Below are 72089 nucleotides of genomic sequence, written 5' to 3'. Positions count from 1 at the left end.
AACTGACACTCTAAAGATTACATAAGAAGTATTCAAGCAAATTATTTGAATTTAACTTTGTACATGGTTACATATCCCACATGTACAAATATCCATCCATTTTAGAATGTTTGGGATCAAAAGTTCACATTCAGTACATCATATAGGCTGACATTGTACCTATAGTGAATCTGTAAAGCACATTTATGGCTATGTGCACTGAAAATATCCCAAAATGTTATTTTCATCATGAATATGCCTATGTATGGTAACATATTTCAATTTAGTACTTTGACAGAGTGCGGTATTGAAACATCAGCTGATATCTGATTCCATTCAATCAATGAGCTTAATAATTGGTAACCAACACTCTTCAAAATACCATATAAATGTTCAAATAGATCATTTGAATTATGTTTGCACATTTGATCTTAACAAGTACATTGTATATGTCCCACATATGCAAATTTCCATCCTTGTTTACAAGTTTTGGGGATGAGAATTTCACATTTAGCTGATGATATAGGATTTATTGGTACTTATAGTTGATTTGTATGACCACATTTGGCTGTATTCACTTGCAGTATCCAAAATTGTTATTTCCCTCATGAATAAGAATGCTTATAGTAACACATTATAATTTAGTACATTGTCACTTGACTTTCCTGTATACTGGTATGTAATAATGTTTACACCAATGATCAAACCTCACCGCCCCAACATTGCCTTAAACTTTATGATACATAGCCTTCCTGATTAGTTATTTAACTTGTAAATGGCTAAATGTGCTTCTAGAAACCTCATATACTTTTAGGATGAATTTAACACTTTAATACATGGCCATTGCTTCACATTTCTGAGTGTCACTCTGTCAAGTTTAATATTTTCCCCCATGCTTGCAACCTTAATGTTAATTTGAAATCACCATATCTAACACATTTTAACTTCATTTACATAGATCTTACTGTTTTGTAGAATTAAGTGAAACATATTGTATCTTTTCAGGTCTAGCCTGGTATCTGGAACAAAGTGTTAGAGTCGGATTAGCTTGGAAGCTCTCCTGAGTAGTCTGGTGGTAATAGCATGGTTTCATAAGGGCATGTGCAGTGTACTGCCATAAGTGACCAAGATTAGTTCATATCACCACACTGATATATGGCACCTCAAAGACATGGCTCAGGTTTTCATGAGAGAGATCAGCACCATTTTTCAGTAAGGTAGAACCTCCCTAGAAACTATTTTCCTATCCCATTGCCACCTTTTGTTGTTATCGACATTGAAATGGAATGCATTTTTGCTATAAAACATGGTAGTGGTCCCATTAGAACTTTAAATCTGAATGTGCTATTAGTTATGGAAACAACTGCCTAAGTACCTGACACAACAAATGTGGAACATAGCACCTGTCAGTGTTTCTTTAGTGTGTACACCTATATGCATCTGGACAGGCATATTGCGGTTTGCTGCCAAAATCACTATGAGCCATGATGCTTCACTACCCCTGGGGAAAATGTTATCAGTTATACAGACCCAAACTACCATTTGTTTTAAATATCATTCATTAGTCAACTTTTCTGTCTAAAATTTGTCAAACTGTGTTTTAAAACTTGTATGAAAATTTAAGTTTTCAATAAAATTTAGTTTTTAAAATTTAAATGTTTATTTAATTTGCCATTAAAACTGAATTTATCAACATTTGTAACTTTCAAACATATTTTCAGACAGGGCTTATCTTGTATCACAATTAGGTTTTTACTGCATTGAAAAATTCCTATAATTAAGGAAGATATAGCAAATTTAGTTTTGGTTTCTCAAGAGCACTTGGACCAGAACTTGCACCCTGTGGAACACCAGCACTACATACTTTCTGACAGGTGTCACATGTTTTCCTTGCAAGGAAATTCAAAAAGACTTCATGTATGAAGTTGAAATAGGTATAGCATGCAAATATAAAAGTTTGACTAAAATTGGCGTAAAACATGGAGCCTGTCAGGAATTACATCACAATTAATACTTCCAGTTCAGTACCCACGAATGTAGTTCTAGTCTATTTTTAGAATATTTTTTCCTCTCTCATTTTGGTGGTGATAGAAGAGTTTTATTTATGCATTTTTGGTAGGGATTTAAAGGTAACTGTTTATTCTTGATAATATGAGCTCAGGGTGTTGTTGTCTGTATGTATTTTGGCGACAGTGCACAGTGAGTAATAAGGCCTTGGTGATGATCCGGAAGTGAAATACGTGTTCTGGTTACATGCTGTTATGTTGACAGTCAATGATCTAAAAAAAGAGCAGGTCAACCTTTGACAAGAACTTCACCGTGAAGTCATCTTTGAAGGTATTTTAGATTGACACATGATTTGCATTGATTGTCACACAGTGGAAAGGTCAGTACTGAGAAACAAATGTAGAGAACATATAGTAAAATTAATTGTGTACTATGTCCTGTCAGGGCAGTATTGGAGCAAAGTTTAAATTGGCATTAAATCTTTATTATTAATGATAGACACATGAAATTTTAATATGTCATGTATATTGACTTTTAAAATATAAGAATGAAATTAAAGGTAAAAAATGAATTTTTATTTTAAAAATTTTAATAAAATTTAAAAATAATTTTAAAAAAATAATAAAAAAAACCCCTAAAATGCACATATATAATATTTTTGGGAATCATATTAAATGTTATCAGCATGTATGTATTCCTACACCATATAAAAGCTCCAATGTTGGATTTTTGTCACATTTTGTCAGAGAAAATATCTTCGTAGTCAAAATGAGACCTTCATTAAAAATACATGAAGACAAAATTATAATTTGTATTGGCCATTCAGACTATTTATTAGGGGTCCAATCAGTTAATTTATGTGTTTATGATGGGGTCACTTCCTGAGCAACAAACATCTGCTTGTATAGCCTTCAGTAATTGTTCATAAACATAGTTATAAGGTATTTAGTGAGAGGACAGCGATGAAAACTTTATACTAGAACCTACTCAAGTTCTCTACTAAATCATTTTAAACTGTCTGAGAATGAAATAAAGGTCAAAGGGATAAAATATGCTTCCCCCAGGTATATTTACCCTTGGATGTAAGAAAAAAGCAAAATGATGTAAGTTGAATACAAAATGCATTCCATTTTATTGTTCAGTTAGGTTAAGATATTGATTGGTGTAGTGCGGCATTGTGGCCTATATGATGTTATGGGAATTCTAATGATCCATCTTGCTTGATGCATTATTAATTACTAATACTATTTGTTAACTGACACTCTAAAGATTACATAAGAAGTATTCAAGCAAATTATTTGAATTTAACTTTGTACATGGTTACATATCCCACATGTACAAATATCCATCCATTTTAGAATGTTTGGGATCAAAAGTTCACATTCAGTACATCATATAGGCTGACATTGTACCTATAGTGAATCTGTAAAGCACATTTATGGCTATGTGCACTGAAAATATCCCAAAATGTTATTTTCATCATGAATATGCCTATGTATGGTAACATATTTCAATTTAGTACTTTGACAGAGTGCGGTATTGAAACATCAGCTGATATCTGATTCCATTCAATCAATGAGCTTAATAATTGGTAACCAACACTCTTCAAAATACCATATAAATGTTCAAATAGATCATTTGAATTATGTTTGCACATTTGATCTTAACAAGTACATTGTATATGTCCCACATATGCAAATTTCCATCCTTGTTTACAAGTTTTGGGGATGAGAATTTCACATTTAGCTGATGATATAGGATTTATTGGTACTTATAGTTGATTTGTATGACCACATTTGGCTGTATTCACTTGCAATATCCAAAATTGTTATTTCCCTCATGAATAAGAATGCTTATAGTAACACATTCTAATTTAGTACATTGTCACTTGACTTTCCTGTATACTGGTATGTAATAATGTTTACACCAATGATCAAACCTCACCGCCCCAACATTGCCTTAAACTTTATGATACATAGTCTACCTGATTAGTTATTTAACTTGTAAATGGCTAAATGTGCTTCTAGAAACCTCATATACTTTTAGGATTAATTTAACACTTTAATACATGGCCATTGCTTCACATTTCTGAGTGTCACTCTGTCAAGTTTAATATTTTCCCCCATGCTTGCAACCTTAATGTTAATTTGAAATCACCATATCTAACACATTTTAACTTCATTTGCATAGATCTTACTGTTTTGTAGAATTAAGTGAAACATATTGTATCTTTTCAGGTCTAGCCTGGTATCTGGAACAAAGTGTTAGAGTTGGATTAGCTTGGAAGCTCTCCTGAGTAGTCTGGTGGTAATAGCATGGTTTCATAAGGGCATGTGCAGTGTACTGCCATAAGTGACCAAGATTAGTTCATATCACCACACTGATATATGGCACCTCAAAGACATGGCTCAGGTTTTCATGAGAGAGATCAGCACCATTTTTCAGTAAGGTAGAACCTCCCTAGAAACTATTTTCCTATCCCATTGCCACCTTTTGTTGTTATCGACATTGAAATGGAATGCATTTTTGCTATAAAACATGGTAGTGGTCCCATTAGAACTTTAAATCTGAATGTGCTATTAGTTATGGAAACAACTGCCTAAGTACCTGACACAACAAATGTGGAACATAGCACCTGTCAGTGTTTCTTTAGTGTGTACACCTATATGCATCTGGACAGGCATATTGCGGTTTGCTGCCAAAATCACTATGAGCCATGATGCTTCACTACCCCTGGGGAAAATGTTATCAGTTATACAGACCCAAACTACCATTTGTTTTAAATATCATTCATTAGTCAACTTTTCTGTCTAAAATTTGTCAAACTGTGTTTTAAAACTTGTATGAAAATTTAAGTTTTCAATAAAATTTAGTTTTTAAAATTTAAATGTTTATTTAATTTGCCATTAAAACTGAATTTATCAACATTTGTAACTTTCAAACATATTTTCAGACAGGGCTTATCTTGTATCACAATTAGGTTTTTACTGCATTGAAAAATTCCTATAATTAAGGAAGATATAGCAAATTTAGTTTTGGTTTCTCAAGAGCACTTGGACCAGAACTTGCACCCTGTGGAACACCAGCACTACATACTTTCTGACAGGTGTCACATGTTTTCCTTGCAAGGAAATTCAAAAAGACTTCATGTATAAAGTTGAAGTAGGTATAGCATGCAAATATAAAAGTTTGACTAAAATTGGCGTAAAACATGGAGCCTGTCAGGAATTACATCACAATTAATACTTCCAGTTCAGTACCCACGAATGTAGTTCTAGTCTATTTTTAGAACATTTTTTCCTCTCTCATTTTGGTGGTGATAGAAGAGTTTTATTTATGCATTTTTGGTAGGGATTTAAAGGTAACTGTTTATTCTTGATAATATGAGCTCAGGGTGTTGTTGTCTGTATGTATTTTGGCGACAGTGCACAGTGAGTAATAAGGCCTTGGTGATGATCCGGAAGTGAAATACGTGTTCTGGTTACATGCTGTTATGTTGACAGTCAATGATCTAAAAAAAGAGCAGGTCAACCTTTGACAAGAACTTCACCGTGAAGTCATCTTTGAAGGTATTTTAGATTAACATATGATTTGCATTGATTGTCACACAGTGGAAAGGTCAGTACTGAGAAACAAATGTAGAGAACATATAGTAAAATTAATTGTGTACTATGTCCTGTCAGGGCAGTATTGGAGCAAAGTTTAAATCGGCATAAAATCTTTATTATTAACGATAGACACATGAAATTTTAATATGTCATGTATATTGACTTTTAAAATATAAGAATGAAATTAAAAGTAAAAAATTAATTTTTATTTTAAAAATTTTAATAAAATTTAAAAATAATTTTAAAAAATAATAAAAAAAAACCCCTAAAATGCACATATATAATATTTTTGGGAATCATATTAAATGTTATCAGCATGTATGTATTCCTACACCATATAAAAGCTCCAAGGTTGGATTTTTGTCACATTTTGTCAGAGAAAATATCTTCGTAGTCAAAATGAGACCTTCATTAAAAATACATGAAGACAAAATTATAATTTGTATTGGCCATTCAGACTATTTATTAGGGGTCCAATCAGTTAATTTATGTGTTTATGATGGGGTCACTTCCTGAGCAACAAACATCTGCTTGTATAGCCTTCAGTAATTGTTCATAAACATAGTTATAAGGTATTTAGTGAGAGGACAGCGATGAAAACTTTATACTAGAACCTACTCAAGTTCTCTACTAAATCATTTTAAACTGTCTGAGAATGAAATACAGGTCAAAGGGATAAAATATGCTTCCCCCAGGTATATTTACCCTTGGATGTAAGAAAAAAGCAAAATGATGTAAGTTGAATACAAAATGCATTCCATTTTATTGTTCAGTTAGGTTAAGATATTGATTGGTGTAGTGCGGCATTGTGGCCTATATGATGTTATGGGAATTCTAATGATCCATCTTGCTTGATGCATTATTAATTACTAATACTATTTGTTAACTGACACTCTAAAGATTACATAAGAAGTATTCAAGCAAATTATTTGAATTTAACTTTGTACATGGTTACATATCCCACATGTACAAATATCCATCCATTTTAGAATGTTTGGGATCAAAAGTTCACATTCAGTACATCATATAGGCTGACATTGTACCTATAGTGAATCTGTAAAGCACATTTATGGCTATGTGCACTGAAAATATCCCAAAATGTTATTTTCATCATGAATATGCCTATGTATGGTAACATATTTCAATTTAGTACTTTGACAGAGTGCGGTATTGAAACATCAGCTGATATCTGATTCCATTCAATCAATGAGCTTAATAATTGGTAACCAACACTCTTCAAAATACCATATAAATGTTCAAATAGATCATTTGAATTATGTTTGCACATTTGATCTTAACAAGTACATTGTATATGTCCCACATATGCAAATTTCCATCCTTGTTTACAAGTTTTGGGGATGAGAATTTCACATTTAGCTGATGATATAGGATTTATTGGTACTTATAGTTGATTTGTATGACCACATTTGGCTGTATTCACTTGCAGTATCCAAAATTGTTATTTCCCTCATGAATAAGAATGCTTATAGTAACACATTATAATTTAGTACATTGTCACTTGACTTTCCTGTATACTGGTATGTAATAATGTTTACACCAATGATCAAACCTCACCGCCCCAACATTGCCTTAAACTTTATGATACATAGCCTTCCTGATTAGTTATTTAACTTGTAAATGGCTAAATGTGCTTCTAGAAACCTCATATACTTTTAGGATGAATTTAACACTTTAATACATGGCCATTGCTTCACATTTCTGAGTGTCACTCTGTCAAGTTTAATATTTTCCCCCATGCTTGCAACCTTAATGTTAATTTGAAATCACCATATCTAACACATTTTAACTTCATTTACATAGATCTTACTGTTTTGTAGAATTAAGTGAAACATATTGTATCTTTTCAGGTCTAGCCTGGTATCTGGAACAAAGTGTTAGAGTCGGATTAGCTTGGAAGCTCTCCTGAGTAGTCTGGTGGTAATAGCATGGTTTCATAAGGGCATGTGCAGTGTACTGCCATAAGTGACCAAGATTAGTTCATATCACCACACTGATATATGGCACCTCAAAGACATGGCTCAGGTTTTCATGAGAGAGATCAGCACCATTTTTCAGTAAGGTAGAACCTCCCTAGAAACTATTTTCCTATCCCATTGCCACCTTTTGTTGTTATCGACATTGAAATGGAATGCATTTTTGCTATAAAACATGGTAGTGGTCCCATTAGAACTTTAAATCTGAATGTGCTATTAGTTATGGAAACAACTGCCTAAGTACCTGACACAACAAATGTGGAACATAGCACCTGTCAGTGTTTCTTTAGTGTGTACACCTATATGCATCTGGACAGGCATATTGCGGTTTGCTGCCAAAATCACTATGAGCCATGATGCTTCACTACCCCTGGGGAAAATGTTATCAGTTATACAGACCCAAACTACCATTTGTTTTAAATATCATTCATTAGTCAACTTTTCTGTCTAAAATTTGTCAAACTGTGTTTTAAAACTTGTATGAAAATTTAAGTTTTCAATAAAATTTAGTTTTTAAAATTTAAATGTTTATTTAATTTGCCATTAAAACTGAATTTATCAACATTTGTAACTTTCAAACATATTTTCAGACAGGGCTTATCTTGTATCACAATTAGGTTTTTACTGCATTGAAAAATTCCTATAATTAAGGAAGATATAGCAAATTTAGTTTTGGTTTCTCAAGAGCACTTGGACCAGAACTTGCACCCTGTGGAACACCAGCACTACATACTTTCTGACAGGTGTCACATGTTTTCCTTGCAAGGAAATTCAAAAAGACTTGATGTATGAAGTTGAAATAGGTATAGCATGCAAATATAAAAGTTTGACTAAAATTGGCGTAAAACATGGAGCCTGTCAGGGCAGTATTGGAGCAAAGTTTAAATCGGCATAAAATCTTTATTATTAACGATAGACACATGAAATTTTAATATGTCATGTATATTGACTTTTAAAATATAAGAATGAAATTAAAAGTAAAAAATTAATTTTTATTTTAAAAATTTTAATAAAATTTAAAAATAATTTTAAAAAATAATTAAAAAAACCCCTAAAATGCACATATATAATATTTTTGGGAATCATATTAAATGTTATCAGCATGTATGTATTCCTACACCATATAAAAGCTCCAATGTTGGATTTTTGTCACATTTTGTCAGAGAAAATATCTTCGTAGTCAAAATGAGACCTTCATTAAAAATACATGAAGACAAAATTATAATTTGTATTGGCCATTCAGACTATTTATTAGGGGTCCAATCAGTTAATTTATGTGTTTATGATGGGGTCACTTCCTGAGCAACAAACATCTGCTTGTATAGCCTTCAGTAATTGTTCATAAACATAGTTATAAGGTATTTAGTGAGAGGACAGCGATGAAAACTTTATACTAGAACCTACTCAAGTTCTCTACTAAATCATTTTAAACTGTCTGAGAATGAAATACAGGTCAAAGGGATAAAATATGCTTCCCCCAGGTATATTTACCCTTGGATGTAAGAAAAAAGCAAAATGATGTAAGTTGAATACAAAATGCATTCCATTTTATTGTTCAGTTAGGTTAAGATATTGATTGGTGTAGTGCGGCATTGTGGCCTATATGATGTTATGGGAATTCTAATGATCCATCTTGCTTGATGCATTATTAATTACTAATACTATTTGTTAACTGACACTCTAAAGATTACATAAGAAGTATTCAAGCAAATTATTTGAATTTAACTTTGTACATGGTTACATATCCCACATGTACAAATATCCATCCATTTTAGAATGTTTGGGATCAAAAGTTCACATTCAGTACATCATATAGGCTGACATTGTACCTATAGTGAATCTGTAAAGCACATTTATGGCTATGTGCACTGAAAATATCCCAAAATGTTATTTTCATCATGAATATGCCTATGTATGGTAACATATTTCAATTTAGTACTTTGACAGAGTGCGGTATTGAAACATCAGCTGATATCTGATTCCATTCAATCAATGAGCTTAATAATTGGTAACCAACACTCTTCAAAATACCATATAAATGTTCAAATAGATCATTTGAATTATGTTTGCACATTTGATCTTAACAAGTACATTGTATATGTCCCACATATGCAAATTTCCATCCTTGTTTACAAGTTTTGGGGATGAGAATTTCACATTTAGCTGATGATATAGGATTTATTGGTACTTATAGTTGATTTGTATGACCACATTTGGCTGTATTCACTTGCAATATCCAAAATTGTTATTTCCCTCATGAATAAGAATGCTTATAGTAACACATTCTAATTTAGTACATTGTCACTTGACTTTCCTGTATACTGGTATGTAATAATGTTTACACCAATGATCAAACCTCACCGCCCCAACATTGCCTTAAACTTTATGATACATAGTCTACCTGATTAGTTATTTAACTTGTAAATGGCTAAATGTGCTTCTAGAAACCTCATATACTTTTAGGATGAATTTAACACTTTAATACATGGCCATTGCTTCACATTTCTGAGTGTCACTCTGTCAAGTTTAATATTTTCCCCCATGCTTGCAACCTTAATGTTAATTTGAAATCACCATATCTAACACATTTTAACTTCATTTACATAGATCTTACTGTTTTGTAGAATTAAGTGAAACATATTGTATCTTTTCAGGTCTAGCCTGGTATCTGGAACAAAGTGTTAGAGTTGGATTAGCTTGGAAGCTCTCCTGAGTAGTCTGGTGGTAATAGCATGGTTTCATAAGGGCATGTGCAGTGTACTGCCATAAGTGACCAAGATTAGTTCATATCACCACACTGATATATGGCACCTCAAAGACATGGCTCAGGTTTTCATGAGAGAGATCAGCACCATTTTTCAGTAAGGTAGAACCTCCCTAGAAACTATTTTCCTATCCCATTGCCACCTTTTGTTGTTATCGACATTGAAATGGAATGCATTTTTGCTATAAAACATGGTAGTGGTCCCATTAGAACTTTAAATCTGAATGTGCTATTAGTTATGGAAACAACTGCCTAAGTACCTGACACAACAAATGTGGAACATAGCACCTGTCAGTGTTTCTTTAGTGTGTACACCTATATGCATCTGGACAGGCATATTGCGGTTTGCTGCCAAAATCACTATGAGCCATGATGCTTCACTACCCCTGGGGAAAATGTTATCAGTTATACAGACCCAAACTACCATTTGTTTTAAATATCATTCATTAGTCAACTTTTCTGTCTAAAATTTGTCAAACTGTGTTTTAAAACTTGTATGAAAATTTAAGTTTTCAATAAAATTTAGTTTTTAAAATTTAAATGTTTATTTAATTTGCCATTAAAACTGAATTTATCAACATTTGTAACTTTCAAACATATTTTCAGACAGGGCTTATCTTGTATCACAATTAGGTTTTTACTGCATTGAAAAATTCCTATAATTAAGGAAGATATAGCAAATTTAGTTTTGGTTTCTCAAGAGCACTTGGACCAGAACTTGCACCCTGTGGAACACCAGCACTACATACTTTCTGACAGGTGTCACATGTTTTCCTTGCAAGGAAATTCAAAAAGACTTCATGTATAAAGTTGAAATAGGTATAGCATGCAAATATAAAAGTTTGACTAAAATTGGCGTAAAACATGGAGCCTGTCATGGCAGTATTGGAGCAAAGTTTAAATTGGCATAAAATCTTTATTATTAATGATAGACACATGAAATTTTAATATGTCATGTATATTGACTTTTAAAATATAAGAATGAAATTAAAGGTAAAAAATTAATTTTTATTTTAAAAATTTTAATAAAATTTAAAAATAATTTTAAAAAATAATTAAAAAAACCCCTAAAATGCACATATATAATATTTTTGGGAATCATATTAAATGTTATCAGCATGTATATATTCCTACACCATATAAAAGCTCCAATGTTGGATTTTTGTCACATTTTGTCAGAGAAAATATCTTCGTAGTCAAAATGAGACCTTCATTAAAAATACATGAAGACAAAATTATAATTTGTATTGGCCATTCAGACTATTTATTAGGGGTCCAATCAGTTAATTTATGTGTTTATGATGGGGTCACTTCCTGAGCAACAAACATCTGCTTGTATAGCCTTCAGTAATTGTTCATAAACATAGTTATAAGGTATTTAGTGAGAGGACAGCGATGAAAACTTTATACTAGAACCTACTCAAGTTCTCTACTAAATCATTTTAAACTGTCTGAGAATGAAATACAGGTCAAAGGGATAAAATATGCTTCCCCCAGGTATATTTACCCTTGGATGTAAGAAAAAAGCAAAATGATGTAAGTTGAATACAAAATGCATTCCATTTTATTGTTCAGTTAGGTTAAGATATTGATTGGTGTAGTGCGGCATTGTGGCCTATATGATGTTATGGGAATTCTAATGATCCATCTTGCTTGATGCATTATTAATTACTAATACTATTTGTTAACTGACACTCTAAAGATTACATAAGAAGTATTCAAGCAAATTATTTGAATTTAACTTTGTACATGGTTACATATCCCACATGTACAAATATCCATCCATTTTAGAATGTTTGGGATCAAAAGTTCACATTCAGTACATCATATAGGCTGACATTGTACCTATAGTGAATCTGTAAAGCACATTTATGGCTATGTGCACTGAAAATATCCCAAAATGTTATTTTCATCATGAATATGCCTATGTATGGTAACATATTTCAATTTAGTACTTTGACAGAGTGCGGTATTGAAACATCAGCTGATATCTGATTCCATTCAATCAATGAGCTTAATAATTGGTAACCAACACTCTTCAAAATACCATATAAATGTTCAAATAGATCATTTGAATTATGTTTGCACATTTGATCTTAACAAGTACATTGTATATGTCCCACATATGCAAATTTCCATCCTTGTTTACAAGTTTTGGGGATGAGAATTTCACATTTAGCTGATGATATAGGATTTATTGGTACTTATAGTTGATTTGTATGACCACATTTGGCTGTATTCACTTGCAATATCCAAAATTGTTATTTCCCTCATGAATAAGAATGCTTATAGTAACACATTCTAATTTAGTACATTGTCACTTGACTTTCCTGTATACTGGTATGTAATAATGTTTACACCAATGATCAAACCTCACCGCCCCAACATTGCCTTAAACTTTATGATACATAGTCTACCTGATTAGTTATTTAACTTGTAAATGGCTAAATGTGCTTCTAGAAACCTCATATACTTTTAGGATGAATTTAACACTTTAATACATGGCCATTGCTTCACATTTCTGAGTGTCACTCTGTCAAGTTTAATATTTTCCCCCATGCTTGCAACCTTAATGTTAATTTGAAATCACCATATCTAACACATTTTAACTTCATTTACATAGATCTTACTGTTTTGTAGAATTAAGTGAAACATATTGTATCTTTTCAGGTCTAGCCTGGTATCTGGAACAAAGTGTTAGAGTTGGATTAGCTTGGAAGCTCTCCTGAGTAGTCTGGTGGTAATAGCATGGTTTCATAAGGGCATGTGCAGTGTACTGCCATAAGTGACCAAGATTAGTTCATATCACCACACTGATATATGGCACCTCAAAGACATGGCTCAGGTTTTCATGAGAGAGATCAGCACCATTTTTCAGTAAGGTAGAACCTCCCTAGAAACTATTTTCCTATCCCATTGCCACCTTTTGTTGTTATCGACATTGAAATGGAATGCATTTTTGCTATAAAACATGGTAGTGGTCCCATTAGAACTTTAAATCTGAATGTGCTATTAGTTATGGAAACAACTGCCTAAGTACCTGACACAACAAATGTGGAACATAGCACCTGTCAGTGTTTCTTTAGTGTGTACACCTATATGCATCTGGACAGGCATATTGCGGTTTGCTGCCAAAATCACTATGAGCCATGATGCTTCACTACCCCTGGGGAAAATGTTATCAGTTATACAGACCCAAACTACCATTTGTTTTAAATATCATTCATTAGTCAACTTTTCTGTCTAAAATTTGTCAAACTGTGTTTTAAAACTTGTATGAAAATTTAAGTTTTCAATAAAATTTAGTTTTTAAAATTTAAATGTTTATTTAATTTGCCATTAAAACTGAATTTATCAACATTTGTAACTTTCAAACATATTTTCAGACAGGGCTTATCTTGTATCACAATTAGGTTTTTACTGCATTGAAAAATTCCTATAATTAAGGAAGATATAGCAAATTTAGTTTTGGTTTCTCAAGAGCACTTGGACCAGAACTTGCACCCTGTGGAACACCAGCACTACATACTTTCTGACAGGTGTCACATGTTTTCCTTGCAAGGAAATTCAAAAAGACTTCATGTATAAAGTTGAAATAGGTATAGCATGCAAATATAAAAGTTTGACTAAAATTGGCGTAAAACATGGAGCCTGTCATGGCAGTATTGGAGCAAAGTTTAAATTGGCATAAAATCTTTATTATTAATGATAGACACATGAAATTTTAATATGTCATGTATATTGACTTTTAAAATATAAGAATGAAATTAAAGGTAAAAAATTAATTTTTATTTTAAAAATTTTAATAAAATTTAAAAATAATTTTAAAAAATAATTAAAAAAACCCCTAAAATGCACATATATAATATTTTTGGGAATCATATTAAATGTTATCAGCATGTATATATTCCTACACCATATAAAAGCTCCAATGTTGGATTTTTGTCACATTTTGTCAGAGAAAATATCTTCGTAGTCAAAATGAGACCTTCATTAAAAATACATGAAGACAAAATTATAATTTGTATTGGCCATTCAGACTATTTATTAGGGGTCCAATCAGTTAATTTATGTGTTTATGATGGGGTCACTTCCTGAGCAACAAACATCTGCTTGTATAGCCTTCAGTAATTGTTCATAAACATAGTTATAAGGTATTTAGTGAGAGGACAGCGATGAAAACTTTATACTAGAACCTACTCAAGTTCTCTACTAAATCATTTTAAACTGTCTGAGAATGAAATACAGGTCAAAGGGATAAAATATGCTTCCCCCAGGTATATTTACCCTTGGATGTAAGAAAAAAGCAAAATGATGTAAGTTGAATACAAAATGCATTCCATTTTATTGTTCAGTTAGGTTAAGATATTGATTGGTGTAGTGCGGCATTGTGGCCTATATGATGTTATGGGAATTCTAATGATCCATCTTGCTTGATGCATTATTAATTACTAATACTATTTGTTAACTGACACTCTAAAGATTACATAAGAAGTATTCAAGCAAATTATTTGAATTTAACTTTGTACATGGTTACATATCCCACATGTACAAATATCCATCCATTTTAGAATGTTTGGGATCAAAAGTTCACATTCAGTACATCATATAGGCTGACATTGTACCTATAGTGAATCTGTAAAGCACATTTATGGCTATGTGCACTGAAAATATCCCAAAATGTTATTTTCATCATGAATATGCCTATGTATGGTAACATATTTCAATTTAGTACTTTGACAGAGTGCGGTATTGAAACATCAGCTGATATCTGATTCCATTCAATCAATGAGCTTAATAATTGGTAACCAACACTCTTCAAAATACCATATAAATGTTCAAATAGATCATTTGAATTATGTTTGCACATTTGATCTTAACAAGTACATTGTATATGTCCCACATATGCAAATTTCCATCCTTGTTTACAAGTTTTGGGGATGAGAATTTCACATTTAGCTGATGATATAGGATTTATTGGTACTTATAGTTGATTTGTATGACCACATTTGGCTGTATTCACTTGCAATATCCAAAATTGTTATTTCCCTCATGAATAAGAATGCTTATAGTAACACATTCTAATTTAGTACATTGTCACTTGACTTTCCTGTATACTGGTATGTAATAATGTTTACACCAATGATCAAACCTCACCGCCCCAACATTGCCTTAAACTTTATGATACATAGTCTACCTGATTAGTTATTTAACTTGTAAATGGCTAAATGTGCTTCTAGAAACCTCATATACTTTTAGGATGAATTTAACACTTTAATACATGGCCATTGCTTCACATTTCTGAGTGTCACTCTGTCAAGTTTAATATTTTCCCCCATGCTTGCAACCTTAATGTTAATTTGAAATCACCATATCTAACACATTTTAACTTCATTTACATAGATCTTACTGTTTTGTAGAATTAAGTGAAACATATTGTATCTTTTCAGGTCTAGCCTGGTATCTGGAACAAAGTGTTAGAGTTGGATTAGCTTGGAAGCTCTCCTGAGTAGTCTGGTGGTAATAGCATGGTTTCATAAGGGCATGTGCAGTGTACTGCCATAAGTGACCAAGATTAGTTCATATCACCACACTGATATATGGCACCTCAAAGACATGGCTCAGGTTTTCATGAGAGAGATCAGCACCATTTTTCAGTAAGGTAGAACCTCCCTAGAAACTATTTTCCTATCCCATTGCCACCTTTTGTTGTTATCGACATTGAAATGGAATGCATTTTTGCTATAAAACATGGTAGTGGTCCCATTAGAACTTTAAATCTGAATGTGCTATTAGTTATGGAAACAACTGCCTAAGTACCTGACACAACAAATGTGGAACATAGCACCTGTCAGTGTTTCTTTAGTGTGTACACCTATATGCATCTGGACAGGCATATTGCGGTTTGCTGCCAAAATCACTATGAGCCATGATGCTTCACTACCCCTGGGGAAAATGTTATCAGTTATACAGACCCAAACTACCATTTGTTTTAAATATCATTCATTAGTCAACTTTTCTGTCTAAAATTTGTCAAACTGTGTTTTAAAACTTGTATGAAAATTTAAGTTTTCAATAAAATTTAGTTTTTAAAATTTAAATGTTTATTTAATTTGCCATTAAAACTGAATTTATCAACATTTGTAACTTTCAAACATATTTTCAGACAGGGCTTATCTTGTATCACAATTAGGTTTTTACTGCATTGAAAAATTCCTATAATTAAGGAAGATATAGCAAATTTAGTTTTGGTTTCTCAAGAGCACTTGGACCAGAACTTGCACCCTGTGGAACACCAGCACTACATACTTTCTGACAGGTGTCACATGTTTTCCTTGCAAGGAAATTCAAAAAGACTTCATGTATAAAGTTGAAGTAGGTATAGCATGCAAATATAAAAGTTTGACTAAAATTGGCGTAAAACATGGAGCCTGTCAGGAATTACATCACAATTAATACTTCCAGTTCAGTACCCACGAATGTAGTTCTAGTCTATTTTTAGAACATTTTTTCCTCTCTCATTTTGGTGGTGATAGAAGAGTTTTATTTATGCATTTTTGGTAGGGATTTAAAGGTAACTGTTTATTCTTGATAATATGAGCTCAGGGTGTTGTTGTCTGTATGTATTTTGGCGACAGTGCACAGTGAATAATAAGGCCTTGGTGATGATCCGGAAGTGAAATACGTGTTCTGGTTACATGCTGTTATGTTGACAGTCAATGATCTAAAAAAAGAGCAGGTCAACCTTTGACAAGAACTTCACCGTGAAGTCATCTTTGAAGGTATTTTAGATTAACATATGATTTGCATTGATTGTCACACAGTGGAAAGGTCAGTACTGAGAAACAAATGTAGAGAACATATAGTAAAATTAATTGTGTACTATGTCCTGTCAGGGCAGTATTGGAGCAAAGTTTAAATCGGCATAAAATCTTTATTATTAACGATAGACACATGAAATTTTAATATGTCATGTATATTGACTTTTAAAATATAAGAATGAAATTAAAAGTAAAAAATTAATTTTTATTTTAAAAATTTTAATAAAATTTAAAAATAATTTTAAAAAATAATAAAAAAAACCCCCTAAAATGCACATATATAATATTTTTGGGAATCATATTAAATGTTATCAGCATGTATGTATTCCTACACCATATAAAAGCTCCAAGGTTGGATTTTTGTCACATTTTGTCAGAGAAAATATCTTCGTAGTCAAAATGAGACCTTCATTAAAAATACATGAAGACAAAATTATAATTTGTATTGGCCATTCAGACTATTTATTAGGGGTCCAATCAGTTAATTTATGTGTTTATGATGGGGTCACTTCCTGAGCAACAAACATCTGCTTGTATAGCCTTCAGTAATTGTTCATAAACATAGTTATAAGGTATTTAGTGAGAGGACAGCGATGAAAACTTTATACTAGAACCTACTCAAGTTCTCTACTAAATCATTTTAAACTGTCTGAGAATGAAATACAGGTCAAAGGGATAAAATATGCTTCCCCCAGGTATATTTACCCTTGGATGTAAGAAAAAAGCAAAATGATGTAAGTTGAATACAAAATGCATTCCATTTTATTGTTCAGTTAGGTTAAGATATTGATTGGTGTAGTGCGGCATTGTGGCCTATATGATGTTATGGGAATTCTAATGATCCATCTTGCTTGATGCATTATTAATTACTAATACTATTTGTTAACTGACACTCTAAAGATTACATAAGAAGTATTCAAGCAAATTATTTGAATTTAACTTTGTACATGGTTACATATCCCACATGTACAAATATCCATCCATTTTAGAATGTTTGGGATCAAAAGTTCACATTCAGTACATCATATAGGCTGACATTGTACCTATAGTGAATCTGTAAAGCACATTTATGGCTATGTGCACTGAAAATATCCCAAAATGTTATTTTCATCATGAATATGCCTATGTATGGTAACATATTTCAATTTAGTACTTTGACAGAGTGCGGTATTGAAACATCAGCTGATATCTGATTCCATTCAATCAATGAGCTTAATAATTGGTAACCAACACTCTTCAAAATACCATATAAATGTTCAAATAGATCATTTGAATTATGTTTGCACATTTGATCTTAACAAGTACATTGTATATGTCCCACATATGCAAATTTCCATCCTTGTTTACAAGTTTTGGGGATGAGAATTTCACATTTAGCTGATGATATAGGATTTATTGGTACTTATAGTTGATTTGTATGACCACATTTGGCTGTATTCACTTGCAATATCCAAAATTGTTATTTCCCTCATGAATAAGAATGCTTATAGTAACACATTCTAATTTAGTACATTGTCACTTGACTTTCCTGTATACTGGTATGTAATAATGTTTACACCAATGATCAAACCTCACCGCCCCAACATTGCCTTAAACTTTATGATACATAGTCTACCTGATTAGTTATTTAACTTGTAAATGGCTAAATGTGCTTCTAGAAACCTCATATACTTTTAGGATGAATTTAACACTTTAATACATGGCCATTGCTTCACATTTCTGAGTGTCACTCTGTCAAGTTTAATATTTTCCCCCATGCTTGCAACCTTAATGTTAATTTGAAATCACCATATCTAACACATTTTAACTTCATTTACATAGATCTTACTGTTTTGTAGAATTAAGTGAAACATATTGTATCTTTTCAGGTCTAGCCTGGTATCTGGAACAAAGTGTTAGAGTTGGATTAGCTTGGAAGCTCTCCTGAGTAGTCTGGTGGTAATAGCATGGTTTCATAAGGGCATGTGCAGTGTACTGCCATAAGTGACCAAGATTAGTTCATATCACCACACTGATATATGGCACCTCAAAGACATGGCTCAGGTTTTCATGAGAGAGATCAGCACCATTTTTCAGTAAGGTAGAACCTCCCTAGAAACTATTTTCCTATCCCATTGCCACCTTTTGTTGTTATCGACATTGAAATGGAATGCATTTTTGCTATAAAACATGGTAGTGGTCCCATTAGAACTTTAAATCTGAATGTGCTATTAGTTATGGAAACAACTGCCTAAGTACCTGACACAACAAATGTGGAACATAGCACCTGTCAGTGTTTCTTTAGTGTGTACACCTATATGCATCTGGACAGGCATATTGCGGTTTGCTGCCAAAATCACTATGAGCCATGATGCTTCACTACCCCTGGGGAAAATGTTATCAGTTATACAGACCCAAACTACCATTTGTTTTAAATATCATTCATTAGTCAACTTTTCTGTCTAAAATTTGTCAAACTGTGTTTTAAAACTTGTATGAAAATTTAAGTTTTCAATAAAATTTAGTTTTTAAAATTTAAATGTTTATTTAATTTGCCATTAAAACTGAATTTATCAACATTTGTAACTTTCAAACATATTTTCAGACAGGGCTTATCTTGTATCACAATTAGGTTTTTACTGCATTGAAAAATTCCTATAATTAAGGAAGATATAGCAAATTTAGTTTTGGTTTCTCAAGAGCACTTGGACCAGAACTTGCACCCTGTGGAACACCAGCACTACATACTTTCTGACAGGTGTCACATGTTTTCCTTGCAAGGAAATTCAAAAAGACTTCATGTATAAAGTTGAAATAGGTATAGCATGCAAATATAAAAGTTTGACTAAAATTGGCGTAAAACATGGAGCCTGTCATGGCAGTATTGGAGCAAAGTTTAAATTGGCATAAAATCTTTATTATTAATGATAGACACATGAAATTTTAATATGTCATGTATATTGACTTTTAAAATATAAGAATGAAATTAAAGGTAAAAAATTAATTTTTATTTTAAAAATTTTAATAAAATTTAAAAATAATTTTAAAAAATAATTAAACAAACCCCTAAAATGCACATATATAATATTTTTGGGAATCATATTAAATGTTATCAGCATGTATATATTCCTACACCATATAAAAGCTCCAATGTTGGATTTTTGTCACATTTTGTCAGAGAAAATATCTTCGTAGTCAAAATGAGACCTTCATTAAAAATACATGAAGACAAAATTATAATTTGTATTGGCCATTCAGACTATTTATTAGGGGTCCAATCAGTTAATTTATGTGTTTATGATGGGGTCACTTCCTGAGCAACAAACATCTGCTTGTATAGCCTTCAGTAATTGTTCATAAACATAGTTATAAGGTATTTAGTGAGAGGACAGCGATGAAAACTTTATACTAGAACCTACTCAAGTTCTCTACTAAATCATTTTAAACTGTCTGAGAATGAAATACAGGTCAAAGGGATAAAATATGCTTCCCCCAGGTATATTTACCCTTGGATGTAAGAAAAAAGCAAAATGATGTAAGTTGAATACAAAATGCATTCCATTTTATTGTTCAGTTAGGTTAAGATATTGATTGGTGTAGTGCGGCATTGTGGCCTATATGATGTTATGGGAATTCTAATGATCCATCTTGCTTGATGCATTATTAATTACTAATACTATTTGTTAACTGACACTCTAAAGATTACATAAGAAGTATTCAAGCAAATTATTTGAATTTAACTTTGTACATGGTTACATATCCCACATGTACAAATATCCATCCATTTTAGAATGTTTGGGATCAAAAGTTCACATTCAGTACATCATATAGGCTGACATTGTACCTATAGTGAATCTGTAAAGCACATTTATGGCTATGTGCACTGAAAATATCCCAAAATGTTATTTTCATCATGAATATGCCTATGTATGGTAACATATTTCAATTTAGTACTTTGACAGAGTGCGGTATTGAAACATCAGCTGATATCTGATTCCATTCAATCAATGAGCTTAATAATTGGTAACCAACACTCTTCAAAATACCATATAAATGTTCAAATAGATCATTTGAATTATGTTTGCACATTTGATCTTAACAAGTACATTGTATATGTCCCACATATGCAAATTTCCATCCTTGTTTACAAGTTTTGGGGATGAGAATTTCACATTTAGCTGATGATATAGGATTTATTGGTACTTATAGTTGATTTGTATGACCACATTTGGCTGTATTCACTTGCAATATCCAAAATTGTTATTTCCCTCATGAATAAGAATGCTTATAGTAACACATTCTAATTTAGTACATTGTCACTTGACTTTCCTGTATACTGGTATGTAATAATGTTTACACCAATGATCAAACCTCACCGCCCCAACATTGCCTTAAACTTTATGATACATAGTCTACCTGATTAGTTATTTAACTTGTAAATGGCTAAATGTGCTTCTAGAAACCTCATATACTTTTAGGATGAATTTAACACTTTAATACATGGCCATTGCTTCACATTTCTGAGTGTCACTCTGTCAAGTTTAATATTTTCCCCCATGCTTGCAACCTTAATGTTAATTTGAAATCACCATATCTAACACATTTTAACTTCATTTACATAGATCTTACTGTTTTGTAGAATTAAGTGAAACATATTGTATCTTTTCAGGTCTAGCCTGGTATCTGGAACAAAGTGTTAGAGTTGGATTAGCTTGGAAGCTCTCCTGAGTAGTCTGGTGGTAATAGCATGGTTTCATAAGGGCATGTGCAGTGTACTGCCATAAGTGACCAAGATTAGTTCATATCACCACACTGATATATGGCACCTCAAAGACATGGCTCAGGTTTTCATGAGAGAGATCAGCACCATTTTTCAGTAAGGTAGAACCTCCCTAGAAACTATTTTCCTATCCCATTGCCACCTTTTGTTGTTATCGACATTGAAATGGAATGCATTTTTGCTATAAAACATGGTAGTGGTCCCATTAGAACTTTAAATCTGAATGTGCTATTAGTTATGGAAACAACTGCCTAAGTACCTGACACAACAAATGTGGAACATAGCACCTGTCAGTGTTTCTTTAGTGTGTACACCTATATGCATCTGGACAGGCATATTGCGGTTTGCTGCCAAAATCACTATGAGCCATGATGCTTCACTACCCCTGGGGAAAATGTTATCAGTTATACAGACCCAAACTACCATTTGTTTTAAATATCATTCATTAGTCAACTTTTCTGTCTAAAATTTGTCAAACTGTGTTTTAAAACTTGTATGAAAATTTAAGTTTTCAATAAAATTTAGTTTTTAAAATTTAAATGTTTATTTAATTTGCCATTAAAACTGAATTTATCAACATTTGTAACTTTCAAACATATTTTCAGACAGGGCTTATCTTGTATCACAATTAGGTTTTTACTGCATTGAAAAATTCCTATAATTAAGGAAGATATAGCAAATTTAGTTTTGGTTTCTCAAGAGCACTTGGACCAGAACTTGCACCCTGTGGAACACCAGCACTACATACTTTCTGACAGGTGTCACATGTTTTCCTTGCAAGGAAATTCAAAAAGACTTCATGTATAAAGTTGAAATAGGTATAGCATGCAAATATAAAAGTTTGACTAAAATTGGCGTAAAACATGGAGCCTGTCATGGCAGTATTGGAGCAAAGTTTAAATTGGCATAAAATCTTTATTATTAATGATAGACACATGAAATTTTAATATGTCATGTATATTGACTTTTAAAATATAAGAATGAAATTAAAGGTAAAAAATTAATTTTTATTTTAAAAATTTTAATAAAATTTAAAAATAATTTTAAAAAATAATTAAACAAACCCCTAAAATGCACATATATAATATTTTTGGGAATCATATTAAATGTTATCAGCATGTATATATTCCTACACCATATAAAAGCTCCAATGTTGGATTTTTGTCACATTTTGTCAGAGAAAATATCTTCGTAGTCAAAATGAGACCTTCATTAAAAATACATGAAGACAAAATTATAATTTGTATTGGCCATTCAGACTATTTATTAGGGGTCCAATCAGTTAATTTATGTGTTTATGATGGGGTCACTTCCTGAGCAACAAACATCTGCTTGTATAGCCTTCAGTAATTGTTCATAAACATAGTTATAAGGTATTTAGTGAGAGGACAGCGATGAAAACTTTATACTAGAACCTACTCAAGTTCTCTACTAAATCATTTTAAACTGTCTGAGAATGAAATACAGGTCAAAGGGATAAAATATGCTTCCCCCAGGTATATTTACCCTTGGATGTAAGAAAAAAGCAAAATGATGTAAGTTGAATACAAAATGCATTCCATTTTATTGTTCAGTTAGGTTAAGATATTGATTGGTGTAGTGCGGCATTGTGGCCTATATGATGTTATGGGAATTCTAATGATCCATCTTGCTTGATGCATTATTAATTACTAATACTATTTGTTAACTGACACTCTAAAGATTACATAAGAAGTATTCAAGCAAATTATTTGAATTTAACTTTGTACATGGTTACATATCCCACATGTACAAATATCCATCCATTTTAGAATGTTTGGGATCAAAAGTTCACATTCAGTACATCATATAGGCTGACATTGTACCTATAGTGAATCTGTAAAGCACATTTATGGCTATGTGCACTGAAAATATCCCAAAATGTTATTTTCATCATGAATATGCCTATGTATGGTAACATATTTCAATTTAGTACTTTGACAGAGTGCGGTATTGAAACATCAGCTGATATCTGATTCCATTCAATCAATGAGCTTAATAATTGGTAACCAACACTCTTCAAAATACCATATAAATGTTCAAATAGATCATTTGAATTATGTTTGCACATTTGATCTTAACAAGTACATTGTATATGTCCCACATATGCAAATTTCCATCCTTGTTTACAAGTTTTGGGGATGAGAATTTCACATTTAGCTGATGATATAGGATTTATTGGTACTTATAGTTGATTTGTATGACCACATTTGGCTGTATTCACTTGCAATATCCAAAATTGTTATTTCCCTCATGAATAAGAATGCTTATAGTAACACATTCTAATTTAGTACATTGTCACTTGACTTTCCTGTATACTGGTATGTAATAATGTTTACACCAATGATCAAACCTCACCGCCCCAACATTGCCTTAAACTTTATGATACATAGTCTACCTGATTAGTTATTTAACTTGTAAATGGCTAAATGTGCTTCTAGAAACCTCATATACTTTTAGGATGAATTTAACACTTTAATACATGGCCATTGCTTCACATTTCTGAGTGTCACTCTGTCAAGTTTAATATTTTCCCCCATGCTTGCAACCTTAATGTTAATTTGAAATCACCATATCTAACACATTTTAACTTCATTTACATAGATCTTACTGTTTTGTAGAATTAAGTGAAACATATTGTATCTTTTCAGGTCTAGCCTGGTATCTGGAACAAAGTGTTAGAGTTGGATTAGCTTGGAAGCTCTCCTGAGTAGTCTGGTGGTAATAGCATGGTTTCATAAGGGCATGTGCAGTGTACTGCCATAAGTGACCAAGATTAGTTCATATCACCACACTGATATATGGCACCTCAAAGACATGGCTCAGGTTTTCATGAGAGAGATCAGCACCATTTTTCAGTAAGGTAGAACCTCCCTAGAAACTATTTTCCTATCCCATTGCCACCTTTTGTTGTTATCGACATTGAAATGGAATGCATTTTTGCTATAAAACATGGTAGTGGTCCCATTAGAACTTTAAATCTGAATGTGCTATTAGTTATGGAAACAACTGCCTAAGTACCTGACACAACAAATGTGGAACATAGCACCTGTCAGTGTTTCTTTAGTGTGTACACCTATATGCATCTGGACAGGCATATTGCGGTTTGCTGCCAAAATCACTATGAGCCATGATGCTTCACTACCCCTGGGGAAAATGTTATCAGTTATACAGACCCAAACTACCATTTGTTTTAAATATCATTCATTAGTCAACTTTTACCAGAACTTGCACCCTGTGGAACACCAGCACTACATACTTTCTGACAGGTGTCACATGTTTTCCTTGCAAGGAAATTCAAAAAGACTTCATGTATAAAGTTGAAATAGGTATAGCATGCAAATATAAAAGTTTGACTAAAATTGGCGTAAAACATGGAGCCTGTCATGGCAGTATTGGAGCAAAGTTTAAATTGGCATAAAATCTTTATTATTAATGATAGACACATGAAATTTTAATATGTCATGTATATTGACTTTTAAAATATAAGAATGAAATTAAAGGTAAAAAATTAATTTTTATTTTAAAAATTTTAATAAAATTTAAAAATAATTTTAAAAAATAATTAAAAAAAACCCTAAAATGCACATATATAATATTTTTGGGAATCATATTAAATGTTATCAGCATGTATATATTCCTACACCATATAAAAGCTCCAATGTTGGATTTTTGTCACATTTTGTCAGAGAAAATATCTTCGTAGTCAAAATGAGACCTTCATTAAAAATACATGAAGACAAAATTATAATTTGTATTGGCCATTCAGACTATTTATTAGGGGTCCAATCAGTTAATTTATGTGTTTATGATGGGGTCACTTCCTGAGCAACAAACATCTGCTTGTATAGCCTTCAGTAATTGTTCATAAACATAGTTATAAGGTATTTAGTGAGAGGACAGCGATGAAAACTTTATACTAGAACCTACTCAAGTTCTCTACTAAATCATTTTAAACTGTCTGAGAATGAAATACAGGTCAAAGGGATAAAATATGCTTCCCCCAGGTATATTTACCCTTGGATGTAAGAAAAAAGCAAAATGATGTAAGTTGAATACAAAATGCATTCCATTTTATTGTTCAGTTAGGTTAAGATATTGATTGGTGTAGTGCGGCATTGTGGCCTATATGATGTTATGGGAATTCTAATGATCCATCTTGCTTGATGCATTATTAATTACTAATACTATTTGTTAACTGACACTCTAAAGATTACATAAGAAGTATTCAAGCAAATTATTTGAATTTAACTTTGTACATGGTTACATATCCCACATGTACAAATATCCATCCATTTTAGAATGTTTGGGATCAAAAGTTCACATTCAGTACATCATATAGGCTGACATTGTACCTATAGTGAATCTGTAAAGCACATTTATGGCTATGTGCACTGAAAATATCCCAAAATGTTATTTTCATCATGAATATGCCTATGTATGGTAACATATTTCAATTTAGTACTTTGACAGAGTGCGGTATTGAAACATCAGCTGATATCTGATTCCATTCAATCAATGAGCTTAATAATTGGTAACCAACACTCTTCAAAATACCATATAAATGTTCAAATAGATCATTTGAATTATGTTTGCACATTTGATCTTAACAAGTACATTGTATATGTCCCACATATGCAAATTTCCATCCTTGTTTACAAGTTTTGGGGATGAGAATTTCACATTTAGCTGATGATATAGGATTTATTGGTACTTATAGTTGATTTGTATGACCACATTTGGCTGTATTCACTTGCAATATCCAAAATTGTTATTTCCCTCATGAATAAGAATGCTTATAGTAACACATTCTAATTTAGTACATTGTCACTTGACTTTCCTGTATACTGGTATGTAATAATGTTTACACCAATGATCAAACCTCACCGCCCCAACATTGCCTTAAACTTTATGATACATAGTCTACCTGATTAGTTATTTAACTTGTAAATGGCTAAATGTGCTTCTAGAAACCTCATATACTTTTAGGATGAATTTAACACTTTAATACATGGCCATTGCTTCACATTTCTGAGTGTCACTCTGTCAAGTTTAATATTTTCCCCCATGCTTGCAACCTTAATGTTAATTTGAAATCACCATATCTAACACATTTTAACTTCATTTACATAGATCTTACTGTTTTGTAGAATTAAGTGAAACATATTGTATCTTTTCAGGTCTAGCCTGGTATCTGGAACAAAGTGTTAGAGTTGGATTAGCTTGGAAGCTCTCCTGAGTAGTCTGGTGGTAATAGCATGGTTTCATAAGGGCATGTGCAGTGTACTGCCATAAGTGACCAAGATTAGTTCATATCACCACACTGATATATGGCACCTCAAAGACATGGCTCAGGTTTTCATGAGAGAGATCAGCACCATTTTTCAGTAAGGTAGAACCTCCCTAGAAACTATTTTCCTATCCCATTGCCACCTTTTGTTGTTATCGACATTGAAATGGAATGCATTTTTGCTATAAAACATGGTAGTGGTCCCATTAGAACTTTAAATCTGAATGTGCTATTAGTTATGGAAACAACTGCCTAAGTACCTGACACAACAAATGTGGAACATAGCACCTGTCAGTGTTTCTTTAGTGTGTACACCTATATGCATCTGGACAGGCATATTGCGGTTTGCTGCCAAAATCACTATGAGCCATGATGCTTCACTACCCCTGGGGAAAATGTTATCAGTTATACAGACCCAAACTACCATTTGTTTTAAATATCATTCATTAGTCAACTTTTCTGTCTAAAATTTGTCAAACTGTGTTTTAAAACTTGTATGAAAATTTAAGTTTTCAATAAAATTTAGTTTTTAAAATTTAAATGTTTATTTAATTTGCCATTAAAACTGAATTTATCAACATTTGTAACTTTCAAACATATTTTCAGACAGGGCTTATCTTGTATCACAATTAGGTTTTTACTGCATTGAAAAATTCCTATAATTAAGGAAGATATAGCAAATTTAGTTTTGGTTTCTCAAGAGCACTTGGACCAGAACTTGCACCCTGTGGAACACCAGCACTACATACTTTCTGACAGGTGTCACATGTTTTCCTTGCAAGGAAATTCAAAAAGACTTCATGTATAAAGTTGAAATAGGTATAGCATGCAAATATAAAAGTTTGACTAAAATTGGCGTAAAACATGGAGCCTGTCATGGCAGTATTGGAGCAAAGTTTAAATTGGCATAAAATCTTTATTATTAATGATAGACACATGAAATTTTAATATGTCATGTATATTGACTTTTAAAATATAAGAATGAAATTAAAGGTAAAAAATTAATTTTTATTTTAAAAATTTTAATAAAATTTAAAAATAATTTTAAAAAATAATTAAAAAAACCCCTAAAATGCACATATATAATATTTTTGGGAATCATATTAAATGTTATCAGCATGTATATATTCCTACACCATATAAAAGCTCCAATGTTGGATTTTTGTCACATTTTGTCAGAGAAAATATCTTCGTAGTCAAAATGAGACCTTCATTAAAAATACATGAAGACAAAATTATAATTTGTATTGGCCATTCAGACTATTTATTAGGGGTCCAATCAGTTAATTTATGTGTTTATGATGGGGTCACTTCCTGAGCAACAAACATCTGCTTGTATAGCCTTCAGTAATTGTTCATAAACATAGTTATAAGGTATTTAGTGAGAGGACAGCGATGAAAACTTTATACTAGAACCTACTCAAGTTCTCTACTAAATCATTTTAAACTGTCTGAGAATGAAATACAGGTCAAAGGGATAAAATATGCTTCCCCCAGGTATATTTACCCTTGGATGTAAGAAAAAAGCAAAATGATGTAAGTTGAATACAAAATGCATTCCATTTTATTGTTCAGTTAGGTTAAGATATTGATTGGTGTAGTGCGGCATTGTGGCCTATATGATGTTATGGGAATTCTAATGATCCATCTTGCTTGATGCATTATTAATTACTAATAATATTTGTTAACTGACACTCTAAAGATTACATAAGAAGTATTCAAGCAAATTATTTGAATTTAACTTTGTACATGGTTACATATCCCACATGTACAAATATCCATCCATTTTAGAATGTTTGGGATCAAAAGTTCACATTCAGTACATCATATAGGCTGACATTGTACCTATAGTGAATCTGTAAAGCACATTTATGGCTATGTGCACTGAAAATATCCCAAAATGTTATTTTCATCATGAATATGCCTATGTATGGTAACATATTTCAATTTAGTACTTTGACAGAGTGCGGTATTGAAACATCAGCTGATATCTGATTCCATTCAATCAATGAGCTTAATAATTGGTAACCAACACTCTTCAAAATACCATATAAATGTTCAAATAGATCATTTGAATTATGTTTGCACATTTGATCTTAACAAGTACATTGTATATGTCCCACATATGCAAATTTCCATCCTTGTTTACAAGTTTTGGGGATGAGAATTTCACATTTAGCTGATGATATAGGATTTATTGGTACTTATAGTTGATTTGTATGACCACATTTGGCTGTATTCACTTGCAATATCCAAAATTGTTATTTCCCTCATGAATAAGAATGCTTATAGTAACACATTCTAATTTAGTACATTGTCACTTGACTTTCCTGTATACTGGTATGTAATAATGTTTACACCAATGATCAAACCTCACCGCCCCAACATTGCCTTAAACTTTATGATACATAGTCTACCTGATTAGTTATTTAACTTGTAAATGGCTAAATGTGCTTCTAGAAACCTCATATACTTTTAGGATGAATTTAACACTTTAATACATGGCCATTGCTTCACATTTCTGAGTGTCACTCTGTCAAGTTTAATATTTTCCCCCATGCTTGCAACCTTAATGTTAATTTGAAATCACCATATCTAACACATTTTAACTTCATTTACATAGATCTTACTGTTTTGTAGAATTAAGTGAAACATATTGTATCTTTTCAGGTCTAGCCTGGTATCTGGAACAAAGTGTTAGAGTTGGATTAGCTTGGAAGCTCTCCTGAGTAGTCTGGTGGTAATAGCATGGTTTCATAAGGGCATGTGCAGTGTACTGCCATAAGTGACCAAGATTAGTTCATATCACCACACTGATATATGGCACCTCAAAGACATGGCTCAGGTTTTCATGAGAGAGATCAGCACCATTTTTCAGTAAGGTAGAACCTCCCTAGAAACTATTTTCCTATCCCATTGCCACCTTTTGTTGTTATCGACATTGAAATGGAATGCATTTTTGCTATAAAACATGGTAGTGGTCCCATTAGAACTTTAAATCTGAATGTGCTATTAGTTATGGAAACAACTGCCTAAGTACCTGACACAACAAATGTGGAACATAGCACCTGTCAGTGTTTCTTTAGTGTGTACACCTATATGCATCTGGACAGGCATATTGCGGTTTGCTGCCAAAATCACTATGAGCCATGATGCTTCACTACCCCTGGGGAAAATGTTATCAGTTATACAGACCCAAACTACCATTTGTTTTAAATATCATTCATTAGTCAACTTTTCTGTCTAAAATTTGTCAAACTGTGTTTTAAAACTTGTATGAAAATTTAAGTTTTCAATAAAATTTAGTTTTTAAAATTTAAATGTTTATTTAATTTGCCATTAAAACTGAATTTATCAACATTTGTAACTTTCAAACATATTTTCAGACAGGGCTTATCTTGTATCACAATTAGGTTTTTACTGCATTGAAAAATTCCTATAATTAAGGAAGATATAGCAAATTTAGTTTTGGTTTCTCAAGAGCACTTGGACCAGAACTTGCACCCTGTGGAACACCAGCACTACATACTTTCTGACAGGTGTCACATGTTTTCCTTGCAAGGAAATTCAAAAAGACTTCATGTATAAAGTTGAAATAGGTATAGCATGCAAATATAAAAGTTTGACTAAAATTGGCGTAAAACATGGAGCCTGTCATGGCAGTATTGGAGCAAAGTTTAAATTGGCATAAAATCTTTATTATTAATGATAGACACATGAAATTTTAATATGTCATGTATATTGACTTTTAAAATATAAGAATGAAATTAAAGGTAAAAAATTAATTTTTATTTTAAAAATTTTAATAAAATTTAAAAATAATTTTAAAAAATAATTAAAAAAACCCCTAAAATGCACATATATAATATTTTTGGGAATCATATTAAATGTTATCAGCATGTATATATTCCTACACCATATAAAAGCTCCAATGTTGGATTTTTGTCACATTTTGTCAGAGAAAATATCTTCGTAGTCAAAATGAGACCTTCATTAAAAATACATGAAGACAAAATTATAATTTGTATTGGCCATTCAGACTATTTATTAGGGGTCCAATCAGTTAATTTATGTGTTTATGATGGGGTCACTTCCTGAGCAACAAACATCTGCTTGTATAGCCTTCAGTAATTGTTCATAAACATAGTTATAAGGTATTTAGTGAGAGGACAGCGATGAAAACTTTATACTAGAACCTACTCAAGTTCTCTACTAAATCATTTTAAACTGTCTGAGAATGAAATACAGGTCAAAGGGATAAAATATGCTTCCCCCAGGTATATTTACCCTTGGATGTAAGAAAAAAGCAAAATGATGTAAGTTGAATACAAAATGCATTCCATTTTATTGTTCAGTTAGGTTAAGATATTGATTGGTGTAGTGCGGCATTGTGGCCTATATGATGTTATGGGAATTCTAATGATCCATCTTGCTTGATGCATTATTAATTACTAATACTATTTGTTAACTGACACTCTAAAGATTACATAAGAAGTATTCAAGCAAATTATTTGAATTTAACTTTGTACATGGTTACATATCCCACATGTACAAATATCTATCCATTTTAGAATGTTTGGGATCAAAAGTTCACATTCAGTACATCATATAGGCTGACATTGTACCTATAGTGAATCTGTAAAGCACATTTATGGCTATGTGCACTGAAAATATCCCAAAATGTTATTTTCATCATGAATATGCCTATGTATGGTAACATATTTCAATTTAGTACTTTGACAGAGTGCGGTATTGAAACATCAGCTGATATCTGATTCCATTCAATCAATGAGCTTAATAATTGGTAACCAACACTCTTCAAAATACCATATAAATGTTCAAATAGATCATTTGAATTATGTTTGCACATTTGATCTTAACAAGTACATTGTATATGTCCCACATATGCAAATTTCCATCCTTGTTTACAAGTTTTGGGGATGAGAATTTCACATTTAGCTGATGATATAGGATTTATTGGTACTTATAGTTGATTTGTATGACCACATTTGGCTGTATTCACTTGCAATATCCAAAATTGTTATTTCCCTCATGAATAAGAATGCTTATAGTAACACATTCTAATTTAGTACATTGTCACTTGACTTTCCTGTATACTGGTATGTAATAATGTTTACACCAATGATCAAACCTCACCGCCCCAACATTGCCTTAAACTTTATGATACATAGTCTACCTGATTAGTTATTTAACTTGTAAATGGCTAAATGTGCTTCTAGAAACCTCATATACTTTTAGGATGAATTTAACACTTTAATACATGGCCATTGCTTCACATTTCTGAGTGTCACTCTGTCAAGTTTAATATTTTCCCCCATGCTTGCAACCTTAATGTTAATTTGAAATCACCATATCTAACACATTTTAACTTCATTTACATAGATCTTACTGTTTTGTAGAATTAAGTGAAACATATTGTATCTTTTCAGGTCTAGCCTGGTATCTGGAACAAAGTGTTAGAGTTGGATTAGCTTGGAAGCTCTCCTGAGTAGTCTGGTGGTAATAGCATGGTTTCATAAGGGCATGTGCAGTGTACTGCCATAAGTGACCAAGATTAGTTCATATCACCACACTGATATATGGCACCTCAAAGACATGGCTCAGGTTTTCATGAGAGAGATCAGCACCATTTTTCAGTAAGGTAGAACCTCCCTAGAAACTATTTTCCTATCCCATTGCCACCTTTTGTTGTTATCGACATTGAAATGGAATGCATTTTTGCTATAAAACATGGTAGTGGTCCCATTAGAACTTTAAATCTGAATGTGCTATTAGTTATGGAAACAACTGCCTAAGTACCTGACACAACAAATGTGGAACATAGCACCTGTCAGTGTTTCTTTAGTGTGTACACCTATATGCATCTGGACAGGCATATTGCAGTTTGCTGCCAAAATCACTATGAGCCATGATGCTTCACTACCCCTGGGGAAAATGTTATCAGTTATACAGACCCAAACTACCATTTGTTTTAAATATCATTCATTAGTCAACTTTTCTGTCTAAAATTTGTCAAACTGTGTTTTAAAACTTGTATGAAAATTTAAGTTTTCAATAAAATTTAGTTTTTAAAATTTAAATGTTTATTTAATTTGCCATTAAAACTGAATTTATCAACATTTGTAACTTTCAAACATATTTTCAGACAGGGCTTATCTTGTATCACAATTAGGTTTTTACTGCATTGAAAAATTCCTATAATTAAGGAAGATATAGCAAATTTAGTTTTGGTTTCTCAAGAGCACTTGGACCAGAACTTGCACCCTGTGGAACACCAGCACTACATACTTTCTGACAGGTGTCACATGTTTTCCTTGCAAGGAAATTGAAAAAGACTTCATGTATAAAGTTGAAATAGGTATAGCATGCAAATATAAAAGTTTGACTAAAATTGGCGTAAAACATGGAGCCTGTCATGGCAGTATTGGAGCAAAGTTTAAATTGGCATAAAATCTTTATTATTAATGATAGACACATGAAATTTTAATATGTCATGTATATTGACTTTTAAAATATAAGAATGAAATTAAAAGTAAAAAATTAATTTTTATTTTAAAAATTTTAATAAAATTTAAAAATAATTTTAAAAAATAATTTAAAAAACCCCCTAAAATGCACATATATAATATTTTTGGGAATCATATTAAATGTTATCAGCATGTATATATTCCTACACCATATAAAAGTTCCAATGTTGGATTTTTGTCACATTTTGTCAGAGAAAATATCTTCGTAGTCAAAATGAGACCTTCATTAAAAATACATGAAGACAAAATTATAATTTGTATTGGCCATTCAGACTATTTATTAGGGGTCCAATCAGTTAATTTATGTGTTTTTGATGGGGTCACTTCCTGAGCAACAAACATCTGCTTGTATAGCCTTCAGTAATTGTTCATAAACATAGTTATAAGGTATTTAGTGAGAGGACAGCGATGAAAACTTTATACTAGAACCTACTCAAGTTCTCTACTAAATCATTTTAAACTGTCTGAGAATGAAATACAGGTCAAAGGGATAAAATATGCTTCCCCCAGGTATATTTACCCTTGGATGTAAGAAAAAAGCAAAATGATGTAAGTTGAATACAAAATGCATTCCATTTTATTGTTCAGTTAGGTTAAGATATTGATTGGTGTAGTGCGGCATTGTGGCCTATATGATGTTATGGGAATTCTAATGATCCATCTTGCTTGATGCATTATTAATTACTAATACTATTTGTTAACTGACACTCTAAAGATTACATAAGAAGTATTCAAGCAAATTATTTGAATTTAACTTTGTACATGGTTACATATCCCACATGTACAAATATCCATCCATTTTAGAATGTTTGGGATCAAAAGTTCACATTCAGTACATCATATAGGCTGACATTGTACCTATAGTGAATCTGTAAAGCACATTTATGGCTATGTGCACTGAAAATATCCCAAAATGTTATTTTCATCATGAATATGCCTATGTATGGTAACATATTTCAATTTAGTACTTTGACAGAGTGCGGTATTGAAACATCAGCTGATATCTGATTCCATTCAATCAATGAGCTTAATAATTGGTAACCAACACTCTTCAAAATACCATATAAATGTTCAAATAGATCATTTGAATTATGTTTGCACATTTGATCTTAACAAGTACATTGTATATGTCCCACATATGCAAATTTCCATCCTTGTTTACAAGTTTTGGGGATGAGAATTTCACATTTAGCTGATGATATAGGATTTATTGGTACTTATAGTTGATTTGTATGACCACATTTGGCTGTATTCACTTGCAATATCCAAAATTGTTATTTCCCTCATGAATAAGAATGCTTATAGTAACACATTCTAATTTAGTACATTGTCACTTGACTTTCCTGTATACTGGTATGTAATAATGTTTACACCAATGATCAAACCTCACCGCCCCAACATTGCCTTAAACTTTATGATACATAGTCTACCTGATTAGTTATTTAACTTGTAAATGGCTAAATGTGCTTCTAGAAACCTCATATACTTTTAGGATTAATTTAACACTTTAATACATGGCCATTGCTTCACATTTCTGAGTGTCACTCTGTCAAGTTTAATATTTTCCCCCCATGCTTGCAACCTTAATGTTAATTTGAAATCACCATATCTAACACATTTTAACTTCATTTGCATAGATCTTACTGTTTTGTAGAATTAAGTGAAACATATTGTATCTTTTCAGGTCTAGCCTGGTATCTGGAACAAAGTGTTAGAGTTGGATTAGCTTGGAAGCTCTCCTGAGTAGTCTGGTGGTAATAGCATGGTTTCATAAGGGCATGTGCAGTGTACTGCCATAAGTGACCAAGATTAGTTCATATCACCACACTGATATATGGCACCTCAAAGACATGGCTCAGGTTTTCATGAGAGAGATCAGCACCATTTTTCAGTAAGGTAGAACCTCCCTAGAAACTATTTTCCTATCCCATTGCCACCTTTTGTTGTTATCGACATTGAAATGGAATGCATTTTTGCTATAAAACATGGTAGTGGTCCCATTAGAACTTTAAATCTGAATGTGCTATTAGTTATGGAAACAACTGCCTAAGTACCTGACACAACAAATGTGGAACATAGCACCTGTCAGTGTTTCTTTAGTGTGTACACCTATATGCATCTGGACAGGCATATTGCGGTTTGCTGCCAAAATCACTATGAGCCATGATGCTTCACTACCCCTGGGGAAAATGTTATCAGTTATACAGACCCAAACTACCATTTGTTTTAAATATCATTCATTAGTCAACTTTTCTGTCTAAAATTTGTCAAACTGTGTTTTAAAACTTGTATGAAAATTTAAGTTTTCAATAAAATTTAGTTTTTAAAATTTAAATGTTTATTTAATTTGCCATTAAAACTGAATTTATCAACATTTGTAACTTTCAAACATATTTTCAGACAGGGCTTATCTTGTATCACAATTAGGTTTTTACTGCATTGAAAAATTCCTATAATTAAGGAAGATATAGCAAATTTAGTTTTGGTTTCTCAAGAGCACTTGGACCAGAACTTGCACCCTGTGGAACACCAGCACTACATACTTTCTGACAGGTGTCACATGTTTTCCTTGCAAGGAAATTCAAAAAGACTTCATGTATGAAGTTGAAATAGGTATAGCATGCAAATATAAAAGTTTGACTAAAATTGGCGTAAAACATGGAGCCTGTCAGGAATTACATCACAATTAATACTTCCAGTTCAGTACCCACGAATGTAGTTCTAGTCTATTTTTAGAACATTTTTTCCTCTCTCATTTTGGTGGTGATAGAAGAGTTTTATTTATGCATTTTTGGTAGGGATTTAAAGGTAACTGTTTATTCTTGATAATATGAGCTCAGGGTGTTGTTGTCTGTATGTATTTTGGCGACAGTGCACAGTGAGTAATAAGGCCTTGGTGATGATCCGGAAGTGAAATACGTGTTCTGGTTACATGCTGTTATGTTGACAGTCAATGATCTAAAAAAAGAGCAGGTCAACCTTTGACAAGAACTTCACCGTGAAGTCATCTTTGAAGGTATTTTAGATTAACATATGATTTGCATTGATTGTCACACAGTGGAAAGGTCAGTACTGAGAAACAAATGTAGAGAACATATAGTAAAATTAATTGTGTACTATGTCCTGTCAGGGCAGTATTGGAGCAAAGTTTAAATCGGCATAAAATCTTTATTATTAATGATAGACACATGAAATTTTAATATGTCATGTATATTGACTTTTAAAATATAAGAATGAAATTAAAAGTAAAAAATTAATTTTTATTTTAAAAATTTTAATAAAATTTAAAAATAATTTTAAAAAATAATTAAAAAAACCCCCTAAAATGCACATATATAATATTTTTGGGAATCATATTAAATGTTATCAGCATGTATGTATTCCTACACCATATAAAAGCTCCAAGGTTGGATTTTTGTCACATTTTGTCAGAGAAAATATCTTCGTAGTCAAAATGAGACCTTCATTAAAAATACATGAAGACAAAATTATAATTTGTATTGGCCATTCAGACTATTTATTAGGGGTCCAATCAGTTAATTTATGTGTTTATGATGGGGTCACTTCCTGAGCAACAAACATCTGCTTGTATAGCCTTCAGTAATTGTTCATAAACATAGTTATAAGGTATTTAGTGAGAGGACAGCGATGAAAACTTTATACTAGAACCTACTCAAGTTCTCTACTAAATCATTTTAAACTGTCTGAGAATGAAATACAGGTCAAAGGGATAAAATATGCTTCCCCCAGGTATATTTACCCTTGGATGTAAGAAAAAAGCAAAATGATGTAAGTTGAATACAAAATGCATTCCATTTTATTGTTCAGTTAGGTTAAGATATTGATTGGTGTAGTGCGGCATTGTGGCCTATATGATGTTATGGGAATTCTAATGATCCATCTTGCTTGATGCATTATTAATTACTAATACTATTTGTTAACTGACACTCTAAAGATTACATAAGAAGTATTCAAGCAAATTATTTGAATTTAACTTTGTACATGGTTACATATCCCACATGTACAAATATCCATCCATTTTAGAATGTTTGGGATCAAAAGTTCACATTCAGTACATCATATAGGCTGACATTGTACCTATAGTGAATCTGTAAAGCACATTTATGGCTATGTGCACTGAAAATATCCCAAAATGTTATTTTCATCATGAATATGCCTATGTATGGTAACATATTTCAATTTAGTACTTTGACAGAGTGCGGTATTGAAACATCAGCTGATATCTGATTCCATTCAATCAATGAGCTTAATAATTGGTAACCAACACTCTTCAAAATACCATATAAATGTTCAAATAGATCATTTGAATTATGTTTGCACATTTGATCTTAACAAGTACATTGTATATGTCCCACATATGCAAATTTCCATCCTTGTTTACAAGTTTTGGGGATGAGAATTTCACATTTAGCTGATGATATAGGATTTATTGGTACTTATAGTTGATTTGTATGACCACATTTGGCTGTATTCACTTGCAGTATCCAAAATTGTTATTTCCCTCATGAATAAGAATGCTTATAGTAACACATTCTAATTTAGTACATTGTCACTTGACTTTCCTGTATACTGGTATGTAATAATGTTTACACCAATGATCAAACCTCACCGCCCCAACATTGCCTTAAACTTTATGATACATAGCCTTCCTGATTAGTTATTTAACTTGTAAATGGCTAAATGTGCTTCTAGAAACCTCATATACTTTTAGGATGAATTTAACACTTTAATACATGCCCATTGCTTCACATTTCTGAGTGTCACTCTGTCAAGTTTAATATTTTCCCCCATGCTTGCAACCTTAATGTTAATTTGAAATCACCATATCTAACACATTTTAACTTCATTTACATAGATCTTACTGTTTTGTAGAATTAAGTGAAACATATTGTATCTTTTCAGGTCTAGCCTGGTATCTGGAACAAAGTGTTAGAGTCGGATTAGCTTGGAAGCTCTCCTGAGTAGTCTGGTGGTAATAGCATGGTTTCATAAGGGCATGTGCAGTGTACTGCCATAAGTGACCAAGATTAGTTCATATCACCACACTGATATATGGCACCTCAAAGACATGGCTCAGGTTTTCATGAGAGAGATCAGCACCATTTTTCAGTAAGGTAGAACCTCCCTAGAAACTATTTTCCTATCCCATTGCCACCTTTTGTTGTTATCGACATTGAAATGGAATGCATTTTTGCTATAAAACATGGTAGTGGTCCCATTAGAACTTTAAATCTGAATGTGCTATTAGTTATGGAAACAACTGCCTAAGTACCTGACACAACAAATGTGGAACATAGCACCTGTCAGTGTTTCTTTAGTGTGTACACCTATATGCATCTGGACAGGCATATTGCGGTTTGCTGCCAAAATCACTATGAGCCATGATGCTTCACTACCCCTGGGGAAAATGTTATCAGTTATACAGACCCAAACTACCATTTGTTTTAAATATCATTCATTAGTCAACTTTTCTGTCTAAAATTTGTCAAACTGTGTTTTAAAACTTGTATGAAAATTTAAGTTTTCAATAAAATTTAGTTTTTAAAATTTAAATGTTTATTTAATTTGCCATTAAAACTGAATTTATCAACATTTGTAACTTTCAAACATATTTTCAGACAGGGCTTATCTTGTATCACAATTAGGTTTTTACTGCATTGAAAAATTCCTATAATTAAGGAAGATATAGCAAATTTAGTTTTGGTTTCTCAAGAGCACTTGGACCAGAACTTGCACCCTGTGGAACACCAGCACTACATACTTTCTGACAGGTGTCGCATGTTTTCCTTGCAAGGAAATTCAAAAAGACTTCATGTATGAAGTTGAAATAGGTATAGCATGCAAATATAAAAGTTTGACTAAAATTGGCGTAAAACATGGAGCCTGTCAGGAATTACATCACAATTAATACTTCCAGTTCAGTACCCACGAATGTAGTTCTAGTCTATTTTTAGAATATTTTTTCCTCTCTCATTTTGGTGGTGATAGAAGAGTTTTATTTATGCATTTTTGGTAGGGATTTAAAGGTAACTGTTTATTCTTGATAATATGAGCTCAGGGTGTTGTTGTCTGTATGTATTTTGGCGACAGTGCACAGTGAGTAATAAGGCCTTGGTGATGATCCGGAAGTGAAATACGTGTTCTGGTTACATGCTGTTATGTTGACAGTCAATGATCTAAAAAAAGAGCAGGTCAACCTTTGACAAGAACTTCACCGTGAAGTCATCTTTGAAGGTATTTTAGATTAACATATGATTTGCATTGATTGTCACACAGTGGAAAGGTCAGTACTGAGAAACAAATGTAGAGAACATATAGTAAAATTAATTGTGTACTATGTCCTGTCAGGGCAGTATTGGAGCAAAGTTTAAATCGGCATAAAATCTTTATTATTAATGATAGACACATGAAATTTTAATATGTCATGTATATTGACTTTTAAAATATAAGAATGAAATTAAAAGTAAAAAATTAATTTTTATTTTAAAAATTTTAATAAAATTTAAAAATAATTTTAAAAAATAATTAAAAAAACCCCCTAAAATGCACATATATAATATTTTTGGGAATCATATTAAATGTTATCAGCATGTATGTATTCCTACACCATATAAAAGCTCCAAGGTTGGATTTTTGTCACATTTTGTCAGAGAAAATATCTTCGTAGTCAAAATGAGACCTTCATTAAAAATACATGAAGACAAAATTATAATTTGTATTGGCCATTCAGACTATTTATTAGGGGTCCAATCAGTTAATTTATGTGTTTATGATGGGGTCACTTCCTGAGCAACAAACATCTGCTTGTATAGCCTTCAGTAATTGTTCATAAACATAGTTATAAGGTATTTAGTGAGAGGACAGCGATGAAAACTTTATACTAGAACCTACTCAAGTTCTCTACTAAATCATTTTAAACTGTCTGAGAATGAAATACAGGTCAAAGGGATAAAATATGCTTCCCCCAGGTATATTTACCCTTGGATGTAAGAAAAAAGCAAAATGATGTAAGTTGAATACAAAATGCATTCCATTTTATTGTTCAGTTAGGTTAAGATATTGATTGGTGTAGTGCGGCATTGTGGCCTATATGATGTTATGGGAATTCTAATGATCCATCTTGCTTGATGCATTATTAATTACTAATACTATTTGTTAACTGACACTCTAAAGATTACATAAGAAGTATTCAAGCAAATTATTTGAATTTAACTTTGTACATGGTTACATATCCCACATGTACAAATATCCATCCATTTTAGAATGTTTGGGATCAAAAGTTCACATTCAGTACATCATATAGGCTGACATTGTACCTATAGTGAATCTGTAAAGCACATTTATGGCTATGTGCACTGAAAATATCCCAAAATGTTATTTTCATCATGAATATGCCTATGTATGGTAACATATTTCAATTTAGTACTTTGACAGAGTGCGGTATTGAAACATCAGCTGATATCTGATTCCATTCAATCAATGAGCTTAATAATTGGTAACCAACACTCTTCAAAATACCATATAAATGTTCAAATAGATCATTTGAATTATGTTTGCACATTTGATCTTAACAAGTACATTGTATATGTCCCACATATGCAAATTTCCATCCTTGTTTACAAGTTTTGGGGATGAGAATTTCACATTTAGCTGATGATATAGGATTTATTGGTACTTATAGTTGATTTGTATGACCACATTTGGCTGTATTCACTTGCAGTATCCAAAATTGTTATTTCCCTCATGAATAAGAATGCTTATAGTAACACATTCTAATTTAGTACATTGTCACTTGACTTTCCTGTATACTGGTATGTAATAATGTTTACACCAATGATCAAACCTCACCGCCCCAACATTGCCTTAAACTTTATGATACATAGCCTTCCTGATTAGTTATTTAACTTGTAAATGGCTAAATGTGCTTCTAGAAACCTCATATACTTTTAGGATGAATTTAACACTTTAATACATGCCCATTGCTTCACATTTCTGAGTGTCACTCTGTCAAGTTTAATATTTTCCCCCATGCTTGCAACCTTAATGTTAATTTGAAATCACCATATCTAACACATTTTAACTTCATTTACATAGATCTTACTGTTTTGTAGAATTAAGTGAAACATATTGTATCTTTTCAGGTCTAGCCTGGTATCTGGAACAAAGTGTTAGAGTCGGATTAGCTTGGAAGCTCTCCTGAGTAGTCTGGTGGTAATAGCATGGTTTCATAAGGGCATGTGCAGTGTACTGCCATAAGTGACCAAGATTAGTTCATATCACCACACTGATATATGGCACCTCAAAGACATGGCTCAGGTTTTCATGAGAGAGATCAGCACCATTTTTCAGTAAGGTAGAACCTCCCTAGAAACTATTTTCCTATCCCATTGCCACCTTTTGTTGTTATCGACATTGAAATGGAATGCATTTTTGCTATAAAACATGGTAGTGGTCCCATTAGAACTTTAAATCTGAATGTGCTATTAGTTATGGAAACAACTGCCTAAGTACCTGACACAACAAATGTGGAACATAGCACCTGTCAGTGTTTCTTTAGTGTGTACACCTATATGCATCTGGACAGGCATATTGCGGTTTGCTGCCAAAATCACTATGAGCCATGATGCTTCACTACCCCTGGGGAAAATGTTATCAGTTATACAGACCCAAACTACCATTTGTTTTAAATATCATTCATTAGTCAACTTTTCTGTCTAAAATTTGTCAAACTGTGTTTTAAAACTTGTATGAAAATTTAAGTTTTCAATAAAATTTAGTTTTTAAAATTTAAATGTTTATTTAATTTGCCATTAAAACTGAATTTATCAACATTTGTAACTTTCAAACATATTTTCAGACAGGGCTTATCTTGTATCACAATTAGGTTTTTACTGCATTGAAAAATTCCTATAATTAAGGAAGATATAGCAAATTTAGTTTTGGTTTCTCAAGAGCACTTGGACCAGAACTTGCACCCTGTGGAACACCAGCACTACATACTTTCTGACAGGTGTCGCATGTTTTCCTTGCAAGGAAATTCAAAAAGACTTCATGTATGAAGTTGAAATAGGTATAGCATGCAAATATAAAAGTTTGACTAAAATTGGCGTAAAACATGGAGCCTGTCAGGAATTACATCACAATTAATACTTCCAGTTCAGTACCCACGAATGTAGTTCTAGTCTATTTTTAGAATATTTTTTCCTCTCTCATTTTGGTGGTGATAGAAGAGTTTTATTTATGCATTTTTGGTAGGGATTTAAAGGTAACTGTTTATTCTTGATAATATGAGCTCAGGGTGTTGTTGTCTGTATGTATTTTGGCGACAGTGCACAGTGAGTAATAAGGCCTTGGTGATGATCCGGAAGTGAAATACGTGTTCTGGTTACATGCTGTTATGTTGACAGTCAATGATCTAAAAAAAGAGCAGGTCAACCTTTGACAAGAACTTCACCGTGAAGTCATCTTTGAAGGTATTTTAGATTAACATATGATTTGCATTGATTGTCACACAGTGGAAAGGTCAGTACTGAGAAACAAATGTAGAGAACATATAGTAAAATTAATTGTGTACTATGTCCTGTCAGGGCAGTATTGGAGCAAAGTTTAAATTGGCATAAAATCTTTATTATTAATGATAGACACATGAAATTTTAATATGTCATGTATATTGACTTTTAAAATATAAGAATGAAATTAAAGGTAAAAAATGAATTTTTATTTTAAAAATTTTAATAAAATTTAAAAATAATTTTAAAAAATAATTAAAAAAAACCCTAAAATGCACATATATAATATTTTTGGGAATCATATTAAATGTTATCAGCATGTATGTATTCCTACACCATATAAAAGCTCCAATGTTGGATTTTTGTCACATTTTGTCAGAGAAAATATCTTCGTAGTCAAAATGAGACCTTCATTAAAAATACATGAAGACAAAATTATAATTTGTATTGGCCATTCAGACTATTAGGGGTCCAATCAGTTAATTTATGTGTTTATGATGGGGTCACTTCCTGAGCAACAAACATCTGCTTGTATAGCCTTCAGTAATTGTTCATAAACATAGTTATAAGGTATTTAGTGAGAGGACAGCGATGAAAACTTTATACTAGAACCTACTCAAGTTCTCTACTAAATCATTTTAAACTGTCTGAGAATGAAATACAGGTCAAAGGGATAAAATATGCTTCCCCCAGGTATATTTACCCTTGGATGTAAGAAAAAAGCAAAATGATGTAAGTTGAATACAAAATGCATTCCATTTTATTGTTCAGTTAGGTTAAGATATTGATTGGTGTAGTGCGGCATTGTGGCCTATATGATGTTATGGGAATTCTAATGATCCATCTTGCTTGATGCATTATTAATTACTAATACTATTTGTTAACTGACACTCTAAAGATTACATAAGAAGTATTCAAGCAAATTATTTGAATTTAACTTTGTACATGGTTACATATCCCACATGTACAAATATCCATCCATTTTAGAATGTTTGGGATCAAAAGTTCACATTCAGTACATCATATAGGCTGACATTGTACCTATAGTGAATCTGTAAAGCACATTTATGGCTATGTGCACTGAAAATATCCCAAAATGTTATTTTCATCATGAATATGCCTATGTATGGTAACATATTTCAATTTAGTACTTTGACAGAGTGCGGTATTGAAACATCAGCTGATATCTGATTCCATTCAATCAATGAGCTTAATAATTGGTAACCAACACTCTTCAAAATACCATATAAATGTTCAAATAGATCATTTGAATTATGTTTGCACATTTGATCTTAACAAGTACATTGTATATGTCCCACATATGCAAATTTCCATCCTTGTTTACAAGTTTTGGGGATGAGAATTTCACATTTAGCTGATGATATAGGATTTATTGGTACTTATAGTTGATTTGTATGACCACATTTGGCTGTATTCACTTGCAGTATCCAAAATTGTTATTTCCCTCATGAATAAGAATGCTTATAGTAACACATTCTAATTTAGTACATTGTCACTTGACTTTCCTGTATACTGGTATGTAATAATGTTTACACCAATGATCAAACCTCACCGCCCCAACATTGCCTTAAACTTTATGATACATAGCCTTCCTGATTAGTTATTTAACTTGTAAATGGCTAAATGTGCTTCTAGAAACCTCATATACTTTTAGGATGAATTTAACACTTTAATACATGGCCATTGCTTCACATTTCTGAGTGTCACTCTGTCAAGTTTAATATTTTCCCCCATGCTTGCAACCTTAATGTTAATTTGAAATCACCATATCTAACACATTTTAACTTCATTTACATAGATCTTACTGTTTTGTAGAATTAAGTGAAACATATTGTATCTTTTCAGGTCTAGCCTGGTATCTGGAACAAAGTGTTAGAGTCGGATTAGCTTGGAAGCTCTCCTGAGTAGTCTGGTGGTAATAGCATGGTTTCATAAGGGCATGTGCAGTGTACTGCCATAAGTGACCAAGATTAGTTCATATCACCACACTGATATATGGCACCTCAAAGACATGGCTCAGGTTTTCATGAGAGAGATCAGCACCATTTTTCAGTAAGGTAGAACCTCCCTAGAAACTATTTTCCTATCCCATTGCCACCTTTTGTTGTTATCGACATTGAAATGGAATGCATTTTTGCTATAAAACATGGTAGTGGTCCCATTAGAACTTTAAATCTGAATGTGCTATTAGTTATGGAAACAACTGCCTAAGTACCTGACACAACAAATGTGGAACATAGCACCTGTCAGTGTTTCTTTAGTGTGTACACCTATATGCATCTGGACAGGCATATTGCGGTTTGCTGCCAAAATCACTATGAGCCATGATGCTTCACTACCCCTGGGGAAAATGTTATCAGTTATACAGACCCAAACTACCATTTGTTTTAAATATCATTCATTAGTCAACTTTTCTGTCTAAAATTTGTCAAACTGTGTTTTAAAACTTGTATGAAAATTTAAGTTTTCAATAAAATTTAGTTTTTAAAATTTAAATGTTTATTTAATTTGCCATTAAAACTGAATTTATCAACATTTGTAACTTTCAAACATATTTTCAGACAGGGCTTATCTTGTATCACAATTAGGTTTTTACTGCATTGAAAAATTCCTATAATTAAGGAAGATATAGCAAATTTAGTTTTGGTTTCTCAAGAGCACTTGGACCAGAACTTGCACCCTGTGGAACACCAGCACTACATACTTTCTGACAGGTGTCGCATGTTTTCCTTGCAAGGAAATTCAAAAAGACTTCATGTATGAAGTTGAAATAGGTATAGCATGCAAATATAAAAGTTTGACTAAAATTGGCGTAAAACATGGAGCCTGTCAGGAATTACATCACAATTAATACTTCCAGTTCAGTACCCACGAATGTAGTTCTAGTCTATTTTTAGAATATTTTTTCCTCTCTCATTTTGGTGGTGATAGAAGAGTTTTATTTATGCATTTTTGGTAGGGATTTAAAGGTAACTGTTTATTCTTGATAATATGAGCTCAGGGTGTTGTTGTCTGTATGTATTTTGGCGACAGTGCACAGTGAGTAATAAGGCCTTGGTGATGATCCGGAAGTGAAATACGTGTTCTGGTTACATGCTGTTATGTTGACAGTCAATGATCTAAAAAAAGAGCAGGTCAACCTTTGACAAGAACTTCACCGTGAAGTCATCTTTGAAGGTATTTTAGATTAACATATGATTTGCATTGATTGTCACACAGTGGAAAGGTCAGTACTGAGAAACAAATGTAGAGAACATATAGTAAAATTAATTGTGTACTATGTCCTGTCAGGGCAGTATTGGAGCAAAGTTTAAATTGGCATAAAATCTTTATTATTAATGATAGACACATGAAATTTTAATATGTCATGTATATTGACTTTTAAAATATAAGAATGAAATTAAAGGTAAAAAATGAATTTTTATTTTAAAAATTTTAATAAAATTTAAAAATAATTTTAAAAAATAATTAAAAAAAACCCCTAAAATGCACATATATAATATTTTTGGGAATCATATTAAATGTTATCAGCATGTATGTATTCCTACACCATATAAAAGCTCCAATGTTGGATTTTTGTCACATTTTGTCAGAGAAAATATCTTCGTAGTCAAAATGAGACCTTCATTAAAAATACATGAAGACAAAATTATAATTTGTATTGGCCATTCAGACTATTTATTAGGGGTCCAATCAGTTAATTTATGTGTTTATGATGGGGTCACTTCCTGAGCAACAAACATCTGCTTGTATAGCCTTCAGTAATTGTTCATAAACATAGTTATAAGGTATTTAGTGAGAGGACAGCGATGAAAACTTTATACTAGAACCTACTCAAGTTCTCTACTAAATCATTTTAAACTGTCTGAGAATGAAATACAGGTCAAAGGGATAAAATATGCTTCCCCCAGGTATATTTACCCTTGGATGTAAGAAAAAAGCAAAATGATGTAAGTTGAATACAAAATGCATTCCATTTTATTGTTCAGTTAGGTTAAGATATTGATTGGTGTAGTGCGGCATTGTGGCCTATATGATGTTATGGGAATTCTAATGATCCATCTTGCTTGATGCATTATTAATTACTAATACTATTTGTTAACTGACACTCTAAAGATTACATAAGAAGTATTCAAGCAAATTATTTGAATTTAACTTTGTACATGGTTACATATCCCACATGTACAAATATCCATCCATTTTAGAATGTTTGGGATCAAAAGTTCACATTCAGTACATCATATAGGCTGACATTGTACCTATAGTGAATCTGTAAAGCACATTTATGGCTATGTGCACTGAAAATATCCCAAAATGTTATTTTCATCATGAATATGCCTATGTATGGTAACATATTTCAATTTAGTACTTTGACAGAGTGCGGTATTGAAACATCAGCTGATATCTGATTCCATTCAATCAATGAGCTTAATAATTGGTAACCAACACTCTTCAAAATACCATATAAATGTTCAAATAGATCATTTGAATTATGTTTGCACATTTGATCTTAACAAGTACATTGTATATGTCCCACATATGCAAATTTCCATCCTTGTTTACAAGTTTTGGGGATGAGAATTTCACATTTAGCTGATGATATAGGATTTATTGGTACTTATAGTTGATTTGTATGACCACATTTGGCTGTATTCACTTGCAGTATCCAAAATTGTTATTTCCCTCATGAATAAGAATGCTTATAGTAACACATTCTAATTTAGTACATTGTCACTTGACTTTCCTGTATACTGGTATGTAATAATGTTTACACCAATGATCAAACCTCACCGCCCCAACATTGCCTTAAACTTTATGATACATAGCCTTCCTGATTAGTTATTTAACTTGTAAATGGCTAAATGTGCTTCTAGAAACCTCATATACTTTTAGGATGAATTTAACACTTTAATACATGGCCATTGCTTCACATTTCTGAGTGTCACTCTGTCAAGTTTAATATTTTCCCCCATGCTTGCAACCTTAATGTTAATTTGAAATCACCATATCTAACACATTTTAACTTCATTTACATAGATCTTACTGTTTTGTAGAATTAAGTGAAACATATTGTATCTTTTCAGGTCTAGCCTGGTATCTGGAACAAAGTGTTAGAGTCGGATTAGCTTGGAAGCTCTCCTGAGTAGTCTGGTGGTAATAGCATGGTTTCATAAGGGCATGTGCAGTGTACTGCCATAAGTGACCAAGATTAGTTCATATCACCACACTGATATATGGCACCTCAAAGACATGGCTCAGGTTTTCATGAGAGAGATCAGCACCATTTTTCAGTAAGGTAGAACCTCCCTAGAAACTATTTTCCTATCCCATTGCCACCTTTTGTTGTTATCGACATTGAAATGGAATGCATTTTTGCTATAAAACATGGTAGTGGTCCCATTAGAACTTTAAATCTGAATGTGCTATTAGTTATGGAAACAACTGCCTAAGTACCTGACACAACAAATGTGGAACATAGCACCTGTCAGTGTTTCTTTAGTGTGTACACCTATATGCATCTGGACAGGCATATTGCGGTTTGCTGCCAAAATCACTATGAGCCATGATGCTTCACTACCCCTGGGGAAAATGTTATCAGTTATACAGACCCAAACTACCATTTGTTTTAAATATCATTCATTAGTCAACTTTTCTGTCTAAAATTTGTCAAACTGTGTTTTAAAACTTGTATGAAAATTTAAGTTTTCAATAAAATTTAGTTTTTAAAATTTAAATGTTTATTTAATTTGCCATTAAAACTGAATTTATCAACATTTGTAACTTTCAAACATATTTTCAGACAGGGCTTATCTTGTATCACAATTAGGTTTTTACTGCATTGAAAAATTCCTATAATTAAGGAAGATATAGCAAATTTAGTTTTGGTTTCTCAAGAGCACTTGGACCAGAACTTGCACCCTGTGGAACACCAGCACTACATACTTTCTGACAGGTGTCGCATGTTTTCCTTGCAAGGAAATTCAAAAAGACTTCATGTATGAAGTTGAAATAGGTATAGCATGCAAATATAAAAGTTTGACTAAAATTGGCGTAAAACATGGAGCCTGTCAGGAATTACATCACAATTAATACTTCCAGTTCAGTACCCACGAATGTAGTTCTAGTCTATTTTTAGAATATTTTTTCCTCTCTCATTTTGGTGGTGATAGAAGAGTTTTATTTATGCATTTTTGGTAGGGATTTAAAGGTAACTGTTTATTCTTGATAATATGAGCTCAGGGTGTTGTTGTCTGTATGTATTTTGGCGACAGTGCACAGTGAGTAATAAGGCCTTGGTGATGATCCGGAAGTGAAATACGTGTTCTGGTTACATGCTGTTATGTTGACAGTCAATGATCTAAAAAAAGAGCAGGTCAACCTTTGACAAGAACTTCACCGTGAAGTCATCTTTGAAGGTATTTTAGATTAACATATGATTTGCATTGATTGTCACACAGTGGAAAGGTCAGTACTGAGAAACAAATGTAGAGAACATATAGTAAAATTAATTGTGTACTATGTCCTGTCAGGGCAGTATTGGAGCAAAGTTTAAATTGGCATAAAATCTTTATTATTAATGATAGACACATGAAATTTTAATATGTCATGTATATTGACTTTTAAAATATAAGAATGAAATTAAAGGTAAAAAATGAATTTTTATTTTAAAAATTTTAATAAAATTTAAAAATAATTTTAAAAAATAATTAAAAAAAACCCTAAAATACACATATATAATATTTTTGGGAATCATATTAAATGTTATCAGCATGTATGTATTCCTACACCATATAAAAGCTCCAATGTTGGATTTTTGTCACATTTTGTCAGAGAAAATATCTTCGTAGTCAAAATGAGACCTTCATTAAAAATACATGAAGACAAAATTATAATTTGTATTGGCCATTCAGACTATTTATTAGGGGTCCAATCAGTTAATTTATGTGTTTATGATGGGGTCACTTCCTGAGCAACAAACATCTGCTTGTATAGCCTTCAGTAATTGTTCATAAACATAGTTATAAGGTATTTAGTGAGAGGACAGCGATGAAAACTTTATACTAGAACCTACTCAAGTTCTCTACTAAATCATTTTAAACTGTCTGAGAATGAAATACAGGTCAAAGGGATAAAATATGCTTCCCCCAGGTATATTTACCCTTGGATGTAAGAAAAAAGCAAAATGATGTAAGTTGAATACAAAATGCATTCCATTTTATTGTTCAGTTAGGTTAAGATATTGATTGGTGTAGTGCGGCATTGTGGCCTATATGATGTTATGGGAATTCTAATGATCCATCTTGCTTGATGCATTATTAATTACTAATACTATTTGTTAACTGACACTCTAAAGATTACATAAGAAGTATTCAAGCAAATTATTTGAATTTAACTTTGTACATGGTTACATATCCCACATGTACAAATATCCATCCATTTTAGAATGTTTGGGATCAAAAGTTCACATTCAGTACATCATATAGGCTGACATTGTACCTATAGTGAATCTGTAAAGCACATTTATGGCTATGTGCACTGAAAATATCCCAAAATGTTATTTTCATCATGAATATGCCTATGTATGGTAACATATTTCAATTTAGTACTTTGACAGAGTGCGGTATTGAAACATCAGCTGATATCTGATTCCATTCAATCAATGAGCTTAATAATTGGTAACCAACACTCTTCAAAATACCATATAAATGTTCAAATAGATCATTTGAATTATGTTTGCACATTTGATCTTAACAAGTACATTGTATATGTCCCACATATGCAAATTTCCATCCTTGTTTACAAGTTTTGGGGATGAGAATTTCACATTTAGCTGATGATATAGGATTTATTGGTACTTATAGTTGATTTGTATGACCACATTTGGCTGTATTCACTTGCAATATCCAAAATTGTTATTTCCCTCATGAATAAGAATGCTTATAGTAACACATTCTAATTTAGTACATTGTCACTTGACTTTCCTGTATACTGGTATGTAATAATGTTTACACCAATGATCAAACCTCACCGCCCCAACATTGCCTTAAACTTTATGATACATAGCCTACCTGATTAGTTATTTAACTTGTAAATGGCTAAATGTGCTTCTAGAAACCTCATATACTTTTAGGATGAATTTAACACTTTAATACATGGCCATTGCTTCACATTTCTGAGTGTCACTCTGTCAAGTTTAATATTTTCCCCCATGCTTGCAACCTTAATGTTAATTTGAAATCACCATATCTAACACATTTTAACTTCATTTACATAGATCTTACTGTTTTGTAGAATTAAGTGAAACATATTGTATCTTTTCAGGTCTAGCCTGGTATCTGGAACAAAGTGTTAGAGTTGGATTAGCTTGGAAGCTCTCCTGAGTAGTCTGGTGGTAATAGCATGGTTTCATAAGGGCATGTGCAGTGTACTGCCATAAGTGACCAAGATTAGTTCATATCACCACACTGATATATGGCACCTCAAAGACATGGCTCAGGTTTTCATGAGAGAGATCAGCACCATTTTTCAGTAAGGTAGAACCTCCCTAGAAACTATTTTCCTATCCCATTGCCACCTTTTGTTGTTATCGACATTGAAATGGAATGCATTTTTGCTATAAAACATGGTAGTGGTCCCATTAGAACTTTAAATCTGAATGTGCTATTAGTTATGGAAACAACTGCCTAAGTACCTGACACAACAAATGTGGAACATAGCACCTGTCAGTGTTTCTTTAGTGTGTACACCTATATGCATCTGGACAGGCATATTGCGGTTTGCTGCCAAAATCACTATGAGCCATGATGCTTCACTACCCCTGGGGAAAATGTTATCAGTTATACAGACCCAAACTACCATTTGTTTTAAATATCATTCATTAGTCAACTTTTCTGTCTAAAATTTGTCAAACTGTGTTTTAAAACTTGTATGAAAATTTAAGTTTTCAATAAAATTTAGTTTTTAAAATTTAAATGTTTATTTAATTTGCCATTAAAACTGAATTTATCAACATTTGTAACTTTCAAACATATTTTCAGACAGGGCTTATCTTGTATCACAATTAGGTTTTTACTGCATTGAAAAATTCCTATAATTAAGGAAGATATAGCAAATTTAGTTTTGGTTTCTCAAGAGCACTTGGACCAGAACTTGCACCCTGTGGAACACCAGCACTACATACTTTCTGACAGGTGTCACATGTTTTCCTTGCAAGGAAATTCAAAAAGACTTCATGTATAAAGTTGAAATAGGTATAGCATGCAAATATAAAAGTTTGACTAAAATTGGCGTAAAACATGGAGCCTGTCAGGAATTACATCACAATTAATACTTCCAGTTCAGTACCCACGAATGTAGTTCTAGTCTATTTTTAGAACATTTTTTCCTCTCTCATTTTGGTGGTGATAGAAGAGTTTTATTTATGCATTTTTGGTAGGGATTTAAAGGTAACTGTTTATTCTTGATAATATGAGCTCAGGGTGTTGTTGTCTGTATGTATTTTGGCGACAGTGCACAGTGAGTAATAAGGCCTTGGTGATGATCCGGAAGTGAAATACGTGTTCTGGTTACATGCTGTTATGTTGACAGTCAATGATCTAAAAAAAGAGCAGGTCAACCTTTGACAAGAACTTCACCGTGAAGTCATCTTTGAAGGTATTTTAGATTAACATATGATTTGCATTGATTGTCACACAGTGGAAAGGTCAGTACTGAGAAACAAATGTAGAGAACATATAGTAAAATTAATTGTGTACTATGTCCTGTCAGGGCAGTATTGGAGCAAAGTTTAAATCGGCATAAAATCTTTATTATTAATGATAGACACATGAAATTTTAATATGTCATGTATATTGACTTTTAAAATATAAGAATGAAATTAAAAGTAAAAAATTAATTTTTATTTTAAAAATTTTAATAAAATTTAAAAATAATTTTAAAAAATAATTAAAAAAACCCCCTAAAATGCACATATATAATATTTTTGGGAATCATATTAAATGTTATCAGCATGTATGTATTCCTACACCATATAAAAGCTCCAAGGTTGGATTTTTGTCACATTTTGTCAGAGAAAATATCTTCGTAGTCAAAATGAGACCTTCATTAAAAATACATGAAGACAAAATTATAATTTGTATTGGCCATTCAGACTATTTATTAGGGGTCCAATCAGTTAATTTATGTGTTTATGATGGGGTCACTTCCTGAGCAACAAACATCTGCTTGTATAGCCTTCAGTAATTGTTCATAAACATAGTTATAAGGTATTTAGTGAGAGGACAGCGATGAAAACTTTATACTAGAACCTACTCAAGTTCTCTACTAAATCATTTTAAACTGTCTGAGAATGAAATACAGGTCAAAGGGATAAAATATGCTTCCCCCAGGTATATTTACCCTTGGATGTAAGAAAAAAGCAAAATGATGTAAGTTGAATACAAAATGCATTCCATTTTATTGTTCAGTTAGGTTAAGATATTGATTGGTGTAGTGCGGCATTGTGGCCTATATGATGTTATGGGAATTCTAATGATCCATCTTGCTTGATGCATTATTAATTACTAATACTATTTGTTAACTGACACTCTAAAGATTACATAAGAAGTATTCAAGCAAATTATTTGAATTTAACTTTGTACATGGTTACATATCCCACATGTACAAATATCCATCCATTTTAGAATGTTTGGGATCAAAAGTTCACATTCAGTACATCATATAGGCTGACATTGTACCTATAGTGAATCTGTAAAGCACATTTATGGCTATGTGCACTGAAAATATCCCAAAATGTTATTTTCATCATGAATATGCCTATGTATGGTAACATATTTCAATTTAGTACTTTGACAGAGTGCGGTATTGAAACATCAGCTGATATCTGATTCCATTCAATCAATGAGCTTAATAATTGGTAACCAACACTCTTCAAAATACCATATAAATGTTCAAATAGATCATTTGAATTATGTTTGCACATTTGATCTTAACAAGTACATTGTATATGTCCCACATATGCAAATTTCCATCCTTGTTTACAAGTTTTGGGGATGAGAATTTCACATTTAGCTGATGATATAGGATTTATTGGTACTTATAGTTGATTTGTATGACCACATTTGGCTGTATTCACTTGCAATATCCAAAATTGTTATTTCCCTCATGAATAAGAATGCTTATAGTAACACATTCTAATTTAGTACATTGTCACTTGACTTTCCTGTATACTGGTATGTAATAATGTTTACACCAATGATCAAACCTCACCGCCCCAACATTGCCTTAAACTTTATGATACATAGCCTACCTGATTAGTTATTTAACTTGTAAATGGCTAAATGTGCTTCTAGAAACCTCATATACTTTTAGGATGAATTTAACACTTTAATACATGGCCATTGCTTCACATTTCTGAGTGTCACTCTGTCAAGTTTAATATTTTCCCCCATGCTTGCAACCTTAATGTTAATTTGAAATCACCATATCTAACACATTTTAACTTCATTTACATAGATCTTACTGTTTTGTAGAATTAAGTGAAACATATTGTATCTTTTCAGGTCTAGCCTGGTATCTGGAACAAAGTGTTAGAGTTGGATTAGCTTGGAAGCTCTCCTGAGTAGTCTGGTGGTAATAGCATGGTTTCATAAGGGCATGTGCAGTGTACTGCCATAAGTGACCAAGATTAGTTCATATCACCACACTGATATATGGCACCTCAAAGACATGGCTCAGGTTTTCATGAGAGAGATCAGCACCATTTTTCAGTAAGGTAGAACCTCCCTAGAAACTATTTTCCTATCCCATTGCCACCTTTTGTTGTTATCGACATTGAAATGGAATGCATTTTTGCTATAAAACATGGTAGTGGTCCCATTAGAACTTTAAATCTGAATGTGCTATTAGTTATGGAAACAACTGCCTAAGTACCTGACACAACAAATGTGGAACATAGCACCTGTCAGTGTTTCTTTAGTGTGTACACCTATATGCATCTGGACAGGCATATTGCGGTTTGCTGCCAAAATCACTATGAGCCATGATGCTTCACTACCCCTGGGGAAAATGTTATCAGTTATACAGACCCAAACTACCATTTGTTTTAAATATCATTCATTAGTCAACTTTTCTGTCTAAAATTTGTCAAACTGTGTTTTAAAACTTGTATGAAAATTTAAGTTTTCAATAAAATTTAGTTTTTAAAATTTAAATGTTTATTTAATTTGCCATTAAAACTGAATTTATCAACATTTGTAACTTTCAAACATATTTTCAGACAGGGCTTATCTTGTATCACAATTAGGTTTTTACTGCATTGAAAAATTCCTATAATTAAGGAAGATATAGCAAATTTAGTTTTGGTTTCTCAAGAGCACTTGGACCAGAACTTGCACCCTGTGGAACACCAGCACTACATACTTTCTGACAGGTGTCACATGTTTTCCTTGCAAGGAAATTCAAAAAGACTTCATGTATAAAGTTGAAATAGGTATAGCATGCAAATATAAAAGTTTGACTAAAATTGGCGTAAAACATGGAGCCTGTCAGGAATTACATCACAATTAATACTTCCAGTTCAGTACCCACGAATGTAGTTCTAGTCTATTTTTAGAACATTTTTTCCTCTCTCATTTTGGTGGTGATAGAAGAGTTTTATTTATGCATTTTTGGTAGGGATTTAAAGGTAACTGTTTATTCTTGATAATATGAGCTCAGGGTGTTGTTGTCTGTATGTATTTTGGCGACAGTGCACAGTGAGTAATAAGGCCTTGGTGATGATCCGGAAGTGAAATACGTGTTCTGGTTACATGCTGTTATGTTGACAGTCAATGATCTAAAAAAAGAGCAGGTCAACCTTTGACAAGAACTTCACCGTGAAGTCATCTTTGAAGGTATTTTAGATTAACATATGATTTGCATTGATTGTCACACAGTGGAAAGGTCAGTACTGAGAAACAAATGTAGAGAACATATAGTAAAATTAATTGTGTACTATGTCCTGTCAGGGCAGTATTGGAGCAAAGTTTAAATCGGCATAAAATCTTTATTATTAATGATAGACACATGAAATTTTAATATGTCATGTATATTGACTTTTAAAATATAAGAATGAAATTAAAAGTAAAAAATTAATTTTTATTTTAAAAATTTTAATAAAATTTAAAAATAATTTTAAAAAATAATTAAAAAAACCCCCTAAAATGCACATATATAATATTTTTGGGAATCATATTAAATGTTATCAGCATGTATGTATTCCTACACCATATAAAAGCTCCAAGGTTGGATTTTTGTCACATTTTGTCAGAGAAAATATCTTCGTAGTCAAAATGAGACCTTCATTAAAAATACATGAAGACAAAATTATAATTTGTATTAGCCATTCAGACTATTTATTAGGGGTCCAATCAGTTAATTTATGTGTTTATGATGGGGTCACTTCCTGAGCAACAAACATCTGCTTGTATAGCCTTCAGTAATTGTTCATAAACATAGTTATAAGGTATTTAGTGAGAGGACAGCGATGAAAACTTTATACTAGAACCTACTCAAGTTCTCTACTAAATCATTTTAAACTGTCTGAGAATGAAATACAGGTCAAAGGGATAAAATATGCTTCCCCCAGGTATATTTACCCTTGGATGTAAGAAAAAAGCAAAATGATGTAAGTTGAATACAAAATGCATTCCATTTTATTGTTCAGTTAGGTTAAGATATTGATTGGTGTAGTGCGGCATTGTGGCCTATATGATGTTATGGGAATTCTAATGATCCATCTTGCTTGATGCATTATTAATTACTAATACTATTTGTTAACTGACACTCTAAAGATTACATAAGAAGTATTCAAGCAAATTATTTGAATTTAACTTTGTACATGGTTACATATCCCACATGTACAAATATCCATCCATTTTAGAATGTTTGGGATCAAAAGTTCACATTCAGTACATCATATAGGCTGACATTGTACCTATAGTGAATCTGTAAAGCACATTTATGGCTATGTGCACTGAAAATATCCCAAAATGTTATTTTCATCATGAATATGCCTATGTATGGTAACATATTTCAATTTAGTACTTTGACAGAGTGCGGTATTGAAACATCAGCTGATATATGATTCCATTCAATCAATGAGCTTAATAATTGGTAACCAACACTCTTCAAAATACCATATAAATGTTCAAATAGATCATTTGAATTATGTTTGCACATTTGATCTTAACAAGTACATTGTATATGTCCCACATATGCAAATTTCCATCCTTGTTTACAAGTTTTGGGGATGAGAATTTCACATTTAGCTGATGATATAGGATTTATTGGTACTTATAGTTGATTTGTATGACCACATTTGGCTGTATTCACTTGCAATATCCAAAATTGTTATTTCCCTCATGAATAAGAATGCTTATAGTAACACATTCTAATTTAGTACATTGTCACTTGACTTTCCTGTATACTGGTATGTAATAATGTTTACACCAATGATCAAACCTCACCGCCCCAACATTGCCTTAAACTTTATGATACATAGCCTTCCTGATTAGTTATTTAACTTGTAAATGGCTAAATGTGCTTCTAGAAACCTCATATACTTTTAGGATGAATTTAACACTTTAATACATGGCCATTGCTTCACATTTCTGAGTGTCACTCTGTCAAGTTTAATATTTTCCCCCATGCTTGCAACCTTAATGTTAATTTGAAATCACCATATCTAACACATTTTAACTTCATTTACATAGATCTTACTGTTTTGTAGAATTAAGTGAAACATATTGTATCTTTTCAGGTCTAGCCTGGTATCTGGAACAAAGTGTTAGAGTTGGATTAGCTTGGAAGCTCTCCTGAGTAGTCTGGTGGTAATAGCATGGTTTCATAAGGGCATGTGCAGTGTACTGCCATAAGTGACCAAGATTAGTTCATATCACCACACTGATATATGGCACCTCAAAGACATGGCTCAGGTTTTCATGAGAGAGATCAGCACCATTTTTCAGTAAGGTAGAACCTCCCTAGAAACTATTTTCCTATCCCATTGCCACCTTTTGTTGTTATCGACATTGAAATGGAATGCATTTTTGCTATAAAACATGGTAGTGGTCCCATTAGAACTTTAAATCTGAATGTGCTATTAGTTATGGAAACAACTGCCTAAGTACCTGACACAACAAATGTGGAACATAGCACCTGTCAGTGTTTCTTTAGTGTGTACACCTATATGCATCTGGACAGGCATATTGCGGTTTGCTGCCAAAATCACTATGAGCCATGATGCTTCACTACCCCTGGGGAAAATGTTATCAGTTATACAGACCCAAACTACCATTTGTTTTAAATATCATTCATTAGTCAACTTTTCTGTCTAAAATTTGTCAAACTGTGTTTTAAAACTTGTATGAAAATTTAAGTTTTCAATAAAATTTAGTTTTTAAAATTTAAATGTTTATTTAATTTGCCATTAAAACTGAATTTATCAACATTTGTAACTTTCAAACATATTTTCAGACAGGGCTTATCTTGTATCACAATTAGGTTTTTACTGCATTGAAAAATTCCTATAATTAAGGAAGATATAGCAAATTTAGTTTTGGTTTCTCAAGAGCACTTGGACCAGAACTTGCACCCTGTGGAACACCAGCACTACATACTTTCTGACAGGTGTCGCATGTTTTCCTTGCAAGGAAATTCAAAAAGACTTCATGTATGAAGTTGAAATAGGTATAGCATGCAAATATAAAAGTTTGACTAAAATTGGCGTAAAACATGGAGCCTGTCAGGAATTACATCACAATTAATACTTCCAGTTCAGTACCCACGAATGTAGTTCTAGTCTATTTTTAGAATATTTTTTCCTCTCTCATTTTGGTGGTGATAGAAGAGTTTTATTTATGCATTTTTGGTAGGGATTTAAAGGTAACTGTTTATTCTTGATAATATGAGCTCAGGGTGTTGTTGTCTGTATGTATTTTGGCGACAGTGCACAGTGAGTAATAAGGCCTTGGTGATGATCCGGAAGTGAAATACGTGTTCTGGTTACATGCTGTTATGTTGACAGTCAATGATCTAAAAAAAGAGCAGGTCAACCTTTGACAAGAACTTCACCGTGAAGTCATCTTTGAAGGTATTTTAGATTAACATATGATTTGCATTGATTGTCACACAGTGGAAAGGTCAGTACTGAGAAACAAATGTAGAGAACATATAATAAAATTAATTGTGTACTATGTCCTGTCAGGGCAGTATTGGAGCAAAGTTTAAATCGGCATAAAATCTTTATTATTAATGATAGACACATGAAATTTTAATATGTCATGTATATTGACTTTTAAAATATAAGAATGAAATTAAAAGTAAAAAATTAATTTTTATTTTAAAAATTTTAATAAAATTTAAAAATAATTTTAAAAAATAATAAAAAAACCCCCCTAAAATGCACATATATAATATTTTTGGGAATCATATTAAATGTTATCAGCATGTATGTATTCCTACACCATATAAAAGCTCCAAGGTTGGATTTTTGTCACATTTTGTCAGAGAAAATATCTTCGTAGTCAAAATGAGACCTTCATTAAAAATACATGAAGACAAAATTATAATTTGTATTGGCCATTCAGACTATTTATTAGGGGTCCAATCAGTTAATTTATGTGTTTATGATGGGGTCACTTCCTGAGCAACAAACATCTGCTTGTATAGCCTTCAGTAATTGTTCATAAACATAGTTATAAGGTATTTAGTGAGAGGACAGCGATGAAAACTTTATACTAGAACCTACTCAAGTTCTCTACTAAATCATTTTAAACTGTCTGAGAATGAAATACAGGTCAAAGGGATAAAATATGCTTCCCCCAGGTATATTTACCCTTGGATGTAAGAAAAAAGCAAAATGATGTAAGTTGAATACAAAATGCATTCCATTTTATTGTTCAGTTAGGTTAAGATATTGATTGGTGTAGTGCGGCATTGTGGCCTATATGATGTTATGGGAATTCTAATGATCCATCTTGCTTGATGCATTATTAATTACTAATACTATTTGTTAACTGACACTCTAAAGATTACATAAGAAGTATTCAAGCAAATTATTTGAATTTAACTTTGTACATGGTTACATATCCCACATGTACAAATATCCATCCATTTTAGAATGTTTGGGATCAAAAGTTCACATTCAGTACATCATATAGGCTGACATTGTACCTATAGTGAATCTGTAAAGCACATTTATGGCTATGTGCACTGAAAATATCCCAAAATGTTATTTTCATCATGAATATGCCTATGTATGGTAACATATTTCAATTTAGTACTTTGACAGAGTGCGGTATTGAAACATCAGCTGATATCTGATTCCATTCAATCAATGAGCTTAATAATTGGTAACCAACACTCTTCAAAATACCATATAAATGTTCAAATAGATCATTTGAATTATGTTTGCACATTTGATCTTAACAAGTACATTGTATATGTCCCACATATGCAAATTTCCATCCTTGTTTACAAGTTTTGGGGATGAGAATTTCACATTTAGCTGATGATATAGGATTTATTGGTACTTATAGTTGATTTGTATGACCACATTTGGCTGTATTCACTTGCAATATCCAAAATTGTTATTTCCCTCATGAATAAGAATGCTTATAGTAACACATTCTAATTTAGTACATTGTCACTTGACTTTCCTGTATACTGGTATGTAATAATGTTTACACCAATGATCAAACCTCACCGCCCCAACATTGCCTTAAACTTTATGATACATAGTCTACCTGATTAGTTATTTAACTTGTAAATGGCTAAATGTGCTTCTAGAAACCTCATATACTTTTAGGATGAATTTAACACTTTAATACATGGCCATTGCTTCACATTTCTGAGTGTCACTCTGTCAAGTTTAATATTTTCCCCCATGCTTGCAACCTTAATGTTAATTTGAAATCACCATATCTAACACATTTTAACTTCATTTACATAGATCTTACTGTTTTGTAGAATTAAGTGAAACATATTGTATCTTTTCAGGTCTAGCCTGGTATCTGGAACAAAGTGTTAGAGTTGGATTAGCTTGGAAGCTCTCCTGAGTAGTCTGGTGGTAATAGCATGGTTTCATAAGGGCATGTGCAGTGTACTGCCATAAGTGACCAAGATTAGTTCATATCACCACACTGATATATGGCACCTCAAAGACATGGCTCAGGTTTTCATGAGAGAGATCAGCACCATTTTTCAGTAAGGTAGAACCTCCCTAGAAACTATTTTCCTATCCCATTGCCACCTTTTGTTGTTATCGACATTGAAATGGAATGCATTTTTGCTATAAAACATGGTAGTGGTCCCATTAGAACTTTAAATCTGAATGTGCTATTAGTTATGGAAACAACTGCCTAAGTACCTGACACAACAAATGTGGAACATAGCACCTGTCAGTGTTTCTTTAGTGTGTACACCTATATGCATCTGGACAGGCATATTGCGGTTTGCTGCCAAAATCACTATGAGCCATGATGCTTCACTACCCCTGGGGAAAATGTTATCAGTTATACAGACCCAAACTTCCATTTGTTTTAAATATCATTCATTAGTCAACTTTTCTGTCTAAAATTTGTCAAACTGTGTTTTAAAACTTGTATGAAAATTTAAGTTTTCAATAAAATTTAGTTTTTAAAATTTAAATGTTTATTTAATTTGCCATTAAAACTGAATTTATCAACATTTGTAACTTTCAAACATATTTTCAGACAGGGCTTATCTTGTATCACAATTAGGTTTTTACTGCATTGAAAAATTCCTATAATTAAGGAAGATATAGCAAATTTAGTTTTGGTTTCTCAAGAGCACTTGGACCAGAACTTGCACCCTGTGGAACACCAGCACTACATACTTTCTGACAGGTGTCACATGTTTTCCTTGCAAGGAAATTCAAAAAGACTTCATGTTTGAAGTTGAAATAGGTATAGCATGCAAATATAAAAGTTTGACTAAAATTGGCGTAAAACATGGAGCCTGTCAGGAATTACATCACAATTAATACTTCCAGTTCAGTACCCACGAATGTAGTTCTAGTCTATTTTTAGAACATTTTTTCCTCTCTCATTTTGGTGGTGATAGAAGAGTTTTATTTATGCATTTTTGGTAGGGATTTAAAGGTAACTGTTTATTCTTGATAATATGAGCTCAGGGTGTTGTTGTCTGTATGTATTTTGGCGACAGTGCACAGTGAGTAATAAGGCCTTGGTGATGATCCGGAAGTGAAATACGTGTTCTGGTTACATGCTGTTATGTTGACAGTCAATGATCTAAAAAAAGAGCAGGTCAACCTTTGACAAGAACTTCACCGTGAAGTCATCTTTGAAGGTATTTTAGATTAACATATGATTTGCATTGATTGTCACACAGTGGAAAGGTCAGTACTGAGAAACAAATGTAGAGAACATATAGTAAAATTAATTGTGTACTATGTCCTGTCAGGGCAGTATTGGAGCAAAGTTTAAATTGGCATAAAATCTTTATTATTAATGATAGACACATGAAATTTTAATATGTCATGTATATTGACTTTTAAAATATAAGAATGAAATTAAAAGTAAAAAATTAATTTTTATTTTAAAAATTTTAATAAAATTTAAAAATAATTTTAAAAAATAATTAAAAAAACCCCTAAAATGCACATATATAATATTTTTGGGAATCATATTAAATGTTATCAGCATGTATATATTCCTACACCATATAAAAGCTCCAATGTTGGATTTTTGTCACATTTTGTCAGAGAAAATATCTTCGTAGTCAAAATGAGACCTTCATTAAAAATACATGAAGACAAAATTATAATTTGTATTGGCCATTCAGACTATTTATTAGGGGTCCAATCAGTTAATTTATGTGTTTTTGATGGGGTCACTTCCTGAGCAACAAACATCTGCTTGTATAGCCTTCAGTAATTGTTCATAAACATAGTTATAAGGTATTTAGTGAGAGGACAGCGATGAAAACTTTATACTAGAACCTACTCAAGTTCTCTACTAAATCATTTTAAACTGTCTGAGAATGAAATACAGGTCAAAGGGATAAAATATGCTTCCCCCAGGTATATTTACCCTTGGATGTAAGAAAAAAGCAAAATGATGTAAGTTGAATACAAAATGCATTCCATTTTATTGTTCAGTTAGGTTAAGATATTGATTGGTGTAGTGCGGCATTGTGGCCTATATGATGTTATGGGAATTCTAATGATCCATCTTGCTTGATGCATTATTAATTACTAATACTATTTGTTAACTGACACTCTAAAGATTACATAAGAAGTATTCAAGCAAATTATTTGAATTTAACTTTGTACATGGTTACATATCCCACATGTACAAATATCCATCCATTTTAGAATGTTTGGGATCAAAAGTTCACATTCAGTACATCATATAGGCTGACATTGTACCTATAGTGAATCTGTAAAGCACATTTATGGCTATGTGCACTGAAAATATCCCAAAATGTTATTTTCATCATGAATATGCCTATGTATGGTAACATATTTCAATTTAGTACTTTGACAGAGTGCGGTATTGAAACATCAGCTGATATCTGATTCCATTCAATCAATGAGCTTAATAATTGGTAACCAACACTCTTCAAAATACCATATAAATGTTCAAATAGATCATTTGAATTATGTTTGCACATTTGATCTTAACAAGTACATTGTATATTTCCCACATATGCAAATTTCCATCCTTGTTTACAAGTTTTGGGGATGAGAATTTCACATTTAGCTGATGATATAGGATTTATTGGTACTTATAGTTGATTTGTATGACCACATTTGGCTGTATTCACTTGCAATATCCAAAATTGTTATTTCCCTCATGAATAAGAATGCTTATAGTAACACATTCTAATTTAGTACATTGTCACTTGACTTTCCTGTATACTGGTATGTAATAATGTTTACACCAATGATCAAACCTCACCGCCCCAACATTGCCTTAAACTTTATGATACATAGTCTACCTGATTAGTTATTTAACTTGTAAATGGCTAAATGTGCTTCTAGAAACCTCATATACTTTTAGGATGAATTTAACACTTTAATACATGGCCATTGCTTCACATTTCTGAGTGTCACTCTGTCAAGTTTAATATTTTCCCCCATGCTTGCAACCTTAATGTTAATTTGAAATCACCATATCTAACACATTTTAACTTCATTTACATAGATCTTACTGTTTTGTAGAATTAAGTGAAACATATTGTATCTTTTCAGGTCTAGCCTGGTATCTGGAACAAAGTGTTAGAGTTGGATTAGCTTGGAAGCTCTCCTGAGTAGTCTGGTGGTAATAGCATGGTTTCATAAGGGCATGTGCAGTGTACTGCCATAAGTGACCAAGATTAGTTCATATCACCACACTGATATATGGCACCTCAAAGACATGGCTCAGGTTTTCATGAGAGAGATCAGCACCATTTTTCAGTAAGGTAGAACCTCCCTAGAAACTATTTTCCTATCCCATTGCCACCTTTTGTTGTTATCGACATTGAAATGGAATGCATTTTTGCTATAAAACATGGTAGTGGTCCCATTAGAACTTTAAATCTGAATGTGCTATTAGTTATGGAAACAACTGCCTAAGTACCTGACACAACAAATGTGGAACATAGCACCTGTCAGTGTTTCTTTAGTGTGTACACCTATATGCATCTGGACAGGCATATTGCGGTTTGCTGCCAAAATCACTATGAGCCATGATGCTTCACTACCCCTGGGGAAAATGTTATCAGTTATACAGACCCAAACTACCATTTGTTTTAAATATTATTCATTAGTCAACTTTTCTGTCTAAAATTTGTCAAACTGTGTTTTAAAACTTGTATGAAAATTTAAGTTTTCAATAAAATTTAGTTTTTAAAATTTAAATGTTTATTTAATTTGCCATTAAAACTGAATTTATCAACATTTGTAACTTTCAAACATATTTTCAGACAGGGCTTATCTTGTATCACAATTAGGTTTTTACTGCATTGAAAAATTCCTATAATTAAGGAAGATATAGCAAATTTAGTTTTGGTTTCTCAAGAGCACTTGGACCAGAACTTGCACCCTGTGGAACACCAGCACTACATACTTTCTGACAGGTGTCACATGTTTTCCTTGCAAGGAAATTCAAAAAGACTTCATGTATAAAGTTGAAATAGGTATAGCATGCAAATATAAAAGTTTGACTAAAATTGGCGTAAAACATGGAGCCTGTCAGGAATTACATCACAATTAATACTTCCAGTTCAGTACCCACGAATGTAGTTCTAGTCTATTTTTAGAACATTTTTTCCTCTCTCATTTTGGTGGTGATAGAAGAGTTTTATTTATGCATTTTTGGTAGGGATTTAAAGGTAACTGTTTATTCTTGATAATATGAGCTCAGGGTGTTGTTGTCTGTATGTATTTTGGCGACAGTGCACAGTGAGTAATAAGGCCTTGGTGATGATCCGGAAGTGAAATACGTGTTCTGGTTACATGCTGTTATGTTGACAGTCAATGATCTAAAAAAAGAGCAGGTCAACCTTTGACAAGAACTTCACCGTGAAGTCATCTTTGAAGGTATTTTAGATTAACATATGATTTGCATTGATTGTCACACAGTGGAAAGGTCAGTACTGAGAAACAAATGTAGAGAACATATAGTAAAATTAATTGTGTACTATGTCCTGTCAGGGCAGTATTGGAGCAAAGTTTAAATTGGCATAAAATCTTTATTATTAATGATAGACACATGAAATTTTAATATGTCATGTATATTGACTTTTAAAATATAAGAATGAAATTAAAAGTAAAAAATTAATTTTTATTTTAAAAATTTTAATAAAATTTAAAAATAATTTTAAAAAATAATTAAAAAAACCCCTAAAATGCACATATATAATATTTTTGGGAATCATATTAAATGTTATCAGCATGTATATATTCCTACACCATATAAAAGCTCCAAGGTTGGATTTTTGTCACATTTTGTCAGAGAAAATATCTTCGTAGTCAAAATGAGACCTTCATTAAAAATACATGAAGACAAAATTATAATTTGTATTGGCCATTCAGACTATTTATTAGGGGTCCAATCAGTTAATTTATGTGTTTATGATGGGGTCACTTCCTGAGCAACAAACATCTGCTTGTATAGCCTTCAGTAATTGTTCATAAACATAGTTATAAGGTATTTAGTGAGAGGACAGCGATGAAAACTTTATACTAGAACCTACTCAAGTTCTCTACTAAATCATTTTAAACTGTCTGAGAATGAAATACAGGTCAAAGGGATAAAATATGCTTCCCCCAGGTATATTTACCCTTGGATGTAAGAAAAAAGCAAAATGATGTAAGTTGAATACAAAATGCATTCCATTTTATTGTTCAGTTAGGTTAAGATATTGATTGGTGTAGTGCGGCATTGTGGCCTATATGATGTTATGGGAATTCTAATGATCCATCTTGCTTGATGCATTATTAATTACTAATACTATTTGTTAACTGACACTCTAAAGATTACATAAGAAGTATTCAAGCAAATTATTTGAATTTAACTTTGTACATGGTTACATATCCCACATGTACAAATATCCATCCATTTTAGAATGTTTGGGATCAAAAGTTCACATTCAGTACATCATATAGGCTGACATTGTACCTATAGTGAATCTGTAAAGCACATTTATGGCTATGTGCACTGAAAATATCCCAAAATGTTATTTTCATCATGAATATGCCTATGTATGGTAACATATTTCAATTTAGTACTTTGACAGAGTGCGGTATTGAAACATCAGCTGATATCTGATTCCATTCAATCAATGAGCTTAATAATTGGTAACCAACACTCTTCAAAATACCATATAAATGTTCAAATAGATCATTTGAATTATGTTTGCACATTTGATCTTAACAAGTACATTGTATATGTCCCACATATGCAAATTTCCATCCTTGTTTACAAGTTTTGGGGATGAGAATTTCACATTTAGCTGATGATATAGGATTTATTGGTACTTATAGTTGATTTGTATGACCACATTTGGCTGTATTCACTTGCAATATCCAAAATTGTTATTTCCCTCATGAATAAGAATGCTTATAGTAACACATTCTAATTTAGTACATTGTCACTTGACTTTCCTGTATACTGGTATGTAATAATGTTTACACCAATGATCAAACCTCACCGCCCCAACATTGCCTTAAACTTTATGATACATAGTCTACCTGATTAGTTATTTAACTTGTAAATGGCTAAATGTGCTTCTAGAAACCTCATATACTTTTAGGATGAATTTAACACTTTAATACATGGCCATTGCTTCACATTTCTGAGTGTCACTCTGTCAAGTTTAATATTTTCCCCCATGCTTGCAACCTTAATGTTAATTTGAAATCACCATATCTAACACATTTTAACTTCATTTACATAGATCTTACTGTTTTGTAGAATTAAGTGAAACATATTGTATCTTTTCAGGTCTAGCCTGGTATCTGGAACAAAGTGTTAGAGTTGGATTAGCTTGGAAGCTCTCCTGAGTAGTCTGGTGGTAATAGCATGGTTTCATAAGGGCATGTGCAGTGTACTGCCATAAGTGACCAAGATTAGTTCATATCACCACACTGATATATGGCACCTCAAAGACATGGCTCAGGTTTTCATGAGAGAGATCAGCACCATTTTTCAGTAAGGTAGAACCTCCCTAGAAACTATTTTCCTATCCCATTGCCACCTTTTGTTGTTATCGACATTGAAATGGAATGCATTTTTGCTATAAAACATGGTAGTGGTCCCATTAGAACTTTAAATCTGAATGTGCTATTAGTTATGGAAACAACTGCCTAAGTACCTGACACAACAAATGTGGAACATAGCACCTGTCAGTGTTTCTTTAGTGTGTACACCTATATGCATCTGGACAGGCATATTGCGGTTTGCTGCCAAAATCACTATGAGCCATGATGCTTCACTACCCCTGGGGAAAATGTTATCAGTTATACAGACCCAAACTACCATTTGTTTTAAATATCATTCATTAGTCAACTTTTCTGTCTAAAATTTGTCAAACTGTGTTTTAAAACTTGTATGAAAATTTAAGTTTTCAATAAAATTTAGTTTTTAAAATTTAAATGTTTATTTAATTTGCCATTAAAACTGAATTTATCACCATTTGTAACTTTCAAACATATTTTCAGACAGGGCTTATCTTGTATCACAATTAGGTTTTTACTGCATTGAAAAATTCCTATAATTAAGGAAGATATAGCAAATTTAGTTTTGGTTTCTCAAGAGCACTTGGACCAGAACTTGCACCCTGTGGAACACCAGCACTACATACTTTCTGACAGGTGTCACATGTTTTCCTTGCAAGGAAATTCAAAAAGACTTCATGTATAAAGTTGAAATAGGTATAGCATGCAAATATAAAAGTTTGACTAAAATTGGCGTAAAACATGGAGCCTGTCAGGAATTACATCACAATTAATACTTCCAGTTCAGTACCCACGAATGTAGTTCTAGTCTATTTTTAGAACATTTTTTCCTCTCTCATTTTGGTGGTGATAGAAGAGTTTTATTTATGCATTTTTGGTAGGGATTTAAAGGTAACTGTTTATTCTTGATAATATGAGCTCAGGGTGTTGTTGTCTGTATGTATTTTGGCGACAGTGCACAGTGAGTAATAAGGCCTTGGTGATGATCCGGAAGTGAAATACGTGTTCTGGTTACATGCTGTTATGTTGACAGTCAATGATCTAAAAAAAGAGCAGGTCAACCTTTGACAAGAACTTCACCGTGAAGTCATCTTTGAAGGTATTTTAGATTAACATATGATTTGCATTGATTGTCACACAGTGGAAAGGTCAGTACTGAGAAACAAATGTAGAGAACATATAGTAAAATTAATTGTGTACTATGTCCTGTCAGGGCAGTATTGGAGCAAAGTTTAAATTGGCATAAAATCTTTATTATTAATGATAGACACATGAAATTTTAATATGTCATGTATATTGACTTTTAAAATATAAGAATGAAATTAAAAGTAAAAAATTAATTTTTATTTTAAAAATTTTAATAAAATTTAAAAATAATTTTAAAAAATAATTAAAAAAACCCCTAAAATGCACATATATAATATTTTTGGGAATCATATTAAATGTTATCAGCATGTATATATTCCTACACCATATAAAAGCTCCAAGGTTGGATTTTTGTCACATTTTGTCAGAGAAAATATCTTCGTAGTCAAAATGAGACCTTCATTAAAAATACATGAAGACAAAATTATAATTTGTATTGGCCATTCAGACTATTTATTAGGGGTCCAATCAGTTAATTTATGTGTTTATGATGGGGTCACTTCCTGAGCAACAAACATCTGCTTGTATAGCCTTCAGTAATTGTTCATAAACATAGTTATAAGGTATTTAGTGAGAGGACAGCGATGAAAACTTTATACTAGAACCTACTCAAGTTCTCTACTAAATCATTTTAAACTGTCTGAGAATGAAATACAGGTCAAAGGGATAAAATATGCTTCCCCCAGGTATATTTACCCTTGGATGTAAGAAAAAAGCAAAATGATGTAAGTTGAATACAAAATGCATTCCATTTTATTGTTCAGTTAGGTTAAGATATTGATTGGTGTAGTGCGGCATTGTGGCCTATATGATGTTATGGGAATTCTAATGATCCATCTTGCTTGATGCATTATTAATTACTAATACTATTTGTTAACTGACACTCTAAAGATTACATAAGAAGTATTCAAGCAAATTATTTGAATTTAACTTTGTACATGGTTACATATCCCACATGTACAAATATCCATCCATTTTAGAATGTTTGGGATCAAAAGTTCACATTCAGTACATCATATAGGCTGACATTGTACCTATAGTGAATCTGTAAAGCACATTTATGGCTATGTGCACTGAAAATATCCCAAAATGTTATTTTCATCATGAATATGCCTATGTATGGTAACATATTTCAATTTAGTACTTTGACAGAGTGCGGTATTGAAACATCAGCTGATATCTGATTCCATTCAATCAATGAGCTTAATAATTGGTAACCAACACTCTTCAAAATACCATATAAATGTTCAAATAGATCATTTGAATTATGTTTGCACATTTGATCTTAACAAGTACATTGTATATGTCCCACATATGCAAATTTCCATCCTTGTTTACAAGTTTTGGGGATGAGAATTTCACATTTAGCTGATGATATAGGATTTATTGGTACTTATAGTTGATTTGTATGACCACATTTGGCTGTATTCACTTGCAATATCCAAAATTGTTATTTCCCTCATGAATAAGAATGCTTATAGTAACACATTCTAATTTAGTACATTGTCACTTGACTTTCCTGTATACTGGTATGTAATAATGTTTACACCAATGATCAAACCTCACCGCCCCAACATTGCCTTAAACTTTATGATACATAGTCTACCTGATTAGTTATTTAACTTGTAAATGGCTAAATGTGCTTCTAGAAACCTCATATACTTTTAGGATGAATTTAACACTTTAATACATGGCCATTGCTTCACATTTCTGAGTGTCACTCTGTCAAGTTTAATATTTTCCCCCATGCTTGCAACCTTAATGTTAATTTGAAATCACCATATCTAACACATTTTAACTTCATTTACATAGATCTTACTGTTTTGTAGAATTAAGTGAAACATATTGTATCTTTTCAGGTCTAGCCTGGTATCTGGAACAAAGTGTTAGAGTTGGATTAGCTTGGAAGCTCTCCTGAGTAGTCTGGTGGTAATAGCATGGTTTCATAAGGGCATGTGCAGTGTACTGCCATAAGTGACCAAGATTAGTTCATATCACCACACTGATATATGGCACCTCAAAGACATGGCTCAGGTTTTCATGAGAGAGATCAGCACCATTTTTCAGTAAGGTAGAACCTCCCTAGAAACTATTTTCCTATCCCATTGCCACCTTTTGTTGTTATCGACATTGAAATGGAATGCATTTTTGCTATAAAACATGGTAGTGGTCCCATTAGAACTTTAAATCTGAATGTGCTATTAGTTATGGAAACAACTGCCTAAGTACCTGACACAACAAATGTGGAACATAGCACCTGTCAGTGTTTCTTTAGTGTGTACACCTATATGCATCTGGACAGGCATATTGCGGTTTGCTGCCAAAATCACTATGAGCCATGATGCTTCACTACCCCTGGGGAAAATGTTATCAGTTATACAGACCCAAACTACCATTTGTTTTAAATATCATTCATTAGTCAACTTTTCTGTCTAAAATTTGTCAAACTGTGTTTTAAAACTTGTATGAAAATTTAAGTTTTCAATAAAATTTAGTTTTTAAAATTTAAATGTTTATTTAATTTGCCATTAAAACTGAATTTATCAACATTTGTAACTGTCAAACATATTTTCAGACAGGGCTTATCTTGTATCACAATTAGGTTTTTACTGCATTGAAAAATTCCTATAATTAAGGAAGATATAGCAAATTTAGTTTTGGTTTCTCAAGAGCACTTGGACCAGAACTTGCACCCTGTGGAACACCAGCACTACATACTTTCTGACAGGTGTCACATGTTTTCCTTGCAAGGAAATTCAAAAAGACTTCATGTATAAAGTTGAAATAGGTATAGCATGCAAATATAAAAGTTTGACTAAAATTGGCGTAAAACATGGAGCCTGTCAGGAATTACAT

Source organism: Sinohyriopsis cumingii, unplaced genomic scaffold (assembly GCF_028554795.1).
Source record: "Sinohyriopsis cumingii isolate HCF-2022 unplaced genomic scaffold, ASM2855479v2 utg000781l, whole genome shotgun sequence".
NCBI lineage: Eukaryota > Metazoa > Mollusca > Bivalvia > Unionida > Unionidae > Sinohyriopsis > Sinohyriopsis cumingii.
Note: the sequence above shows the minus strand (reverse complement) of the source record.